Raw genomic sequence first — 72,089 nt, forward strand, 5'->3', positions numbered from 1 at the left:
GTGTTCTAAATTGGTAACTTTTAACCGATTCCGAGACATGGTCCCGGGGAGGATTTTTGGGCGTTTTCTTATTTCTCACCATAACTTTAAATTCATTAGTTAAATTAGTTTCTTATAGTTTTATTTATGTTATGTAATTGATTTAATTAGATTTGGGCCACTCAGAGTTGGATACTCGTGGCAAGAGTGTGATATCAGATTGATTTTTGAGCTGGTTCGAGGTAAGTAGCTTGCCTAACCTTATGTGGAGGAACTCCCCTTAAGATTTTGGTACTATTGTTATATGAATGTTGTGTACGTGAGGTGACGAGTGCGTACATGTGCTAATTGTTGAAAACCCCCGTTTTCATTAAGTAAATATCTGTGTTTTCTTTTAACTGAACAACACTAGTATATGAAGCCTCATGTTTAGTTTAGGAAACCATGTTTATGTGACTTAACTGTCTTACCTACTTTAACTGCTTACTTGGATTTTGTGTAGCATGTTTAGGGTAGAAATTTCCTATTTTCCTGATACAAACTTGAATAGAATTGTAGGATTCTTTCTTGAGACTGTTGTGTATTTACTTTGGGACTACGAATCGATATTCCAGAAGATCCCCATGCATGTTTGCTTTGGGATTACGAATCAGTATTCCGGGAGATCCCCCTGTACTGGATATTTACTTTGAGACTACAGATTGGTATTCCGGGAGTTTTCCTTACATATTTACGATTTGGACTATGTGACGATATCCCGAGAGATCCTCTGTACACTTACGTTTAGGACTACGAGACGATATCCTGGGAGATCCCCTATTGCTATCTCTATGTACTGAATATTCTTTTTGTAATTTTATTCTTTGTCGACTGTTAGTATTTTAATTATACTGTCATGTGTTCATACTGTTTTACCTATATATATATATATATATATATATATATATATATATCCTGTAGGGCCCTAACCTTCCTCTTCACTACTCGACCGAGGTTAGGCTTGGCACTTACTAAGTACCGCTGTGGTGTACTCATGCCCTTTCCTGCACATATTTTTCGTATGCAGATCCAGGTTCTACTTCTCAACCATACTTCCAGTGAGGCGAGGTGATCCAGAGACTTCGAGGTATATATGCCGCGTCCGTAAACCTAGAAGGCCCTCTCTATTCTTCCTTTAGTTACAGACTTCCTGTATTTTTCTTCGTTGTTAAATTTTTTGGAGATTAGATATATTATTTTTCATAAGATTTCGGGTTTTTGGAGTGTTATATTCAGTTGAGAGAGTGTTATTATTGTAAATTGTCGAGCGACATTTTAAACTCCTTTACTATATATTCCTGCTAATTGTTAGTTTCGCATCTTATTTCATTTTTGAGGTTTTGTTAGGCTTACCTAGTCGTAGAGACTAGGTACCGTCACGACAGTTCACAGAGGGAGAACTTGGGTCGTGACATCATTCTTATATTTTTACGTTGTATTCAATTTCACTATATTGAATTCAATTGTATTCAAACAACAAAAATTCAATAAATAGAGTGTATGTCGATGTATTCATTTCAGTTGTATACATTGTATTCAATTCGCCTATATTCGTTATTAACTATTTTACATTGTATTCAATTTCATTGTATTCAATTCGACTGTATTCAAACAATAAAAATTTAAAAAATACAGTGATATTAGCCTGTATTCAATCCACTATATTCATTTGTAACTACTTTTATACTGTATTCAGTTTAGTGTATTTAGTTCGGCTATATTCAATAACAAAATTTAAAAAATATATGGATATGCCACAAAAAATAACCTTCGGAATACATAAATACATGCAAAAATACAAAAACAAATGTATTTGTACAGAATGTAATGTATTTATATCATTGTATGTAGAAGATAAGAAATTTTGTCTGAGATGTACGACCAAACAAAATAATGTATACGTTGTATTAAAACTAAAAATATAGATGAACAAAAATTCGGCCAAAACTGAGAATACACTATCACGTTGTATCTACCAAAATCTGATCAAACGAATACACTCAGATGTGAGATACAAAGAAGAAGAAGAAGCCATGAATTCATGCATCTCCGTCAAATCCAGATATGGTAACGCCTCCGATCTTCCTCCTCCATTGTTTTCACTGCCGATAATAGATCAATCACAACTTCGTGATTTTCAGATCTAGATCGGACGGTGAAGATGTGTGACAGAGAGAGAGAGAGGCGGCTGGATCTAATGGCGGAGATGAGAGAGAGAGATGACAGTTTGGCTAGGCTCTAGTATAGCTCTACATGAGAACATGACTGGAGGCAATAGAGTTTAACGACAGTCTTGCAGAGGGTGAAGAGAGAGGGAAAAACCAAAGAGAGTTAAGGAAGAACAGAGAGAGAGAGAGAGTTGAGGGAAAAGATTGATACAAATGAATAACTCTATGTATTTGGCATAGCTACGATTAGTAAACTGAAAAGCTATGAAAAATAATTAAATTAGAAGTTTGTTATCATCCGTAAATAGATTCTTAGATTTAGCTATGATAGATAAATTTTCCTTCAATATCAGCCTGACTAAAGGCAAAAATAAATATTATACTTTTTGGGATGGCTAAGAGTATTTTGAATGCTAAAAAGTTTTGGTTCTTCTTTAACTTTTGATCGTCGTTTGCCTTATGGGTAAAACTTCAATGTCAATAATTAAAAGTATTGCTCTTAGAGAAAGTGAGAGGCAACACTAATTAAACTTAATGTTTTACCTATGAGACAAGCGAGAACAAAAATTTAAGACTATCAGCTTTAAGGGCTATTTGTATACTTCACCCGACTAAAGGACTATCGTTTAGCATATGGGTCGTGTGTCTCTACTGGGGAAAGTCTATTGTAAATAGTAAATTCATACTCGTCTTCCTATTTTTTTAGTAGAATCACTATCCACTATTGTTAAAGATGTACTCCAATGCTTTTGCATCATATGAAAAAAAACAAATAAAGCAATGCTGTCAAATGTTTTTCACCCACCCAAAAACTGAAACTCACGCTTGCACCTTATTTCCCTTTGGAGGAATTTTGCACATTACTCCCCTGAAGTTTCAGATTCAATTTTATTTGGCTTGTTAGGTTTAAATCTAGACTCTTTTTGAATTTATCTTAAAAGGGTCTAAAATCTGCACATAGTTTTTTTGTCCAAAAGAAACACACTATATCATATTAGGGAGGTAACAAACATGGAAGTCCAATTGGTACAATTACATCATTTTGCAAAAGTATAAAAGGAGGGGGATGATTCGAAGACGAGTCATTACAAAATGTGGGATTTGTAGAGGAAGTAGTGATCACAGTAGAACTAGTTGTGACATGGCGTAAATGAAGTCTTCCAGAGAGATCATCTTGCAGCACATGATGGACAAAAAGTGGAGGATCAACAAAAAAGCGACGAAGTTGGATGTCATATGCAAGCAGTCATCGTCAACAAGCTTGTTAGCAACTCTATTTTGTTCCTTGTATGTATGTAGTACCTGTGGATCACCCAACTAGCGCAGCAGGAAAGTGTAATCAAGTAAGATGTTAGTGGAGTGAGTATAGATTTAGAGAGCATGTTGATCACTTCCAGCACATCAAGTTCAATTTGTTGAGGAGTAATGCCTCGAAGGTTGACTAATTGGAGACCATGAAACAGTGCTATCAACTCCGTATTGTACCTATCAGTAGTTGGTATATTTCCTGGAAAACGAAAAATCCAGTTGCCCAAGGAGTCTTAGAAAACTCCTCCAATTCCATTCTACCCACTATGGTAGAGGTTGCACCATCCATATTAAGTTTAAAAATATCGGTTGAAGGGGGGTGCCAACGTAGATAAATAGGAACTTTATTGGGTAGTGGATGATTTGAGGAGATTCATAGTTAGAAAACTATGAACTATAAAACAAAAAAGTTGCTAGGTTGGGGATAAGAACGGACTAAAATTTGTACATTTAAAAATGACTTTGGATAAAATGTAATATTTAAAATAGTTGTTGGGTCAGGGTATGAAATATGCTTTTTGTATACGGTAAAAATCAGAGGGTCTGATTTTATGATCATTATGATATCTTGTAGCCCATTCTCGAAAGGTTCGAGGCCCGAATCCGAGGGATTCCATACACTCGGTCTCAAGGCAGTGAAAACCTGTGGCTATGATGGACTAACGGGAAGTTCCCAAGGTACGTGACTGAAGCTGGCCAAGCCTATTAGATAGTACAAGCTTGTACCGTGGCATTAAATGGTTGTACCAACCGTATATCTTTGTAATAAATGCATTTGTACTATGTTGGGAATACAGAAATATTCTCTGCTCTCTAACTTAAACATATTCTCTTGGTTTCACTACTTACATTTATTGCTTATATTCATAATGTTCTATTTATTGCTCATTATTGTCCATAAATAGCCTTCATCAAAGCTCTCAAAACTATTAATTCTTCATCGGCCGTTCATAACACAGCACCGAGCTTGCCTAAACGCATCATTTTCAAGTTCTTATCTTATTTTCTAGTCTCACACTTAGTATATACTACCTAACAAACTAGCATAAAAACATATCACATATTTTTAGAATCATCAAATCAAGTTTAATTGTAATTACCATTTTCAAGGTAAACAGTTTGGCGCCCACCATGGCGATAAAACTAATAGTGATTGTTTTCTTGTTGGTTTACTACATAACGCAAGTTATCTTTTACGCTTTTTCTTGCCCAAGAATCTTTGATTTCAGGTCAAAATGTCTAACTCAGTAAATGCATATGAAAACAACGGTCTTGAGGACCATGGAGAAAATAGTGTGGTTGTTCCAGGTATTAGCGCACCACCACTAAACCCTGAGGTCGTGCCAGAGCCAATCCCCGCGGATGTGGTCTCGCGTGATGCCCAACACGTCGATATAAGCTCCTATACTAATAGGAGCGTAAGACAAGGAGACCAATAAGAAACCTAGAAAACCCTAGCTTGGGAGGAACAAGAGGTTAGCCTTCAAATTATTTTTGAAATGTTACAGGCACAACAGCGACAATTGCTCAATTGTAAAGCCATCAAGAAACTCCAAGCACAGCAGCACCGGAAATGACTCCTCGAGCCGATCGAGTAACAATGGGTCAGTAGCAGACCTTGCTATTATGAAGATGCTCGAGGACCTCACAAAAAGGATCGAATCGGGAGAAAAATGATAGAAGCCAACAACAAAAAGGTGGAGACCTACAACTCGAGTTTCGATCAGATCCCAGGCGTACACCCGATCCTGAAGGGTGTTGATTCGAAGAAATTCGTGCAAAAGCCATTTTTGTCAAATGTCGCTCCAAAGCCCATCTCAAAGAAGTTCAGAATGTCTGACCTTCCAAAGTACAACGGAACATCAGACCCCAATGAGCACATCACTGCTTACACTTGTGTAGTGAAGGGCAACGACCTGAGGGACGATAAGATCGAATCCATCCTGCTAAAAAGGTTCGGAGAAACACTCTCGAAAGGGGCCATGATGTGGTATAACAACCTAGCTCCGAATTCAGTAGACTCATTTGCCATGCTGGCAGACTCTTTCACAAAGGCACATGCCGGTGCCATCAAGGTGGCTAGAAGGAAATCTAACGTCTTCAAGACCAAACAAAGAGAAAACGAGATGTTGTGGGAGTTTGTATATCGCTTTCAAATGGAGCGAATGGAATTACCACCAGTCTCCGATGACTGGGCAGTACCCGCCTTCACCCAAGGCTTGAATGACCGATGCTCGATGGTTTCGAAGCAACTGAAGCAGAATTTGGTTGAATACCCCGCCGTGATGTGGTCGGATATCTACAACCGATATCAGTCGAAGATTAGGGTCAAGGACAACTAACTAGGAGCCCCCTCAAGCTTGGTATATCCAAGTAGACTCCTAACAAAAGAGCCAAAGCCAAACAAGGAAAGGTATCAACCATACATCAAAGATAGGAGAAACGCTCCAAGGCGTAACATACCCCGAAATGATCGAACTGGGTTAACCCACTGACCTCAGTCCTATGCTCTGACGAAGAGTTTGTTCATTTTCTATTCGTCCAATGCTGGCCTGACCTTGGCTACTTCCGACCTCCATCGAGTAGCATACTCGTCGAAAGTCTCGGTTGACTTCTTCTTAAGGTTCTGATTGTAGAAAACATCTGGTGCATTTTCTGTGTTAATCCTGAATCATTCCATGAAATCAAATGCCATACTCACCTAGTTGGACCATTTCTTAGGATCCTGGCTAATTGTGACGACCCGGCCAGTCGTCTCATGAGTTACCTCTCCGTCTTCCCCTATTTCAGCTTATTTATGCTTCATTATCCATATTTTATGTGATCGGGTTGATTGGTTTGTGGTTGGTGTGGTTTTGGTAAGAAATGAGACACTTAGTCTCTTCTAAGAAAGCTTAAGTTGGAAAAAGTCAACTGGATGTTGACTTATGTGTTAGAGGGCTCGAATGTGAGTTGCGATGGTTCGATTAGCTTCGGGAGGTGATTTGAGACTTAGGAGCGCGATCGGAATGGGTTTTGGAGTTGTAGAGAAGATTTAGACTTGAATTGGCGAAATTGATATTTGGCAATTTTCGGTTGATATGTGAGATTTTGATATAGGGGTCGGAATGGAATTTCGAGAGTTGCAGTAGCTTCGTTGTATCATTTGGGATATGTGTGCAAATTTTCAGGTCATCCGGACGAAATTTGATAGACTTTTTGATCGAAAGCATAATTCAAGAGTTCTTGGAGTTGTTAGGCTTGAATTCGATGTAATTTGATGGTTTTGATGTTGTCTGAGGTGTTTTGAGGATTGGAACGAGTTTGGAGGATGTTTTAGGATGCGTTGGTGCTTTTGGTTGAGGTCCCGAGGCCCTCGGGGTGATTTCGGATGGCTAACGGGAAGTTTTGAGTTGAAAAATATAACAGAAAAGTGCAGCAGCTGTAGCAGGTCCAAGAGGACTGCAGGGGCGCGGCCGCGGTAGGCGTCGCGTGGACCGCGCTGGCTTGCGCGGAAGGGGCGCGGCCGCGGTAGGCATCGTGCGGACCGCACAAAAAACGGGAACGGCCGCGGTAGGTGTCGCGCGGACCACACTGGCTTGTGCGGACCGCGGTCAATTGGTGCGGACCGCAATCGATTTGGTGCGGCCCGCGGTGAGAAGACCTGAAGGGTACTCTATATAAATACGAGGTTTTGGGTTTATTTGATATTTTGACCTAGAGAGCTCGGATTTTGGCGATTTTTTGAAGGTTTTTCAAGGAATTCATCGGGGTAAGTGATTTTATCTCAGATTTGGCTAGAATACATGAATCTATCGCTGAATTCATCATTTAATTTGTGATTTGAGATGGAATTTGGGAAGAAAATTGTGAAACCTTTCAAAAATGTAAAATGATGATTTGAAGGACCAAATGGTATCGGAATTGGATAATTTTGGTATGGTTAGACTCGTGAGGATATGAGGATTCTGAAAATGTAAATTTTACCCGATTCCGAGACGTGGGCCCGGGGCTCGGGTTTTGCTAATTTCGAGATTTTTGATATTTTTCGAATGTTTTCGCTTGGGCTTTGTTCCCTTAGCATATTGTGACATATTCGTTCTGATTTTGGATAGATTCGACGCGTGTAGGCCAATTTGAGAGGCAAGGGCATAGCGAGCTACAGTTTTGGCCAGTTTGAGGTGAGTAATGATTTTAAATGATGTCCTGAGGGTTTGAAACCCCGGATTTGCACAACGTAGTGCTATACTAAGTTGAGATACACGTTGTGTGACGAGCGTGAGGTTAAATTCCACGATGGGGCCTTGTGCCGACCTGTAGAACCCTTAGGGGATTTTTGACTGGTTTTCCTCACTTATTTTGTTAAAGAATTTATATCCTCAGTCATGTTTCCAATTGTTTAAGAATGATATGAACCAAATTTTTGAAATGTTAATCATAAATAGGAAGAGATATGAGGGCTGAGATCCCGACCGTACATTTTGCCAGAGAGGCTGTGATTTTTAAATGACTGAGAGGGGTCGAGGACCCAATAGTGAGGATATTTTATATGATATGGATCGGGCTGCGCGCCGCAGCAGATATATATATATTATACACATTACGGATCGGGTTGCACGCTGCAGTAATTACTTATATGGATCGGGTTGCACGCCGCAGCAATTATAAAGCGCTTGGGCTGAAGGAGCCCCTCCGGAGTCTGCACACCCCCAGTGAGCACAGTCGACTATTATTATTATGGATCGGGCTGTATGCCACAGCGATATACGGATCGGGCTGCACGCCGCAGCGGTATATATATATTTTAATTCGGTTATCGTGAGAAGTATATGAATTGAGAATTGAGGATAAGAATGAATAAATGAACTGAAATGCTTAAGGAGCTGATTTATACTGATTATATCTATTTTACCTGGTTTAAAGAATTTCACATGAGTTCCTCACTCATTGTGGCTTAAATGATTTTACTGTTTGGATATAGAACTGCTTAGTGCCTTTACGTGATTTCATACAGTCAGCCATTATTTAATGTTATTACTCACTGGGTCGGAGTACTCACATTACTCCCTGCACCATGTGTGCAGGTACAGGTATTCCTGAGGAATAAAGCGAGCTATCCTGCCGTTCTGTCTTCATCGGAGTTATTGAGGTAGTTGCATGGCGTTCGCAGACCCGATTTCTCCTTCTATCTCCACTTATCATTCCGTATTTTAGACATATTTCTGTATTAGATTGTTGAAACCTTGTATTAGAGGCTCAGACTTGTGACACCGGATCAGTGGGCTGTTTTACAGAGATTTTTTTTTCGTGATTATGGTTTCCGCACATTTCATCTGTTAAATTCATACTTCTATTTATATTGAATTGGTATTAAATCCCGAAAATTGGTATTGAATTATAAAGAAAGAGATCGTGAGATGTTAGTCGGTCGGGCTTGCCTAGCATTGTGTTGGGCGCCATCACGGCCGGGGTTGGGGTCGTGACACTAATGTACCTGTCACACCCCAAAAATCGAGGAGCACAGCCAGCGCTCAACCGAGTAAACCTGACTGAGCAAGCCTGCTAGGTTTCATTCTACCCAAACTAATTCACGAACAAGTAGGACATGGACTTCATTAACCATACTTAGTAAGTATTTCATTATTAACTTCCATTTCATTTCCATTAGCAGCTTAAATCATTATCAAAATATTACAAGTTTTATAAATCTTTGCCAAACATCAATATTTCTACTTTAATTCCAATACCCAACACTACCCACAACCTGTCTACGGAGCCTATAAACACAACTGAGGAGTAATGTAATATGGAAATACCGGTAACAAAGCTCCGGCTATACCTCAAATACAAAGTACATGATGAATATATGAAATAGGACCCCGAAACGAAGTGGGGCTCACCAAGTCAGCTGAAAGGATGATGCAGCTCTAGTTGTGACCAACACTGCCTGCTATAGAAATACCTACATCCATTAAAGACGTAGCGCCCCCAGCAAAAGGGACGTTAGTGCCATCGAATAGCACTATTATGTATAACTAAACATCAACTACTTAGAAAGAACTTTCATACAAGAATAAGAACTCACAAGTATAACTCAAAACTTTAATCGATCACCACATTATCAACATGAAAGAATTACACAACCTTCACATCATGTTTCCATAGCCTTTAGTTGGCATTTCATATTGTTCCACATTGTTCACATTACCACTGCTATCTTGAGCGGAGTCCGATCTCAACCCGATCGGCTAGGCCGTCTCCCGGAGACGTTACCAATATTCTATTCACACTTTCCAGTTTCAATCATCAATGCATAACCGCCATGTGTATATGTCATGTTGTCTGATCACGGCCCGATCGGCTAGGCCGTCTTACTGAGGCGTTACCATTTTCCATTATTCACCTCACTCCAATCTTTGGTTACCCATGTATTAGCTTACCGGCACTTGGGGCCACAATTTTCACATTCCACAATTCACGTTTCACATTGTTCCCATTTTCAACATTAGGTTTGTAATCCAAGAGAGTATGGCACAAAAGAGCAAATAAGGTTGTAGGCGTAGATGAGACTTTATGTAAATGGCACAACAACGCACTTCAATTTCAATCTAACGTCTAAGCATTTCGATACATGATTCATAGTCCTTGCACATTTTCAAATTATCAAGAATAGCACGTTGATAAATTTAGACACAGTTTCCATGCATATAAGGTTGCAACACCAAGTCAAGTGAAATATCAATCAATACAACAATTTAATTAATCTTACCGTACTCACACAACCAATGATGAAGCTCAATTTCTAAAAGACGGGGTTTTATCCATACATTCCTCAATAAAGCTTTCCTTATTCCTTACAAAATTCCGGAACTTTTAGCACTTCGATGTATTGTGTAAGAATTACAAATTAAACCGAGAATTAGAGACGAGATTGAGATTCTAGCTTGTTTTGAGCATACTATCAAACACTAAAGGTGCATTGTGATCTTAGGCCCTTTTGAGAGAAATTTCTATCATTTTATACCCCAATTGCTTTCTTTTTAGTTCACTACCTCCCAATATTCTATGGTGTGATATGCATGCAAGAAATTCATTCTTATACCAATGAATTACTTCACTAGTGATCCCTTATTGCTAAGCATAGGAATAAGAGCTGAGGTAATGAAGTCTTACCTCTTAGGATGAAGATTTAGGTGCCCTCGCTTGATTATCTTCAAAGATTTGGCAAGGTTTCATGGAGTAATTTGATGGGAAGCACTTCCCTCTATAAGACCCTCTCTCTCTCTCTCTCTCTCTCTCTAGTGCTCCCAAAATTTGAACATTCTGTCTGGGTATGCGGCAAAAATGCGGTCCGCATACCCGTTCTACGATCGCATAATGCACCGCAGAACTGCTCCTTACAAAATCCCAAGGAAATTATGCGACGACTATGCGGTCCACATATCGGTTATGCGATCTCATAATGGACCGCATATTTAACCTCAAATTTGACTAACACATTGACTCACTTTGCGGTGACTATGCCCCTATGCGGTCTGCATACCTGATATGCGACCGCATTCTCGACCGCAAAATCGCACTTCTCTGGAAAATATTATTTCTTGACTTTTTTAATGCACAGCTCCTAACTTGGCACCACGTGATTCGGGGTTCTGGGTAGGAAATTCACGGGGCCTTACAATACCAGGACAAAGCATCTCCTGTAAGACTCCTCATCAAAAGCTTCATCCAGATCTTTTCATCCTTTCTAACCCCGATGAGTTTGTCACAATAGGTCCTTAGATGAACCCTGGGATCACCTGTGCCATCAAATATCTAGAACTTGGGAGGTTTGTAACCCTTTGGCAGTTTTACATCCGGCTGTATGCATAGGTCCTCATAATTCAAACCTTCTATCCCTTTGCCTCCTTCGACACCCTGAACCCGACTTGTCAATTTCTTGAGTTCCTCAGCCATATTCTTGATGAGCAGGTCCTTTTCAGCGGATTCTGGTGTATAGGAGGTAGGTTGAGTAGAGTGAGGTACGGTTTCCACATATATAGGGTTGTTTTGGTGAGTGCCAGGAACTTGGGTGTAGTGGTGGTCATTGGTTGAGTTTTGAGGATCGGAAATGGGTTGTGGTGTGTTCTGGGGAGTGTGATAAGTAGCGGTTGGTGGGTACTGGATTGGTTGATGATTAGGATAATAAAATTTTACGTGTCCTTGTGTTTGGATTATAGGTGAATAGTGGAATGAAAAGACAGAGACAAATATCAATCAAGCCCTTCAAACTGGAGGAGATCCAAATATTTCAGATGCTGATACTATCAACGGTCTTCCTAGACTTTTCTACAATTGCTCCACTAAAAGTAAATCAAAATACTACTCCATCAGAGCACTGGGGGGTTGCTCATCGCGAACGCAACCTGTGTGACGCAAACGCGTAGTGTAAACTAGAGGTGGACTGCGGACTTGTCTTTCCTTCTACGCGAACTCGTAATGTTGTCCGCGAATGCAATGGTCAGGGAGGCTTACCCTTCGCGAACACGTAGAGGAAATCGCGATCACGTAAGTCCACTTACTGGCAGCTCTTTGCGATCGCGACAGTGTTCTCGCGAATGTGATGAACACTATCACCCAGCACTTAAAACAATAGCTAAGTCGGGATATAGCCCATATTTTCAAAACTAGAGAGCACTGAGGCGATTTTCTAGGAACAAGTTCTTCCCCAAAGCATTGATACGTGATTCTAAACCTTTTCATTTCAATTTCCCATTGCATTTCATAAATTTTCATCCAAAAATCTAGGGTTTTTATGGTAGAAATTGGGAATTTGGGTAGTGTTAGGGCTTTTTGAATAATTGGAATTTAGACCTCGTTTTGAGGTCGAATTTCGAAACTAATTGCATATTTGGGCTCGTGTGTGAATGGGTGATCGGGTTTTGGTCCGAACCTCGTGTTTTGACCAAGCGGGCCCGGGGTTAATTTTTAGTTTTTTGGGAAAAATGATTGGAAAGCTATAATTAAGAATTGAAATTGGATTGTTTAGCATTTATTGATGTTATTAAGTCGATTATGTATAGATACGATTGTTTTGGAGCCAAATTAGAAAGGAAAGGCGGTGTTTGAGGCTTGAGTTGGCCGTGGAAGTTCGAGGTAAGTGTTTGGTCTAACCTTAGCTTGAGGGATTAGGAGTTGAGTCCTATTTTCTATGCGGTAATTGTTGAGTATGATGTATAGGCATGGTGATGAGTATCTATACGTTGGTATCTAGCATGTCTGTGAGTCTTTATATTGTGATTATCATGACTTTGTTGTATCTTTCATGCCTTGGTGATGGTTTCTAATTGTTGTATAAAGTTTGTGGAAAGAATTGTGACCTATGAACATTGAGGAGCATTGGCTCAAGTTGTATAACGAATTGTGAAAGTATAAGTGACAATTGAACTTTTAGAGCATTGGCTTGAGTTATGAAATGAGTTGTGAAGGTATAAGTGATAATTTAACCTCTAGAGCATTGGCTCGAGTTGTGAAGTGAATTGTGAATTAAAAGTGAGAAAGAGAAGATATCATTATGTTGTCACCCTTGCCGAGCTATTGTTGATTTATTTGTTATTTCCCTTGCCAGGATGTGGATGTTATTGATGTTGTTCCCTTGTCGGGATTTAATTGTTGACTTGTTGCTCTCTTGCCGGGATTCTTATTGCAAATTTCCTTTATTTCCTTGTCCTATTATTTGTGATTGTTATTTGGGTGAGGAAGAGAGTTAAAGCACGAAGGGTGATGTCGTGCATTGTTTGTTTTGTGAGGAAAGAGTGTAAAGCACGAAGGGTGATGTCGTGCCGCACGATGTACCATTATGTTCCTATTATATTGATTTCATGGTGAGGAAAGAGTGTAAAGCACAAAGGGTGATGCCGTGCCACATGATATACCATTCCGTGCCTATTGTATTGATTCTTATGGTGAGGGAGAGTAAAAGCACGAAGGGTGATGTCGTACACTTGTCCTTGATTTCCTTGATTCTTGCTGATAATTGAGTTATGTTGTCGTTTATGTTTATTTACTGATTTTCTGTTGTTATTTGGTTTTATTTCGAGGTTATAGATTCCCTTACCCTATTTTCCTTGTGATTGTTGTTTGGGTGAGGAAGAGCGTAAAGCACAAAGGGTGATGCCGTGTATTATTTTGGTGAGAGAGTGTTAAAGCACGAATGGTGATGCCGTGTATTGTTTTGGTGAGAGAGAGTAAAAGCACGAAGGGTGATGTCGTGCATTTGTCTTTGATTTTCTAATTTTTATTGATAACTGTGTTACGGTTTCTCTACACTAAATTGTTGGTTTCCTGTTGATACTTGTTGTACCCCGCAACATGATTTCCCCTTCCTATTTTCAATTGAACTTTGGTGATCCTCATATTTATTTGTTGCTCTTCTGTTATTATTCGATGTTTTCCACAGCATGTTTTTCCCCCTCCCATACTTGACTGTATATGACTGCTTCTTTCAGTACTTCTTTTCTGCTGTATATAGTTAAATTGCACAGGTTTATTTGGTAGTCTGGTCCTAGCCTTGTCACTACCTCGCCGAGGTTAGGCTAGGCACTTACTAGCACATGGGGTCGGTTGTGCTGATACTACTATGCACTATATGCAGATTCCGGAGCAGCTTTTGGACCGTAGTGTGGAGGCTACCTTTAGTCTATGCGGAGATCCAAGCTAGACCTGCAGGCGTCCGCAGGCCCTAGCGTCTCCCTCTATTCTTATTTTCCTGTTTCATTTTCCTTATATTCCGGAACAGTGTATTATTATTTCTTCAGACTTTGTATGTAGTAAATCTTAGACCGTCTGTGACACTGTCACACCAGGTTTTGGGTGGTTAAGACTTAAGTATTTGTAATAGATGCAGATTTTAGACATTTAATTGTTATCTTCCGCTTAATTACTTAAAGTTCCACTATTTTCATGTTATCACCTTATATTTGTTAAGAAGAAGTAATTTTGATAATGAAGTAAGTAGTTAAGGATTGGCTTTCCTAGCTCTCATTAGTAGGCACTATCACGATTCCCGAGGGTGGGAAATTCGGGTCGTGACAATATTATCCTTCTTAAATATTCCCAAGCTGATTTCACACTGAACTCACCCCTTGATTTCAGCATCCAAAATGGTTTGCCAATTACATCATGCACGACTGTAGGCTTCAGATGTTGTATAATGTGATTTGCTAATTCATCTGGAAGTATTTCTCTAATCTTTCCCTCATCTCATTCACCATTGTCCACCACATCATATATGTTTTGTATGGATTCATCCCACACAAAATCAGGAGGAGTAACAAAATAGAGTGTACCTAAGCCTGTCCAATTTTCAAACCAGAATAGTGAAGACCCCATCTTAGGCTGCCATATTATTTGATGCTCTATGAGATCCCTACATTCCAACATCTTTCTCCAAACATGAGAGCCATCTCTCCAAGGAACAATTATAGGGTTCAATTTTTTGCAGTACTTCTGACTCATGAAAGAACTTCATAGGCTAGGTTTAGTTCTAAAGTTCCACCACAGTTTACAAAACAAAGTTGTGGAAACATCATATAAAGATATAAATCCAACACCCCCTTCTTCACAAGGCAAATATAGAGTGCTCCATGAAGCCCAATGCCTATTTGTTACTCCTACTGTATTGCTCAAAAAAAACTGAGCAAATATTTTATGCAGTTTGTTAATCACATAAGGTGGGGGATTTACAGAAGAAAGAAGATGTATTGGCATACTCTGAAGAACATGAGAAATTAGAACAGCCCTTCCTCCTATAGACAACAATTTCCCTTTCCAATCCCGCAGCTTATCCATTACCTTAGTCATGAGTCCTTGGTAGTAGTCCATCCTTCTCCTAGCATAGAAAATAGGGCAGCCAAGGTAAGTAAATGGGATTTTCGTTTTGGCAATACCTGTTACTCTATGCACCTTATACATCATCTCTTCCCCTGCTAAATGATGCAAATATATAGTAGACTTGTTCTTGTTGATAAGCTAACCTGAAGCACTCTCATAACCTGCTAATACCTCCATGATCAATCTCAGTGATGTTGCATCAGAGGAAGAAAATATAATGGTATCATCCGCGTATGCCGGATGATTAATCTTTGGGATCCACTTGGGAAGACTAAAGCCACAGAAATATAGGTTACTATGCAATGAATTCAGCCCTCTTGACAATGCTTCTGCAGCCAATATGAATAATGTAGGTGATATTGGATCACCTTGTTTCACCCCTCTTGTTGATTTAAAGAACCCATGATGCTGCCCATTAAGTAATACAAAATACCAGTTGTTTGAAACAATCCCATATACCAAACCAATAAACCTTTCACCAAAGCTCATCTTCCTCAACACTTAGTTAAGAACAACCATGACAGTCGATCATAAGCCTTAGCCATGTCCAATTTAGTCACTACATTTGGCCCAACTTTGGTTCTCAACCTAATATCTTTAATGATCTCTTGAGTTAAGAGAACATTCTCTACAATACTCATTCCCTTTACAAAACCAGCTTGCTCTTCAGATATGAGATTTGGAAGCAATACTGCTAGTCTTTCATGCACAACTCTAGAAAACATCTTATTAACAAAATTGCTAAGGCTAATAAGTCTCATATCTGAGAAAGTAATCACTTCTTTCTTCTTTGGTAATAAGACCAGATTAGTATGCGTCACATATCTGGGCAGTTCACATCCATTAAAGAAGGCCTTCACCATGTCTACAATGTCATCACCAATTATATCCCAACAAAACTGAAAGAAGCATCCAGTAAAGCCATTAGGACCCCCTGCACTTTCACCATTTAATCCAAATACTGCATGTCTGACTTCCTCTTTCGTAGGTTGTTGAACTAACTCCAAGTTCTGGGCATTATTCACCAGTGTTGGAACATGATCAAGAATATCAAAAGATGTCGGAACTATTTCTTCATGGAACTGAGCTTGGAAAAACTCACTGCTTCATCAGCCATATCATTACTGTCCTCTAGCCAATTACCATCAAAGTTATGTACTCTTTTCAGTTGTAATCTTCTTCTTCTGTCATTGACTTGCGCGTGAAAGAATTTTATATTCCTATCTCCATCTTGGAACCATGACATTCCAGACTTTTGCTTCTAAAATTCTTCCTCCAATGCAAGAAATCTAATCAGTTCTGTTTGCACTTTTTGTAACCTTTCTCTATTTTGATACGTAGGAAACCTCTCAAATTGAGCTTCATGAACTAGAACCACTTCCTCAAGAGTAGCAATTCTTTGGAAAATGTCATCATATGTAGCCCTACTCCATATTGATAATGCTTTCTTCAGTTTTTTAAGCTTGTGATTGAACACAAAGAATGGATCACCTACGAAGTCTGCCTTCCAATATTGTAACACCACATCCTTGAAAGTTGAGTGCTTACACCAAAAATTTAGAAACTTAAAAGTTTTCTTGATTGGGGCAGCATCAGGATTAAATTTCAATAGCATGGGACTATGATCAGAACAATTTTGGACAGGTGAGTTACCTCTATGCTAGGCCATACGTGTTGCAGCTCTATATTGCCCAGACATCTATCCAGTCTCTTAAAAATACAGTCATCTTCGCCTCTCCTATTCCACCACATATAGATGCTACCTCTAAAGGCTGGATCACCGAGGTTACAAGTGCTAATGCAGTGCCTAAAGTCATTGATCTCATTCAAAGAAACAGGAAGCCCTCCAAATTTTTCTTCTTCATCCCATATGACATTGAAGTCCCCTCCCACAAGCCAAGGTAAGGACATATCACTAGCCAGATTGTACAAGCTGTCCCACAGCTCAATACGCTCTATGGAATCACATTTTGCATATACAAAGGTGACCATAAATGATAGCTGAGTATCCATATTTGTGAGCTTCAAAGTCAGTTGTTGTTCCAAATCATACACTATGTCAACTCCATGGTCATCATCCACAAATACCCAAATTTTGTTAGATACATTTGAAAAAGCCTGCAGCATTCCAATTCTCCTCCTATATCTTTCCAATTTCTTATTTTTTTTTGCTTTGGTTTCAAGCCTAATCAAATTGCAGATCCAGCACCTATATTAGGCTTAGTTGGAGGTAACACTCTACTAGGATTAGGACTGGTGATTTTTTGCACAGGTTGATCTCCAGTTATTGTATTCATCTGATGATTGACTACAGCTGCAACTTCACTTTGATCAGCTATAACTTCACTAGTCTTTCCACCTTTGTCATCTGCCTTGCTATGTTCTTTGTTGGCAAGAGCCATTAACACTTTGTTCCTCTTCCTCCTTTTCCTCATCTGTTGACTCTTCCTCACCACTGGCACCCTCATGTAATTCACCTTCCTCTGAATCCTCTTCAGTTTGTGCACTCCATAATTTCCCTCCACTAAGTTGTAGTCTTTCATTAACATTGGACTCCTTAACTGATGCATCAAATTCAGTTGCCTCGGATGGAATTTCCTGGCATGATTGGTTAGTTGCAACAATGTTACCTGCAAAAGTTCTATTCACCCATGCTGCTGTAGATTCTTTTTGTACACCCTTAGCTACTACACTCCCATTCCCAGTACGTTTTGAATTTTTTCCTTTCTTGGCTGAACTCCCAATCCCAACTGACTTAGGAGTAAATTCAGCTGCCTTAGGATTTAAAGTCCCAGTTAGATTAGGACTTCTTGCTTCAGTACTTTCTTCAATCACCATCAACTGATTATTTTCCACATCTTCACCATCCTGATCCTCTAGAGCAATAAACTTATTAGCAACTTGAATTTGCTGATTAGTCACTGCACCAGCTGGGACAATTTCCCTTCTTGTATTAAAATTATTCTGTTGATCATGTCCAGTAGCTGCTAATGCTAGGACAATTTCCATTTTTGTGTTACCATTGCCTTGCTGACCATGTCCAGTAGCTAGAACAATTTCCCTACCTGATATCTCATTAGTCTGATGATCACCTTCAACATTCTGAACCTGCTGCACACTGTTAGGATCTACTAGAACAATTTCCTTACTAGTTTGACCTTGCACCACAGTTTGTCTTGCACCATTTTTCACACGATTGTCCCTTACCTCTTTCCGTTGCTCACCAACATTGCCAACAACCTTTCCACTTGATAGAATTATTAAAGGCTCTTTACTCTGTCCCTTGTCATTAACCTTATCAACTGCAGCTTGCTTCCCAGTATCATGCACCATTAATTTCGGATGTTGTCTCCAACATTCAAAATCATCATGGCCTTGAAGTCTACACTCCTTGCAATACTTAGGCATCATGTCATATTTAATATTAACCCACTCCGTCCTTATCTCCAGATGCCTCATTTATGATATCCATCCTCACTTTCTTAGGGTGATCCACTAACAAATCCACAAGAACTTTAACCCTTGCACAACTAGGTCTAATCTTGTTGATTATAGCCATATCTAAGTGTAATGGTTTCCCCACTGCAGAAGCAAGAGAAAACAAGCATTCCTTGACAAAAAAAGTAGGCAACAAACCTGGAAACGATATCCATGCCATAGCCATAGGTGTTTCTTCCCCAGCCTTAAATCTTGAATCATAAATAAGAGGTCTCAGTTGGTATTCCATGCAAGTTTTGTCCTTAACATAATATGTACCTTTTACGATAAATCAATGAAGCCTTGACATAATGTCAGACGAATGAGCACATGTTTGCCCCTCAGATAACCAATGTTGCACTCTCCCTTAATGCCACATTGAGCAGGAACAATCCTACGAATTTCTGAGAGTTCTGGCCATCCATACGCAAACTTGCCAACTACTGCATATTGAAGACCTTCTATCACGTTCATGCGAACAACTTCTGCTTCAATGAGCGTAACTAATGGCTACCCATTGACAAAATCTGCTCGTCTCATTGGTATTGGATCGGCAGTAGCCTTCACAACTGCATTGCCTTGCATGTTCACATTAATCGTATTAGGTTTAAGAATGTTGGAGTAATCTAGTAGTGTTTTGGACTGTGTAGTAGTGTTAGGAATGGTGGGGAATGCTTGGGGAGGCAGACTAGCCATTGTAGAGGGCTGGTCGCCGGCCAGAATGGCCATGAACGACCTCGCGCGAGCTGCTCACACTTGTCTTCTCAAAATCGTCTGTCGCTAGAGCTTGAGAGCTCTCAAGCGTGTTTGGTTCAAATTTTGTTATGCTACTCATATTCTTTTTTTTTTTTTCTTTTTTTTCCTTTTCCACTATCTTTCATCTTCTTTCTTCTTCCCTTTTTCTTTTAGTTTTTTCTTTCTCACCATCTGCCTCATCTTCTTTCTTTCTTTTTATTTTTTATTCAATGAATTTTTCTTTGTTCTGAATATTAAGAAATTAATTTATTATTTTTCGTATTTTCTCTGTTGCGGTTAATCGAACAAAAAAAATCATAGAAGATGTTCAATATTGAAATAAAAAATTAAAATAATTAGATAAAGGAAAAAAAAAGAAAGAAGAGGAGAGTAAACCAAGATTGAAGGTGATTTAAATTTATAGTGTATTTATGGATGAGAATTCGATGAAAAAAAAATATAATTAAGAGAAATTTAATAATTAATTAGTGATTTATTAGTGTATTAAATAATGAGTAAGGAAAAAAATGTGAATAGACAAAAAGAAACGAAAAGGTTAAAAAAATGAAAATTTAGATAATTTCTGACGTGGCTCTAACATGGCTCTAATGTGGCAATGATGTGGGGCATGTGTAAAGCACATCATATTGTGAGACTGGTATTATAATGTTAGAGTGTCATTTAATTCACCCCGAACAAGAATAGGGGAGTAAAAAAATTTCCGTTTAATTTAAGTGTTCAAACCTCTTTTTGGACAAGCTTAATGGGATCTTTATGTATTTTGCCATTTAAATATCTCACTTAATGAACAATTCACTGATTAGGGCAATAAGGATGAAGCTGAAAAATTAGAATTAAGTACTACTCTCACCGTTCCAATTTATGTGAACCTATTTGACTGGGCATGGAGTTTAAGAAAAAATGAAGACTTTTGGCATTTACTGTTCCTAAACAAGTTAAAAAGGGGCCCAGAGTATTTGTGTGGTTATAAAAGCTTCTCATTAACTATATAATTGTAAGATTAAGCTAAATTGTTACTACCAAATTTAGAAATGGATCATTTCTTTTGGAACGGACCAAAAAAAAAAATAGGTTCACATAAATTGAAACAGAGGGAGTATTAAATACTTCTTATCATTTTAAATATCAAATAATTTGAAATAAATCCAGTTTTTCAAAACAAGAAACCGAAGTAGTAAGTTAATACGGATTGTAGTGAACATATGGAAGCATTAGTTCTTACCTATGTGACTGATAATTCCATGATCCAATTAGTCAGCAAGATTCGTGTTGCCCCTTCTGACTGAACAAAAGACTAGAGAAAGGGGGGGGGGCATGGGGTCTTGTGTTACTTTTACAGTTTACTTATTGTAGATGTTTGTGAAATGATTCCTTGCCTAGATAGGGACTAAAACTCTAAATCAAAACCCTAGGGGCCGTTTGGTTATAGGAACTAAGGGTTATCCCAGGAAAAACTTTGCGATTAAATTTGTCCAGTATTAGATTGTGAGTATTAGTAAAAATCAGAGAAAAATTTATATCAAACTTTCGAGATTTTATCTATTACATATAAAAGGTGAGATTATTTATCCTTGTTATAATCTCAAGATTATGATATTGGGATAATCTGATTTTGAATCAAACGACTCCTAAGGTCTTAGTCAGTGTGCCCATTCCCATTTCACACTCTATGCAGAACCCTTCTGAATAATGGAGCTGCATTATTGGTAAAAATATTAAATTAAAGAAAAAGAAAAAAAAAAGAAGAGGGAAATGATTTGAAGTGATATTCGATTGGACTATAACTGTTGCCATTGCCGGTGACTTCATGTGGTTTTATGCTACTGATTCTGCATCTTTGCCTTTTGCTTTTTATCAATCTTCTTAAGCTTGTGTACAAATAATCTATCTGATATTCCACAATCTTTTACTTTAAAGTTTAACCAATATTTGGTCAGAAGTAAAAGATTAAAAGGTTAGACCAAGAAAAGGGAAAGAATAGGCAATAAGAGATATTGTTTGGTTAGAAAGTAGTTCAACAAATCTCTTGGTTCTTGGACCGAATGCGAAAGTTGCAAGTTGTGGAGTTTTAGTAGCCGTTTTTTTGGGTAAATTTTACAAATGATCATAAGTAATCGGAAAATATAATTTTCCGCTAATACAAACACAATTTTCTTTGAGAAAAAAAAATTAAATGACTTTGGTGAAAAAGGTCATAGTTATATGACCATTTGTGAAATTTACCCGATGTTTGGCCATAAGTTTTATTTAATTTTTTTAAAAAATGTATTTGTTATAGAATTAATCTAATTTTTGGGAGATTTTGAAAAACAAAACTTCGCTAGCGTTTGACCATAGATTTCCAAATTTGTGTAAAAAAATTTGACTTGGGTGAAGTTTGGTTTGAAGATGAAAATGTGTTTGGACATCAGTTTTCAAAACATATTTCCCAAATTTATTTTGGAAAAACATGAAACATGATTTATACCCACAAGTTCTAAAAACTATCACAAATACTCAACAATACTATTATCAATAACATTCATTATATTATCGCAAACTATAGTCCTGAACATAAATAAATTTGGTACAAAATTATCATTTTTATAATGAACTACATGATACACTATCAGATGACCAAGAAGACGAAAAAATATTGTTACAAAATAATAAATGGTGGGCTCTTTTATAAAAAATAAAAGTTTGGGCAATTTTTAAAAAATGTAATAGTGATATTTTGGCGTTGGTTTTGGGACTTTGCGAAAATGTAGCCAAAATTTATGCCCAAACATATGTTTGCGAAATAAAACCCAAATTTATTTTGCCAAAATGTAGCCAAAATCAAACCCCAAATATAACTTAAGATCACTTTTTGGACCAAATCATGATCATTTGACATGTTTTGTCATGTCAAAACTTACCCCAAAATTTATGTCCAAATATATTTTTAGTTTCAAATCAAACTCCATCCAAATAAGTATTTTAAAAATTACTTGGGAACTATGTCCAAATGGGTCCTAGCAATTCGTGTGCTTTTACTGGCTCTTTACGTAGCAGAGAAGTGCTGTGTTGGTTAAAGTTTATTTTTTCGACTTGTTTCTTTATCAGTTTTTATTGCTGTAAAGATTTCGACCCACATTAAGGATAAGTGGAGAATCACAGGTAATCCCTAGAGAATTGGGTAGGGATGGCAAATGGGACTGTGTGGGTGTGAGGCGGTGCGAGTTTAAAGCTATGCGGGGCAAGGTGGGTTACAGTATGTGGGTGCGGGGCGGGGCGGGGCGGATTGAAATACCTTTTCATAAAAATTGATGCGGGGCGGGGCGGGTTGCGGGTCATGCAGGTTTATGCGGGTTTAAGTAATTTTTCTTTCTTTTCTTATTTCTTTTAAGTTTGATGATAACTTCAAGTTATGGTCTTTTATAGACTTTTGTTTCGGAAAGACAAATATAATACTCCGTGCTTAATATTTTTTGATCAAAGCAGACTTTTTTTTAACTTTCCTGTTGAACTTCTTTCAGAGTCAAAAAATTTTAGCTGACTCAACCAAATTAGTTTTATTATTGGATCTTGATGGGGATATCACAACTATTTTACCTGATGGGGGTGCCCATGTGACTCGTAATGGGCGTTTGATTATTCTAAGTCGAGATTGCAGTCTTCACGTTGTCGAATAGTCCGGTAGTTCAAAACTGGAATTGGCACAATATCGCGAAGTCGACATGCTATGGTGCCCCGGGGCTGTCTCGCGAAGATCTTCGATCCGAACCTTCGCATCTACTCTCTCTTAGAGGATGAACCACGCCTTCGCTATCGCAAGAATATAGCGATCGAAGAGCTATGGCTCAGCTGCTTCGCGTATTACACCGTATTGCCCGAAGGGGGCATGCTGCAAGAGCGTAGGTGAGTGATAAGCATAGGAGGCGTGCCCGAAGGGCAGCGGCAGCAGTGTGGTTCCAGATGCCGTCGCTAGATTGAGATCTGCAGGGTGGCGGGTACTTCGACTGCCTTGTATCAGGTGAAGAGAAGGGGGTGGTAGGCTTAGTAGGGCTCGAACCTACAATATCACCGTTATGAGCGGTACGTTTCAACCAATTAAACTATAAGCCCCTACGGATCTCTACATGCAATTCGCTCACTTCGGGAAGAGCGGACGGAAAGAGAAGGCCTTTGTCCTATGAGATTCGAGAAAAGATGGAATAGGAAGACGTGTTTGGGTCAAATAGGAAGAACTAGAAGATTCCACCTCTGGAAAGCGCCTACACCTAATGGCTTAAGCTGTTGTTCCCATTTTATGGCTGACAATTTCTCCCGTCTCGGACGTGATTCGTATTTGATGCTCTTATCGAATTGGGTGCTTGATTCCTCAGCTGAGCTAATGATTTAGATGCGGAATCTGAGCTAATGGCTCACTTCACTACCTTAAGCGGAGCTAACTATAAGCCAAAATATACTGCAATCACCCAGACCTTTCTAATACTGAAAACTTGCATACGAAATTTCTTCAGTTGCTTACTCGGCCTAAGCAAGTTTGACCGGACACCTGAAAGAAGTTCTTTCTCCATCGAACGGGTATGGACGAAGAACGTGGAGGCATTCTTCATAGAGAAGAGCCCTGAGAAATTTCACAATAACTGAAGAGGGTTTCGACTGATCGATCGGAATGAAACCGATTAATATGGAACTGCTAAATATGGAAAAAACGCAAGGAAAGAAGTCCTTCTACTCTAAACTACTGCGTGCCTATTTTCCGCTTTTCACAATCAAAGTCAAAGGTTGGGCTATACACAAGTCATCAAGGAATATTAGAAATAATATTATAGGAATGTAAATACTATTTTATAATGAATACTAAATTAATACATAAGGGGTCATCTGCTTTTCACAATGAGCAACAGATTCTTTTTTTTTTAAATTGAAGAATTAGTACAAAAGCAACAAAAAAACTTTCAAATTTTTGGTTGATTAAACTGAAAATTTCAGCTAAAATATAAAATAGAAATAAACAAACAAAATAAAATAAAATATTTATGCGGGGCGGGGCGGGTGGACATGGGTGTGTATGGAACGGGTAAACACGGGTGAAAATGCTACGTGAAGCGAGGCGGGTTAAAATCTTCGCGGATTTATGCGGGTTCGCCCCGCAACCGCACCGCTTGTCATCCCTAGAATTGGGGAAAACAAGGAAAATACTTGTAGATTTACATTTACATTGATACAACACAAAGTAAAAATTAGTTGAGCACACATGAGTGTTTCTAGAATCTCTAACTTTGGGTACAGAATGAAAATGCTTCAATGTAAAATCTTATGCTTGATTGTCCAAAGATGAACTTTATTTCGTAAGTTGTTGCACCATTAAGTATAGTTGTGGATTCTGAATGCATCAATCATTGTCCTTGTGTCAAAGTTCTAAGTTTCATGTACTGATCACTGCGTGGGCTAAAATATGTTATGATAAATGATCGCATGAGAAAATAACATGTGGAAACAATATAGAGATGGTTGAAACCGAAGATAATGATTTCGTCTGTTATCGAAAAGAATGATACTCATAAAGATGAAATAAGTTCCTGCCACATCATTTAGTACAGTGTCCGTTATAAAGAATTTGACATTCATGCCTGCCGTTACATATTCTTCAATGGCCCTCATAATTTACATTAAATTAGAGATTGATCCTAGGACCTTGTTCCCTAGGTGCAACTAGAAATAGTGAGCTCTATTATCATTATAAGAGATTCGAATTTTCTGGCAAACATAAAGTACATTCTGTTCAAAGCTTAATATAATTTTATCTTATTGCTTCTTAATTTCATTGTTGTTGTACCCGGAAGCCCTTCTCGCAGAACTATTGTTTCTGTTATTTTGTTTCCACTTCAAGGTTAAGTATTGCATTTTATCCAATTCATCTATTATTTCAGGATCAAGTTAATTCACTTGTCTATAAACCACGTATAAATTCAACCGCACCGTTTTACAGATAAATAGTTTGGTGCCCACCGTGGGGCTTAGACAGTTGTTGTAATTAAGTTGATCTTTGCCTTTTGTTACTAACGTGTTTGATTATTTTTTCTTAGAAAACAATCATAGGAAATGGCAAATAATGGTGTTAACAACACACAAAATCTTGAGGCTAAAGGAAATCACCCTCAATATGAGGATTCGATCATCGATACCCGCAGCGAGGGGAACGAGGCCACGCCAGTCCATGGAAGGCAATACTTGCAACATGTTCGAGAAGCGACTCCTGATGATCCACGTTGACGAAGTGGTAAGGGTCCTGCAGGAGCAACAAGAGGTCATTCTAGGTCATCTCACACGACATGATAAGGTAATGACAGAACTAAAGCATGTGTTATCGGGTGCTTCCAATAATGCAAACGTGCGAGGCCCAATTACTCCCAGTGCTCTCAAAAATAAAAAACGCAGAGGGTCGACAACAACACCCAAGGGGCGAGTCGGCTTCGATGGGGCCGGGGGGAGCGGATCTGTTAATAACAACGGGAGAGATCCCTTTAAAAATGAACTCATACGGTTTATGAGGGAAGTGAACGCCCGCATGGACCAAATCCCGGGTGCACCACTAGTGTTGAATGGGCTAGACTCAAAGAAGTCTACTTAATTGCCGTACAAAGAAAGAGTGGCACCAGAATTGATTCCGAAGCGGTTTAAAATGTCGGACCTGCCGAAATATGATGGGACTTCAGATCCTCAGGAGCATATCACCACCTATAAAACAACGGCGAATGGGGAATGATTTAGCTCCCCACGATATTGAATCAGTGTTGCTAAAGAAATTCGGAGAGACTCTCACGAAGGGATCCTAAATGCGGTATTCGCTTTTGTCCGAGCATTCCATAGATTCTTTTGAGATGCTTGTAGACTCTTTCATTAAGGCCCATGCCAGGGCCAGAAAGGAATAGGCTCGAAAGGCCGATATTTTCATAATTGCATAAGGAGAGTCCGAGTTACTGCAGGAATTTGTAACCCGGTTCTAGAAGGAAAAGATGTTGCTGCCGTCCATTCCGAATGAATGGGAGGCTGAAGCATTCACCAAAAGATTAAATCCGAGGAGTTCCGTTGCTTCTCGAAAATTGAAAAAAAGTTTTCTTGAATTCCAAGAGACAACTTGGGCAGATCTTTACAATCGGTACGAGTCAAAAATAAGGATTGAGGATGAGCAGCTCGATTTTCCGACGTCGGTTAAGGGTTGAGAGAAGAATAAGGAGAAATCAAAAGATGATTTCAACACAGATCGATGGTCTTCAAGGAGCCGGTTTTTTCCCTATGAATAGCTCGAAAGATGCGGCAGAGGTTTTTGGTTGGCGGATAGGTTCGTGACCGATAGAAGAACTGATCGCGGATAGAGTAATAGGTTGTTACAGGACAAGGAAACTTCGAGTTCTTGAGATTCTTCCTACCCCAGACATTCCAAATATAACTTCAATGTCATCATAGTAGAGTTGGTATCGGCTATGAGAAACATTAAAGAAGCGGTTCCCAAAGCCAATGAGATCTGATCCCAGCTAGAGGGATCCTAATTTATGGTGCGAATACCACGGGACAAACGGTCACTGAACCGGGGACTACCAACATCTGCGTTAACAGGTGGTGACACTACTGAATAATGGCCATCTCAGGGAATTCTTAAGTGACCATGCTAAGGACAATTATTGTCGCAATCGTGATAACACGAAGAGCTCAAAAGCAGGAGAAGTTCCCCCGCGCCTAACGACCAACATGATTTTTTGGGGGAATGAGATTAACAGGGTTACCTTCTCAATAGAAAAAAAGATGAAGGTATCAATAACCTACCGCAAGAGACTCCGAGAAGTCGCTGAAGATGACATCACTTTAACGGAGGAAGACGTAGATGGATTGTTGCTTCCATACAATGATGCATTGGTAATTTCTTTAAATGTATTAGACTTTAAAATCAAACGTGTTTTGGTAGATCTAGGGAGTTCAGCCAATATTATACAATGGACGGTAATGGAGCAAGCCAAACTTACCAGAAGCATTATTCTGGCCACAAAGCTCCTTGTCGAGTTCAACCTAGCAAGCGTGACAATCGGAGGAGAGATTCTGCAGCCCACGAATGCCGAAGGGGTGATGAGGACAACCCTTTTTGAGGTGTTGGATGGTGATATGGGCTACAATATTATCCTGGGAAGACCATGGTTGCATGTGATGAAAGCTGTGCCATCGACATATCACCAGTTGCTTAAATTCCCAACTCCCGAGTAAATCAAACAAATAAGGGGCGACCAACCGGCAACAAGGGAGATTAATGCAATTTCAGTCTCCAGTAGTAAAAGGAAAGAGCATGCGGCATAGCACTTACAGGACCCGACGCATGCTCCTGAATCAAGTCAGTTGGGGAGAAGAGGTTTCAAAATCTTATGATGTGCCAAGGTATTCCCAGGTACCTAAAGAAATGGACGCAACAAAGTCCACAACAGAAGAGCTTGAGCAAGTCGTATTGTTCGAAAAGTTTTTGGAGAGGAAATTCCACTTGGGGACATGAGTGCACCCCGAGCTCAGGTATGGGTTTATTGAATTTCTTATATTTAATATCGATTGTTTTGCATGATAGCATGCAGATATGACACGTATCCCGACAGAAATAGTTGTACATAAGCTAAGCTTGGATCCCAACATTCCTCCGATAAGACAAAAAAAATGTCCTATTGTCGAGGTCAAAAACAAATTCATCAAAGAGGTGGTAACTCGCCTACTTGATATCGGTTAAATCCGAGAGGTAAAGTATCCAGACTGGCAGCTAACGTAGTAGTAGTTCCAAAGAAGAAGAATAAATTTCACATTTGCGTAGACTATAAGGACTATAAGTAGTTCCTTAAAAATAAGGATTGAGGATGAGCAGCTCGATTTTCCGACGTCGGTTAAGGGTCGAGAGAAGAACAAGGAGAAATCAAAAGATGATTTCGACACAGATTGATGGTCTTCAAGGAGCTGGTTTTTTCCCTATGAATAGGTCGAAAGATGCGGCAAAGGTTTTTGGTTGGCGGATGGGTTCGTGACCGATAGAAGAACTGATCGTGGCTAGAGTAATAGGTTGTTACAGGACAAGGAAACTTCGAGTTCTTGAGATGCTTCCTACCCCAGACTTTCCAAATATAACTTCAAAGTCAGCATAGTAGAGTTGGTATCGGCTATGAGAAACATTAAAGAAGCACGGTTCCCGAAGCCAATGAGATCTGATCCCAGCTAGAGGGATCCTAATTTATGGTGCGAATACCACGGGACAAACGGTTACTAAACTGGGGACTACTGACATCTGTGTTAAGAGGTGGTGATACTACTGAAAAATGGCCATCTCAGGGAATTCTTAAGTGACCATGCTAAGAACAATTATTGTCGCAATCGTGATAACAGGAAGAGCTCAAAAGTAGGAGAAGATCCCCCGCGCCTAACGATCAACATGATTTTTTGGGGGAACGAGATTAACGGGGTTACCTTCTCGATAGCAAAAAAGATGAAGGTATCAGTAACCTACCGCAAGAGACTCCGGGAAGTCGATGAAGATGACATCACTTTAACGGAAGAAGACGTAGATGGATTGTTGCTTCCATACATTGATGTATTGGTAATTTCTTTAAATGTATTAGATTTTAAAATCAAACGTGTTTTGGTGGATCTAGGGAGTTCGGCCAATATTATACAATGGATGGTAATGGAGCAAGACAAACTTACTAGAAGCATCATTCCGACCACAAAGCTCCTTATCGAGTTCAACCTAGCAAACGTGACAATCGGAGGAGAGATTTTGCTTCCCATGAATACCGAAGGGGTGATGAAGACGACCCTTTTTGAGGTGTTGGATGGTGATATGGGCTACAATATTATCCTGGGAAGACCATGGTTGCATGTGATGAAAGTTGTGCCATCGACATATCACCAGTTGCTTAAATTCCCAACTCCCAAGTAAATCAAACAAATAAGGGGCGGCCAACCGGCAACAAGGGATATTAATGCAATTTCGGTCTCCAGTAGTAAAGGGAAAGAGCATGCGGCGTAGCACTTACAGGACCCGATGCCAGCTCCCGAATCAAGTTAGTTGGGGGAGAAGAGGTGTCAAAATCTTATGATGTGCCAAGGTATTCCTAGGTACCAAACGAAATGGACGCAACAAAGTCCATAGCGGAAGAGCTTGAGCAAGTCGCATTGTTCGAAAAGTTTTTGGAGAGGAAATTCCACTTGGGGACATTAGTGCACCCCGAGCTCAGGTATGGGTTTATTGAATTTCTTATATTTAATACCGATTGTTTTGCATGGTAGCATGCAGATATGACACGTATCCCGACGGAAATAGCTGTACATAAGCTAATCTTGGATCCCAACATTCCTCCGATAAGACAAAAAAAATCCTATTGTCGAGTTCAAAAACAAATTCATCAAAGAGGTGGTAACTCGCCTACTTGATATCGGTTCAATCCAAGAGGTAAAGTATCCAGACTGGCAGCTAACGTAGTAGTAGTTCCAAAGAAGAATAATAAATTTTGCATGTGCGTAGACTATAAGGACTGTACGTAGTTCTTCAAAAATAAGGATTGAGGATGAGTAGCTCGATTTTCCAATGTCGGTTAAGGGTCGAGAGAAGAACAAGGAGAAATCAAAAGATGATTTCGACACAGATCGATGGTCTTCAAGGAGCCGATTTTTGCCCTATGAATAGGCCGAAAAATGCGGCAAAGGTTTTCGGTTGGCGGATAGGTTCGTGATCGATAGAAGAATTGATCGCGGCTAGAGTAATAGGTTGTTACAGGACAAGGAAACTTCGAGTTCTTGAGATTCTTCCTACCCCAGACTTTCCAAATATAACTTCAAAGTCAGCATAGTAGAGTTGGTATCGGCTGTGAGAAACATTAAAGAAGCACGGTTCCCGTAGCTAATGAGATCTGATCCCAGCTAGAGGGATCTTAATTTATAGTGCGAATACCACGGGACAAACGGTCACTGAACTCGGGACTACTGACATCTGCGTTAAGAGGTGGTGACACTACTGAAAAATGGCCATCTCAGGGAATTCTTAAGTGACCATGCTAAGAACAATTATTGTCGCAATCGTGATGACAGGAAGAGCTCAAAAGAAGGAGAAGATCCCCCGCACCTAACGATCAACATAATTTTTTGGGGGAACGAGATTAACGGGGTTACCTTCTCGATAGCAAAAAAGACGAAGGTATCAGTAACCTACAGCAAGAGACTCCGGGAAGTCGCTGAAGATCACATCACTTTAACGGAGGAAGACGTAGACGTATTGTTGCTTCCATACAATGATGCATTGGTAATTTCTTTAAATGTATTAGATTTTAAAATCAAACGTGTTTTGGTGGATCTAGGGAGTTCGGCCAATATTATACAATGGAGGGTAATGGAGCAAGTCAAACTTACCAAAAGCATCATTCCGGCCACAAAGCTCCTTGTCGAGTTCAACCTAGCGAGCATGACAATCGGAGGAGAGATTCTGCTACCCATGAATGTCGAAGGGGTGATGAAGACGACCCTTTTTGAGGTATTGGATGGTGATATGGGCTACAATATTATCCTGGGAAGACCATGGTTGCATGTGATGAAAGTTGTGCCATCGACATATCACCAGTTGCTTAAATTCCCAACTCCCGAGTAAATCAAACAAATAAGGGGCGGCCAACCGGCAACAAGGGAGATTAATGCAATTTCGGTCTCCAGTAGTAAAGGGAAAGAGCATGCGGCATAGCACTTACAGGACCCGACGCCAGCTCCCGAATCAAGTCAGTTGGGGAGAAGAGGTGTCAAAATCTTATGATGTGCCAAGGTATTCCCAGGTACCAAACGAAATGGATGCAACAAAGTCCACAGCGGAAGAGCTTGAGCAAGTCGTATTGTTCGAAAAGTTTTTGGAGAGGAATTCCACTTGGGGACATGAGTGCACCCCGAGCTCAGGTATGGGTTTATTGAATTTCTTATATTTAATACCGATGTTTTGCATGGTAGCATGCAGATATGACACGTATCCCGACGGAAATAGCTGTACATAAGCTAAGCTTGGATCCCAACATTCCTCCGATAAGACAAAAAAATATGTCCTATTGTCGAGGTCAAAAACAAATTCAGCAAAGAGGTGGTAACTCGCCTACTTGATATCGGTTCAATCCGAGAGGTAAAGTATCCAGACTGGCAGCTAACGTAGTAGTAGTTCCAAAGAAGAATAATAAATTTCGCATGTGCGTAGACTATAAGGACTTGAATAAGACATTCCCAAAGGACTCGTTCCCATTGTCAAACATTGATTAAATGATTGATGCAACCATCGGGCATGAGTTAATGAGTTTTCTCGATGCTTGCTCCGGGTACAACCAAATTAAGATAAAACCGGAGGATCAGAAAAAAAACTTCATTCATAACAAATTTCGGCACATATTGCTATAATATGATGCCCTTCGGACTAAAAAACATCGGAGCCGCTTACCAGCGGCCCGCAAATAAAATGTATGAAAAATAAGTAGGGAAAACCATTGAAGTCTGTATAGACGATATGCTTGTTAAGTCTTTGAATGCATATGATCATCTCAAACACTTGCAAGAGACTTTTGACATCTTGAGGAAGCATAATATGGAGCTTAACCCTAAGAAGTGAGCGTTCGGTGTCAGTTCCGGTAAGTTTTTGGGATTCCTAGTATAACAAAGAGGAATTGAAGTTAACCCGACAAAATAAAAGTCATCGAAGACATTCCGGACCAACTATCGAGCGTAAAGAAGTTCAAAGGCTTGTGGGGAGATTGGCCTCTTTGAGCAGGTTCATTTCCTGGTCTTCAGAAAAATGCCATCATTTCTTTTTGTTACTCAAGAAGAAGAATAACTTCGAATGGACTCCGGAATATCATCAGGCCTTAAAGGATTTGAAAAAGCTACTTGTCAAGTCCTCTGTTATTATCAAAGACAGAGGAAGGCAAAAAATTATTAATCTACTTAGCGGTCTTAGAAGTAGCGGTAAGCACCGTTTTAGTCCATGTGGACAAAGGTACGCAATCTCCAATTTATTACATTAGTAGAATCTTAACAGGAACAGAAACTCGCTACCCGCATTTGAAGAAGTTGTCCTTAGTTCTTGTAGTCGCCGCTCGAAATCTAATGCCTTATTTCCAATGTCACCTGATAGTGGTAGTCACTACCTTTCCCCTGCAGAATATCCTTCATAAACCCGAACTTTCGAGTAAGCTGGCCAAGTGGGCCTTCAAAATGAGTTAATTTGACATAGAATATAAACTAGAACTGCGATTAAGTCACAAGTTTCGGCCAGCTTTGTGGCCGATTTTGGTCCAGGATTGTTACTTCTGGCTACCAAAGAAGTAATGATGGTGTCAGAATCGACATCAATAGTTTGGAACCTATGTAAGAATGGATCTTCCTACGTAAAAGAGTCCAGGCTTGGCATACTATTGACCATGCCTTCAGGAGAAACCCTAAGGTAGGCCATAAGAACAATTCCTCTGACTAACAATAAAGCGGAGTATGAAGCTTTGATACAGAGACTCGAATTGGCCTGATGACTAGATTTCGAGGTCATAGAAATCAAATGTGACTCCCAGCTAGTGGTGAATTAGGTTTACATGATCTTTGAAGCCAAAGAGGAACATATGCAATAATACGTAACGAAGGATCAAGCCCTATGGGGTAAAATATGGAATATTAAATGATCGTATGAGAAAGTGACACGTGGAGTCGAAGATAGAGGATGGATGAAACTGAAGGCAATGATTTCGTATGTTACCAGAAATAATGATACTCATAAAGATGAAATAAATGTTTACCACTCGGTAGCATTTAATGAAGAATATTCTATAACATTTATTACACTGCCTGTTATAAAAGAATATGGCATTCATGCCCGCTATTACACATTCTTCAATGGCCCTCATAATTTACATTAGATTAGAGCTTGATCCTAGGACCTTGTTCCCTAGGTGCAACTATAAAGAGTGAGATCTATTATCATTGTAAAGGATACAGATTTTCTAGCAAAATAAGCTCATTCTGTTCAAAGCTTAATATAATTTTGTCTTATTGCTTCTTGATTTCATTGTTGTTGTGCCCGGAAGCCCCGCTCCCGGAACTATTATTTCTATCATTTTGTCTCCATTTCAAGGCTAGATATTACAATTTTATCCAATTCATCTATTATTTCAGGATCAAGTTAATTCACTTGTCTATAAACCACATATAAATTCAACTGTACTAATATTGAAATCATTCGGTTTGTCAATGCTTTTGTTAAAGTTGGTAAGGGAAGGATATTACTGGCCCCGAATGGAGAAATACGCTAAAGCTTTTGTTAAAAAATACGATAAGTGTCAATGCTACACGTTGTTGGTACATCAACTAACAGAACCATCAAACTCGGTTTGTCTCCATGGCCATTCATGAAGTGGGGGATGGATATCGCTGGACCTGTCACGACCCAAACTGATGGGCCACAACCGGCACTCAATACCTTACTCAACCGAGTAACAACATAACATATCTTTCATATCATTATATCATAGATAAATGAACCGGAATAAATCATGAGGGAATACAGACTTATACATATGAAGTATGGGCCTATAAGGCCAGCATGATTCTTTATATACTCAAAACATAGGCCGACAAGGCCATACAAGTATCCATATATATGACATCTGTCTACAAGACTCTAAGAATATATAATATCATAAAGGTCGGGACATGATCCCGCCATACCAATCAATACATGCACTTATCATACTAATCAAAGAAGCAACTCCAGAGCAAATGAAGCGCACCAACACCTTCCGCTAAGCTAATAGCCTATTTGGAGGACTCTCGACCTATCTATCAGGACCTGCGAGCATGAAACGCAGCATCCCCAGGCAAAAGGAACATTAGTACAAATAATGTACCGAGTATGTAAGGAATGAAAATCAGTAACTAGTAGACATAAGAGAAACATAGAGTAAAAGACTCAACATGTATATCTGAATAACTCTGTGAATCATTTAATATTATAATGTCGTGCATATGCGTATAAATGTCATACCATGCATGGGTATATGCCTTCATAATATCATCAAGCCTCTGAGGGCATCCCATCATATCATCTCGGCCACTATGGGCAAATCATCAACGTACACCAGCTGATCAGGTGGTGATGCATATATAACGCCATAACCTTTTCCCATATCCCATATACATATATATACGCATATATAACATCATCTGGTCATGGGTCAATGTAAATGAATGCAATGCATGAAAAGTACGTCAGTAAAATCTCTTGGTGTGTCATAAGACCATTATGCCTTTGAATAATATCATGAAGTAAACTTTTTCAACTTACGTGTTTTTCTGGGACTCATGAACACATGATTCAATAATATGACACATGAGGAATCAAAAACATAAGCATCTCTAATATTTCTATGAATAGAGTCATGTATGGAAATTATGCATTTGCACATTTTGTTTGTATCGTATGGATCATGCCAAAAGAAAGAAGGGATAGCCTTAACATACCTGGACCGATTCTCTTGACAATTCCTCTATCACACATCTTTTGCGAAGAACATATAATGGCGGATCGAAGTAGGGAAAAATTCGTATGATGTTCCTGAGAAAGATTGTACCGTGCCCCTCCGAATTGCGTCTCATACTGCTGTGGCGTTGTGATATTCATATGAATTCATTTGTTGAGAATTTCTCCGTTAGAATTATCCAGCGTTGCTGGTAAGGCAATTAACGTTATCATGTAAGAAACCATACAATCAAGTAAGATTGTATGTGTCTTGTTCCATTTGTTTAAACTTCTTGATAAAGTTTGCATGCTTAATGTTAAATTGGATCAAAGTAGCTTTAGATCCTTACATGAGTTTTAATAATGTTGCTGATCTTTGCAAGCAAAATTATCAAATAAGAAACCAAAGGACTCTAAATTACATAAGGGCTGGTTCTATTTTCAATTAAGAGACCACACAAGCAATGTTACTAGTCCTATTCTCTAAACTATCCAAAGGGCTCTTACGTGTAATCAAGGAAGCTTATATCTTTTGACTTATCATCATATTAGTCCACTTTGGCTTGGCTTAATGCTATATGGAAGTCCCAAAAAATTCCTTATCCACTTAATCCTACTTAACAATTATCCCCATCATTAATTAATAATTATTCGATTATCCACATAATTAAGAATTATTCCAAATTACTTAAAATACTACGCACTTTTAACACACTCATATACCTTAATATCATGGTCATGTGGTACCTTGTATGGCAATAGTCCATAAATACAGAGTATTTATAGTCCAGACCGTATTTTATCTCAAAATGCCAAACTTCGACGAAATTTATTTTCATTGATTTGATTACCCTCTTACCTTCACGATTCACTTGCTTGAAATAGCATAATACTTATAATCTCAAAATAATCCCATTCCCCAGCTTTCATCAATTCACTCATGGCATACTTTCATGTATGGAAACATGGAGTGTAACACCATTCCCCTATTTGGATTATTCGTCCTCGAATGTTGACTGATGCACCTATCATTTTCATAACTTATGTCTTTTGAATACTTTAGTACTCTCCTTGCCATCTAGGAAACCGTTCTGCGAATAATTCCAAAGGCCAGGGCATTCCCCCCTTTTAGACCTCTCTCATACCACGACTTGTGGTCGAAATCCTTCCAATCTCATAATTGTTTCTACCTTCTATCATGCAGCCTGTACGACTCTAATCTTGTAAGTGCGCCTATGTGACTCTTCTCTCATTTTTCCTTGAGCTTGTAGCCAATTTCTAGGCTTCACTTTGTTTGCATATACAGAGCTTGATAAGAGGTCCCAATGAGCATATATGGGTATACTGAAGTTCTTCGTTCGGTACTTTGTTGAACTCACAATTATTGCTATACCTTTTTTTTTATCCATCCGTATGACTTTACTGTACCTAGGTAGGTCATATTATACCATAACTCTTACCTAGATTTATCCTTACTGAGGTCTGCTACCAATTCCCGGTTACTTTCGTTGCTTATCCCATATGTATGAATCCAAGTCCTTTAATGCTTCCTTATTATTGTTCACCTAAAGGATGACAACCTAATCTCATCTCATACTTTGTAACTTTTGTCCATCCATTGTTGATTCACCTTAATATTGATCCACAATTTACCACTGAAAATTTGGAACTTCTTACGTAATCACCAAGGCTCACATGGCATTGAAGAAATTTGAAGTGATTTTCCTTACCCAGCTGGGGACGATACTATACTTCCATAACTGTATTTCCTAGCATTTCAATTTGATTCACCTTACATGAGTAAATTATTCCTGTACAATCCATGAATCCTTTTCTTCAAATCATTGCCCAATCGAAGGTCCAAAAGTCATCCTTTATCTCCCACAATTATACCCTTATTTTACTATTAGGGCAACATTCCTTCTCTTTTAAATGCTACTTATGATGAGTAACTCCTTTGAGTTCATTCAGTCTATATTGAGCTTTCTATAACTTCGAGAAATCATCAGATCTCTTGTTTTCACGGGCTTAATCCCGAGAACTTATATGTTTCTCGTCACCTTCTCATTCGCCCTTTCTTGTCCTTATTCCTGTCTTCCTAAAACTTTGTTGCTTTACCATACTTTAGCTTGCGTACTACATATATCTATTTATACTACTCACAACCTTCCTTCAACTTACTTGCACCACAGATTTCCTTATGTTATTCTGGAACATCAAGCAAGATATCACGTCGTCTCTAGCTCTTCTTTGCTCTCCTAACTAGGCCTCCCAATACCTAGAAACCATAGGCCGGAAAATATACCATTGACGATGTTGTTATCATTCCTAGATATTGAATCCCCGTGCTTCTAGCCTTCTATCCGAAGTATAGACTATTCATAACCTTTTGCATTTGAGTATCTCGTATGTTGTTTACCTTTATCTTACTTACCTTAAAATCTTGCATCACATCTTCTATATCTTTCATAACCTCCCTTCCACATAGGTATGATTCACATCCACAACTTGAAGCTTTATTATAATACTGCAATATGGTGGGAGCTTCATACTAACTTCTTATGAGGCTGTCACTTTTCTATCTGGCTTTATTGTAGAGTCGTTATAGACTATGGTTGTTGTACTACCTCTCTTGTACCTCTGATATTAAGGCTGATTCTGCAATGTTCTCGATCACGATTTCTATAATTTTTTAGGTCCAATAATCAGACTCCTGATTTACTTAGTTGATGTAACTCTTTAGTTTCCTCTTCCATTTGATCAACCTTCGTGTAGGCTTAAGCTATCTTCCGATCTGTGGCTCATGGTATTAGTTATTACTTTAGTCCTTCATGGATGCTATAGAATATCCAGGATATAATCTTCTAACAATTCAATTCTTTGTCTATGACCTGGACTCAATTCTTTCTTTTAACTTTTATCGGAGTCCTCTATGGCTATATGATTGTCAACATATATGTATACTCTGAAATCGTAAGTACATTCAAAACGTAACTAACTCTGGATCATTGATCGAATAGTTCCTTTCATTCCTTCTCAATTTTCTTTAAACGTAAGCTATTATTTTTCCTGGTCTTCTACCTCCTTGTTGCGTGCATACTTAGCTTATCTTAGTGTCCACACATACCACAGTTTTCGTGCAACTCATATGATCTTGAATATTACTTTTAATTTTACTTCCTATTCATTAGCCACAGTAGGTGCCACTTTCCTTTAGAGTGCTTACAATGTTGTTGTGAGACTGTTGTTACACGACCATTTCCTCTTTAGGTCATTGTGCTTAGGTTGAAACTTTCTTCCTTATTTCCTCAGGTAGTCTTTCATTGTAGTACTTACGGAGAACTCTTGACTCTCGTAAAGCCTTATTCCTTGCCTATAATCATCCGTAGTTGCTTACCTCCATGCCCTTGTGCTTGTAGGGTTGCTTCTGAACTGATATTTTGACTGCCTTCCCAGTGGCACTTCCTTGTATCCCCGTAGCACTCATACGGTACCTTTAACTACCCTGATTCCTGTCTAAATATATCTCAAGTATTATAATGACATTACTACGAGGATGAATTTACTATATTGGGTTTTAATATGTTTATCTTGCACGATCTGTTGATTCGTCTGTAACCACCGGTCTAGTCATAACTAGGCTCTTCCTGAATCAACTGCTAGCTTCTCGTTGGCCCATTATCATATCAATATTCCACGTAAAGTTTCTTGGGTTATTTTCTTTGTCTTAACTTACCTCTCGCACTGGCTCTTTTTTTATCAATAACATCCTAGGACAGAACCTTACTTCCTCTCCTTGACGTCGTGCTTGCATAATATTCTGGAATCGTAGCATATCTATAGGATTTGGTTAAGTGCAATCTCATTTATCGCATTCTTCCTTTACCATTCCATAATTACTAGAATCACTTAATTCTGACTTAACATCACATCACTCCCGTATTCCCCCCTTTTGGGGAGTACTGAGAGTTGGAGCTACGACGACCTACCTGTAGATGTTTTACCTCTTCATCTTTGGCGTCCTTTCATATCATCGATGAACCTTACTCACCTTGCGGTAATCCTTCTGTACCAAGGATAACAAAATTCCTTACTTGCAATGGTGGCAATTAGTGTAACCGGCACATATAGTCTATTAAGCTTAACTTTGCTCACATTGCTTGCTTTAGGGAAGCGTATCCCTGAATGACCATTCTCTGAATTCATCATGGATCATTTTCTGTTGTCCATTCTATTATTGCCGGAATACGATCTTAAATTCTCATGATGCTGACTATTATCAAATCACTTAGTTCCTAATTCATGTTTAGTTTATCTTGTTCACCAGTCCTGTCACAACCCAAACCGAAGGGCCGCGACGGGCACCCGGTACCTTACTCAACCGAGTACCAACGTAACATATCTTTCTTAACATGTTATCATGAGTAAATGAGCCAGAAAACCCGTCATGAGATAACAAGAATAAAACATAAGGGAATACTCAACATATGAAGACCCAACATGATATACAAACTAATATATGTGATATACGGGCCTATAAGGCCGACATGGCTATTAGTAAACTCGAAACATAGGCCGACAAGGCCATACGATTATCCATACACCTGAAATCTATCTACAAGCCTCTAAGAGTACATAAAATCATAAAGGTCGGGACAGGGCCCTGTCATACCAATCAATACATATCCAAAGCATACTGACCAAATAGGCAACTCCGGAGCAAGTGGAGTGCACCAACACCTTCGCTGAGCTGATAGCCTACTAGGAGGACTGTCAACCTATCAATCGAGACCTGCGGGCATGAAATGCATCGTCCCCAGGCAAAAGGGACGTTAGTACGAATAAAGTACCGAGTATGTTAGGCAGGAAAGCTTAAACAAAAACAGTAATGTAAAGAGAGAGATAGAGGAGATACAACCTGTAACATCTGAGTGCCTCTGAGGGTTACTGATATGAAATGCATAATACATATATATACATAAACTTTTTAAAACATTCGCCTCTGTGGGCATCATCATCATCATATCGTACCCGGCCTCAAAGAGGACTCGGTAAAAGCGTACCCGGCCATCATAAGGTTCGGTAGAATCGTACCCGGCCACGTGAAGCTCGGTAAACCTAACTGATCAGTGGTTGCACAATAGGTGCCATACCCGGCCGACTATAGCGCGGCTCGGTAGAGTAAAATAGATACATATATATATAATGCATACTCAACTCATGGAATTAGATACATATATATAATGCATGCTCGACTCATGGAATTACGTTCTAACCCTTTCGGAGTGATGTAAGGTCATTGCACCTTCGATTAACATTATGGACATCCCTACCATCAATATGAACCTTAGTGGGATTTAAGGATTATACACACTTGTTTAGAATAACTTTATAAGGAAAGAACAACATGGACAACCTTAGTTTCTAGGAGTAGATCCGTTATGAATTAGCGTACCGTTTATGTTCATGTCACTTTAGATCATGCCAAAAGAAAGAATTAAGTGCCTTAACATACCTTAAACCCGTTGAGTCCTTAATCACTTCCAAGAAACTCTTCAAACAAGTCAACTCAATCTATCATAGTATAAGGAGATTCAAAATCAGTGCTGAGCAAAGGCTAAGTCTATAACTTAAGCTAGTAGCTCATTTACGTAAATTTTGGCAGCATCTCCCTTTTAACAAGGGCCTCCTGCAATACCATATACAAACAACAATGACCAGAGAAATTCATCAATACATAATTATCAATATCAAGACACCATATAACAACAACAAGTCACAACTACATTACGACGAGCGGCAAGCTCCGATTGGAATCTGTATACCCCTTATCAATCCTTATAGACTTCTTACTTCAACATAAAAGTATCATTAACATGATAATGAAGTCATTAATCAATGATTCCAGCCTTAAACCATATATTTATAACAATGAAAATAATCCACAACTTCAACTATCCTCAATTAGCAACTTTATTCACTAGTTCATGTCTAGCCCATCCATTTAACTTAATCAACATCAAGATAACCTTAGGCACAAGCAAGATAACAATATACATACCTTATACAGTAACTTCAAGTCAAAATCCAAGTTATATTCAGTTTACAACAACCCTTAATAGCAATACAACACCATAGAAGTGACTTAAGTTAATCCAAGTATTATCTTGTAGTTTATCATCCTAACAACTTAACCAACATATAAGCAAGATTAATCACAATTAGTAGGCTGTTATACTCACCTTAGAAAGCAGCAACAACTTGGAATTTCATCCAAATACAGCCCACAACAATCCTCAATGACAACACAACCTCAAAGAGGTGTTGTTCTTCACTAGAACTAAGTTTTGATGTTGAAATATGGTGTGATCACTTCAAACCCTTGTGGTATATGTTTAGGAGGGTTAGGAGAAGTTTGGAGATGAATTTTAGTTGAAAAATGAGCAAAAATAGGCGTTCAAATCGTTTATAAATTGAAGTAGGTCAACCACCGCCTAAGTGGGTCCCATTGGGAGTTGCTTGCGCGATCTCGCGAAAACATGAATATCTGTCTACTCCGATGTTGTATTGACGAACGGTTTAATGCATTAGAAAGTAGACTCGTAGACCTTCAATTTGGTAGGTAGAAAACCCCATGATTCCAAGTATATTTAGATAAATTCTCAGATACATTTGACCTAAATTTCAGCAAATTTATGAATGTAACTTGTGATGACCTTTGCCAACTCTTGTTCCACAACTTGCTTGCCTTCAAAATGTAGAAAATGATTATCATACGACTAAAATAACTCATAGAATAACCTCCTTATCATGTTAAGAACCCTAGTCTTACCCCAAAGTACATGTTATAACATTCCAAACTTGTCGACTTTTGACGAAACTTATTTTCTTCAATTGGTTTAGCTTCTAAGATTTCCAACCCTCTTGGTACTCGTTATTCATGATCTTAAATATTTGTAACCTCCAAGGTAACATGATTAACTTACTTTATTTTCTTCCAAATATAATCTCATTTCCGAGCTTACATCAATGACTTACGACGTACTCTCACGTATGAAAACTTGGGGTGTAACAAGTCCATACTGATTTCTATTACTCTGGGGTTTTCCTTTTGTTAATCACGTTAGGGTCCCGAACTTATTTCTCAAAATGAGGATGTGACTGTATGGCCTATATTCTTTTTTTGCCTTAAGGCCCATCGCCTTTCGTCTCTTTCTTCATTTGACTATAGGTTTTGTAGCACTCTACCATTGTCATCCATGTATCATATCTCACTTATAATTCTTCCTTATCTCTCTTCTCATTACTCTGCTAATATTTCTGCCCATCCCTTTCTTGTGGAAACTTCAAGACAACATTCTTTCGCTTTTAGCTCCCCTTGCTTCATTCATTGTCTCTTCGTGTTGCTTAACGTCCTCGCTTTACTAGGGACGAGAGTCACACTAAGGTAATATTTATCCCTTCCCGATTTTCAGTGCCTATCTTCTGAATTTTTTTGATCATGCTACTCATATCTAATTGTAATATTCTAGAGTGCACTATCTGAGTGTCTCACAAAAAGATCTATTAGCACATTTACAATATACTTCAGCAATGTCAACTAATACAAACATTCCATCCTCCATTTTGGGTTACTCTAACCCCATCCGGATCCTGATATCTCGTCCTTTTCTTAAATCATATTTGTTAGCTCCCATAGAGCATAACTTACGTATTTTCTGAGACCCATGAACATATGATAGAATAATATGATACATGGGAAATCAAGAACATAAGCATCTCTAATATTTCTATGAATAGAATCATCTATGGAAATTGTGCATTTGCATGTTTCGTTTGTATCGTATGGATCATGCCAAAAGAAAGAAGGGATAGCCATAACATACCCAGACCGATTCTCTTGAAAATTCCTCTAACACATGTCTTTTGCGAAGAACACATAACGGCAGATCAAAGTAGGAAAAAATCCGTATGATATTCTTGAGAAAGATTGTACCGTACCCCTCCAAATTGCGTCTCATACTGCTGTAGCGTTGTGAAATTCATATGAATTCATTTGTTGAGAATTTCTCTGTTAGAATTATCCACCGTTGCTGGTAAGGCAAGTAACATTATCATGTAAGAAACCATACAATCAAGTAAGATTGTATGTGTCTTGTTCCATTTGTTTAAACTTCTTGAAAAAGTTTGCATCCTTAACGTTATATTGGATCAAAGTAGCTTTAGATCCTTGCATGAGTTTTGATAATGTTGCTGATCTTTGCAAGCAAAATTATTAAATAAGAAACCAAAGGACTCTAAATTACATAAGGGCTGGTCCTATTATCAATTAAGAGACCACACAAGCAACGTTACTAGTCCTGTTCTCTAAACTATCCAAAGGACTCTTACGTGTAATCAAGTAAGCTTATGTCTTTTGACTCATCATCATATTAGTGCCACTTTGGCTTGGCTTAATTCCACGTGGAAGTCCCAAAAAAATTCTTATCCATTTAATCCTACTTAATACCATAATTATCCACATCATTAATCAATAATTATTCGATTATCTACAAAATTAAGAATTATCCCAAATTACTTAGAATACTACTCACTTTTAACACACTTCATATACCTTACTATCATGGTCATGTGGTACCTTGTATGGCAGTAGTCCATAAATACAGGGTATTTATAGTCAGGACCGTATTTTATCTCAAAATGCCAAACTTCGACGAAATTCATTTTCATCGATTTGATTACTCTCTCACCTTCACGAATTTACTTATCACTTGCTTGAAATAGCATAATACTTATAATCTCAAAATAATCTCATTCCTGAGCTTTCATCAATTCACTCATGGCATACTTTCATGTACGAAAAGATGGGGTGTAATAGGACCACTGCCACGGGCCCCCGAAAAGGTAAGGTTTCTTTTGATTTTAACTGACTATTTTTCTAAGTGGGTTGAAGCAGGTCCTTATCTGAAGATCGGTGAACGTGAAGTGGTGGATTTCTTGTGGGAGAACATAATTTGCAGATTTGAGATACCAAAAAAGATAGTCTGCGACAACATGCCACAATTTATAGGCCCAAAGAACACAAAGTTCCTTGAATATTTGAAAATCAAAAGGATCACATCTTCTCCATATCATCCAAGTGCAAATGGTCAAATGGAATCAACGAACAATGTGATTACACAAAACCTCAATAAGAGATTGGAAGACACAAAAGGAAGATCGCTTGAAGAACTATCCCGAGTACTATGGGCGTACCGAACAACGGCCAAATCGAGCACAGGAGAGACTCCTTTTTCCTTTGTGTACGGAGCAGAAACCGTGATCCCAGTGGAAATAGAGGAGCCTACCTTGAGATACTTCCAGGCATATGAAGAAGCAAATAACGAAGCAATGTTGGTCGATTTGGAGTTTCTCGATGAGCGCAGGTACTTGGCGCATATAAGGATGGTAGCTCAGAAGCAGAGAATAGAAAGATATTATAATCGGAGTACCAACCTCCATTATTTCAAAGCGGGAGACTTGGTTTTAAGGAAAGTAACTCAAAACACTTGTGAACTCAGTACAGGAAAGCTAAGTCCAGCATGGGAAGGCCCTTATCGGGTTTCAGCTGTCACCGGAAAAGGTTCATATAAGTTGGAGAATCAAGATGGAGAAAAGTTGCCTAGAAATTGGAACGTGGCACATCTCAAGAGATACTATTACTGATGAACATAACCTATACTGAAAGTATGTGCTGCACTCTTTTTACTTTCGTTTAGTTTTTGTCCCAATTGGGTTTTTCTAGCAAGGTTTTTAACGAGGCAACAACGGAAAGCATACTACGTAGAAGGTTTCAGCAGCAGTAATAAGAGCTTTTAATAGAAAGTCACATAAGCGAAGAACCACTCAGGAGTGGTTAGATAATCTTTTGCTCGGTAGAAAAGTTCCCAGTGGGAAGTTAAGTTTTGCTATCGAACAAAGGTTACCCGATCATTCACAAGTGCAAACTACTAGGGTATTGTCAGATAGTCTTTGGCTCGGTAGAATAAATTCCTAAGGGGAAGTGAAGTTTGTTACTGAACTGATGATTATCTAGTAATTCATTGGTGGAATCCTCGAAGGTTCAAAACTTCCAGTGTTCAAATTTGCATTCTTCGCATTCGAATACTAGGGGGGATGATATGAGGATGCGGCAACAATAACTACCTTGTCGACCGGAATATAAAAACGGGAAACATATTTGTATCATCGGAACCGGACACTTTGCGTCCAGCCCCGTAGAAACAAGTTGTACATGTTAGCCAGAAGAAATGACAATTTCTTTTTAGCATAACGAATGCTTATGTACTTTTTGAAAACGGAAGGACTAAAGTAAAGTCCTTTTATTTCTATCTTGTTTCTTTTCTGAACGATGAATTGATTTTATCATTTGAAAGTTAAACAAGTACTTCAAATGCTAGTGTCGTAATGAACATGAGACTTCCTCTTCAAGAGAACCGTAAACATAAGAGAGCCCTCTCTTATAAAAACCCTCACGTTAAAGGGTTGATTTCGGAAGAACTTATGCCCGGTATCGTAATGCTTTCAAGGAAAAATACACCTGAAGCCTTGCATGATTAGACGCAAATAATAAAACTTGTGCAAACACTTAAGCAAAAAAAGATGTATAGAACAAACTTGCGCAAATGTTTAAACAAAAATATGCAAAAAGGGAAACTTATATGATACTTGAACAAAAAAGTGTTTTTACTTACAAAAAATTTGCCAAACGACACAAGTACAAAAGATTGAAATGGAAATCAAGAATTAAGCTTCTGCATCTTCGGAACCCAAAGGAAGAGAAGCATCGACGCCTCCAAGAGAAGTGGGTAGATCCGACACCGGTTCGATATCCTGGCCTTCATCATTCTGGCCCTCAGCATCATCACCTTTCAGTTCCTCTTCAGTTCCCGAGAACTCAGAACTGAAACCAGAAGAATCGGTAGCATCACGCCTGACCGAAAGACCCCTTCAAGCAGCCAACTCTAGCTCACGAGCTTTAGCGATTTCAATATCAAAGTCAACGACACCCACTTTAGCCTCTTCCAAGTTTGTTCTCCTCATGTTGTACATAGCATATGTTTTTTCAACAATGAGGAAAGCAGCTCGACGCTGAAGTTCTCCTTTAAGTTGGCCGACCTAATCATAGAGGTTATCTCGCCCGAATCTCATGGATTGGAGGTTGGTTTCAAAATCACGGACAATTGATCCATAAATCTTATTACGCTCTAACGCTTTCTTATATTTGTCCTCCAACCGGGCATGCTTTTTTCCGACAACAGAAAGTTCTTTAGCCTTGGAGTTTAAGGCTGCCTCCAAATTATGCAATCTTTCAGAAGAGGCAACCTTACGATCGAATGCAGTAAGGTTAGTATTATAAACTTTAACCAATTTGGCCTTAGTTTCTTCATATTATGCCCTTAATGGAAAACCCTCTTAGCTAATAGTCATTGCTTCCTATTTGTTTTGCTGCAACTGAGCCTCCAATTCAACAACCTTAGCAACTCAAGTTTCAAGTTCTGAGAGGCGAGCAGCAATTTGGCCCCTCTCGGCCGAAAGTTGATACCTCTCGGAGGCAAGTTCCTCCTTATTACGAATCAACCTTTGAACACCCTCAGAGTCAAGGAAATTGGCCTGCAAAACAAGAATGCAAATTCAAAACTTTTCCATTACACAAGTAGAAGAAACAACCAAAGAAAACAAAGACTATACCGTCATTGCATTGTGTATGACATTATTCAACAAACATTCTCCCGAGTGAGTTTGTATCTTTTTCCAATCTTTCTCTGAAGTTAGGGGCTTCAGATAGTTATCAAGTTCCATCAGCCGAGACAACAGATTGCATCCAGTGGAAACCGAGAGGGTGGCGCTCCTCCTCCTTTTGGGATCTCTTGAGAAAGAAGCATAATTTTGCCTCAAGTCCCATGAATTGGGAAATGGGGAAAAGGGACATCATCCTCTCGGGTAGCTGTGGCCGGCACAAATGATGTAGTACCTACTGGTGGCGAAGGTTGAATTAAATAAGAGGGAGATGAATCATATGGCATTGTAGGGCGAGAAGTGGTTGTGGCAGGTGCAATAATAGTTGATGGTTGCTCATTAATCGAAGATGGAAGAAGCCCGGTACTTCGCCCTATAGTACCGGGCGCAACAGCTAGGACTCAAAAGCGTGAGTTAGCATCTTCTACCATATCAAACTCCCTCCAGAGTGTCGAGGCATCATCCCCGATTGGCACAGCTAACTCAACAGATTGGGCATTCCGTTGAGTTGATGGAGATTGTTGTCCTCTATGTAGAGAAGCCCTATCATCATTGTCTTTTCCATCATCATCGATCACCATGGTTTCTGGGACCAGCTCGAACGCGACGCTTGTCACCAAAATATCAGAAGACAAATCGGGTGTTGCGCTGTTTGCCTTTCTATTTGTTCCCCTAACCGCAGATGAGCATCTTTTTTTTTGTCGATTGTTCTCTGGGCGGGGAATCCGAGAAGAAGAACTTGCACCAGAAGCAGGCCCGGAAATACCTATTTGCGTATAGGCTTTCTACATCAGCCTCGCCGCATCAGTAGGATCAGCCAAAACGTCCTCCTTAGGGACAACAACTGAGCCCTAGGTAGAAATGAATTCAGCAAAGGAAAAAAGGGGGAAACAACTTCTTTACATGAAAAGGAAAGACGAGATGAGTTTTGCTACCATGATTTTTAGCTTTCCATCCGTGTTTGAGGGCTAATTCCTTCCACGTGTGGGTTTCTGGTGTAGTGACATCCAAAATCTTTTGGACCCACTTGTCCAAACTTTCAACCTGCGGTGGAACCCACTGAGTTGCTGAAACAAATAAAAGAGAAGGAATCAGTAACGACATGACATGATCTTTAACTAGAAAAAGGGATAAAAGATGGACTTACTGCATGGTTCCACAACTCCGGAAAGGGTGACGCTGTAGCCAGAATGATGTCCTTGGTAGCAAGGCATGGTGGACATATTTTCTAAAGTTTATCATTCCCCCCGAGAAAAATCTTGGGGGAATAGAGATTCATTAACCGAGATAGGGTTAGCTCCTCTCCTGTCTCCTGGCACAAATGCCGAAGACAAGCGACTATCCTCTCAGAAGGACTTATCTGTGCTAAGCTCACTTGGTAGCGGATGCAAAATTCAACAATAGCGGAATCAAGCTCTCTGCTAAAAAAGAATGGCTCCAAAGTGAAAGGATACGTATAAAAATACGTGAAGCCCTTCTTGGGGATGGTTATTCGCTCCATCAGATCAGGAGCAATAATGTCTAAATCTTGGCAATTGTAATCTTCCTTCACAACAGGAATACTAGAAGGATGGATGAAGAGGTGTATCTGCCAACAACCCACATACAAGGGTTAGCAGAAGGAAACTTCTCTCCAAAATCTTTGGTGGTATTCAGGTTCTTTGGGACGATGGAACTAACCGTACGAGGAGTAGCATCATCAGCTTTGCCTTTATTCTTTGAAGAACTAGGTTTTCTTGAAGAAGAGGTCATTTTTTATTAAAGGGAGGGTTTTTCTCTCAAAGAAGGGAGCTAAAGAAATGTTAAAGTCTAAGGATGAATTGAGTAAAGAAAGTCTTAGAAAATTTAGAGTATTATGAAGTATAAATGAAAGAAGTTGATGCGTATAAGTGAAGGTATAGGCGGCTAAATTCGTGGCCATAATTACCTCGATAACCAGCAAAACTTATGCGAAATCGTGGGATGACGCATGTTCGAGGCATTAAATGCGGAGAAACGTGCGTCCAATCAACCGTTAGAAACCTTTCAGATGGAGTTAGTAAATTTTCCGCCAAAAAGAATATTTCTACCAACTTCCCGGTGATGCAAAATTATGCCACTGAAAAGCAGGGAGAATATCTGTATGGGGTAAAATACGTTATAATGAATAATCGCACGACAAAGTGGCACGTGGAGTCGAAGATAGAGGATGGCTGAAATAGAAGGCAGCGATTTTGTCTGTTACCGGAAAGAATAATACTCATAAAAATGAAATAAATACCTGCCACCCGAAAGCATTTAATGAAGAATATTCTACAACATTTAGTATACTGCCCATTATAAAAGAATATGGCATTCATGCCCGTCGTTACACATTCTTCAGGCCCTCATAATTTACATTAAAGAGGGAGTTGATCCTAAGACCTTGTTCCCTAGGTGCAACTATAAATAATAAGCTCTATTATCATTGTAGGGGATATGATTATTCTGGCAAACATAAGTTACATTCTGTTCAAAGCTTAATATAATTTTATCTTATTGTTTCTTGATTTCATTGCCGTTGTGCCCGAAAGCCCTGCTCCCGAAATTATTATTTCTGACATTTTGTCTCCACTTCAAGTCTAAGTAGTACATTTTTATCCAATTCATCTATTATTTCAGGATCAAGTTAATTCACTTGTCTATAAACCAAATTCAACAGTACCGTTTCACGAGTAAACAATCACTAATAACGAATTCACTTTCTACACCTTCTAAAGTAACTAGTAGTGCATGCCCGTGCACTACACGGGCCCAACATGAGTAAAATTTAAATTTGGGTATTTTCGCTCCAGTCTACGCAAGCAGTTTCAGCACTAGTGAACGGCCCACAAGATCGCAGGAATTATGCATAAATTTTATAGTCAAGCATCACCTAGTTAAATAGCACAAATATCTAATTTATAACCATTATCATGACAAACTTGAGTCTCTAACAAAAACAAAATAGAACTTGAAAAATTAACAGGTACATACACATTAGACAAATTGAAGTAGTGGTGTCATTTTTCTTTTCATACTACGCCACTATCCATGTAATGCCAAGAAAGATAAATACCAAGAAGTCCTGCGTCTTTTCTCCTTCCCTGCAGCGTTGAGAAGATCTTAGAACAACTATTACATCAATATAAAATATGAGACATGTCAACTAAGACTACACTATTACTATCGTGTTGCTTTTTTTTTTTCAGACCTGTTTTGAAAATCGCTTTTCTTAAGCCGAGGGTCTATCGGAAATAACCTCTCTACTTCCACAAGGTAGGGGTAAAGTTTGCATATAATCTACCCTCCCCAAACTCAATTGAATCAAACTCATAAGACGAAATTGCTATTGCTTTCCTATGGCTACCACAGACGGAAATACAAAATACTTAATTCTCACTCACGGGCAAGAATAACAAAGAAGTACCAAAAATGGCTATCATTAATTCCTTTTCAGCGTAAACTCACCTTTATCTGTATGAACAACACATGCAAAACAAACCATAATAGAACGGGATGGCTACAACAGCGTAACAAGGTATTTAAGGGCACCAATATGGCCAATGCTTCCTTGTGGCCATGGAAAAGAGTGAATTTAGCTGCATATTCATTACATATATGTTCAATAACTTCATGAGCTTTGTAATGCTACAATGTAGCTGGAAAATAGCACTATCAATGTCTTTTCCAGACTAATAATGTAAAATCATCATTTGTGTATGTCAATCATTAGTCGAGCACAACAATGGACTTCTTCCTGAGTAACTTAAAGCTCAGTGACAAATATTACTTAATTACACCTTGATGCCTCGTATGATTTTTTTAATGATATTCTCCCTGTTCTTGTTCATATTCCTACTGTACCAAATATATATACCATGCACAAGATTCACCAAACACGACAGGCTCTAGCTATGATCCAAACCACTTTTATCCATGCCGAGCTTATGTGTTTTAAGAGTCAGAGGACCATAGTTTCTTGATTTAGCCTCAATTGGTTACCTTTTCTCAATGTTCTTACAACATGATCAACATTAAGTATGGTAAAATTGCTTATCAACAAACATTTAGTTCCAAAATCCTTACCCACTTCCCAATCTGTTGAGGTTGACGATCTAACTATTGTGCCAACTAATGTCGACAGAGCTGCTGTAATAGAAGTCCCAGTATTTTTCAAGCCTCCCACAATAGGACTCAATCCTAAAACTAAGCCAGATATCTCATATTTTATGTATGCTAAGCCTGATATCTCATAATTTATGTATGCTAGCCTTCTGATAACATTTCTTATATTCCTTCGAGATTATGTCAACCCACAATTCATAAGGGAGTCTAATGGCAGTAATCCTAAGATTTTTTGTACCATTTTCATTCCACTTTCTAGGCTTTCTAACCTTAGTCAGCCAGCACTTTCAAATATACATGCAAACAAATGGAGATATAACTTTGAATAATTAAAAGCCATACCTAATTTTTCTTGTTAACACAAAATTAGACAAAGTAGCAGTAGTGCAATAGAAAACACATGCAAGCAAACAGAGTAAAATTCAACATGTTTCTTATACACAACTACAAATACAACAAATATATTTTACCAAACTCTTGCTCTTTCTTTTTTTCCTTTCTAAAATTTTTCCTACTTCCCAACTCTCTAGTTAAGATATATATTTTCCAGTTATAGTTAAAATTAAAATAACAGGGAGTAAATTGCAAAAGCAATTTCATACATTTTTTCCTTTGGTAGAGGAATTTCAAAATTCATGTTCCAACTACATAGCCAGCATCTTCTAATATTTTTCCCCTAAAATCATATTTGCATCTACAATAAAGCACCCACCAATATTAAAATAAGCACAAGGACAATAAAAATGGTCGTAGAATCCCTATCATAAGCACAATCTGTATCCATTTCATTTTTCTGGTTTCTTGAGAAGATAAATGCAATGATACATAGGTTAATATACTGCAAGCTCAATAATAAGTTACATACCTTCCAAATGAAAATCACTATGTCGATTGGGTGTTATAAACAATCATTCATGGAACATTAAGAGTCATTCAGAACCTAATAAACTCTTATGTATTCAGCTGTATGTCTAGGGAAGTACTCTCTGCTTTTTCTCCCACAACCTTGATTTCAAATATGTCCTCACTTTTATCTGCAAGATTAAATTTGTTAATTCACCATCCTTTAACATGCTTCACCAACACTAAACAGATTTAGCTTTTAAGGAAGCTGTTACCTTTTTTCAATTTCATTCTCACCTGCTTGACATGCTATAAAATAAGAAGCTATTTCTTTTCATCTATGTATAGCCACAAAAGGCTCTTAGGTGCAATAGCCAAATACAGTAAAGCAATAGAAGAAAAACTTACTCATTACTAATCGGACAAGGCAAGAATGCTGGAGCACAAAATGAATGACATCTTCTGAAAATTGCAGTCATTATTAGCCTTACATCGAACAACCATAAAATAGCAACACAAAATTCATTGAGAAAAAAATCCAATTTTGCCATACTTCTGCTACTGTCAATTCATTGTCAACAGAACATAAAGCTCTAGAGCGTCAAAAATATGCCTTTTCTACCTCCACCGTTGCTTGATGGGGAACGCCTCAAGGCGAGAGAGAAAGAGAAAGAGATTTACTTTGCCTACTCTGAAGATGGGCAAATTCATGTAGTACTCAAAATTACCATTTATTTTGGGTAGCAAGAAACTAACCACAAAAGAAATTAACAGAAGAGCAAGGTACAAGGTACTGATGTCATTATAACCATAAAATACACCCATTTAAAGCTAAGAACACAAGCATCTTTATCATATAGATTCGACATTACAAATAGAGAATTCATATCACCTGTTGATAAATTTAAGTAACATGCAAATCAACAGTCAAAGGAGCATCCATATCTTCCATCTTGGATGCAAGCGACAAACATGCCGTAGCTAACATCTGAAATTGATCAGCTTTACTTCCCTGCAAAACCAAAAAAAGTATAAATTGTAATTGGATTTGGAATTGTAGCAAATTCATAGAAAAATATATATCGATCTAGGTAATTTATTCACATATAAAAATAGAGACCTCCAAACCCAGAATTGACATGAGCCTACAAAGAACAAAAGGCAAAAATCAAATTGAGAAAATAAAAAAAAAATTCATATTGCATTTTCATTTAAGAACAATATAAACAGTACCCCCCAGAAGAGAACAAACATATAGAAATCAAATTTTAAGTTTAAGTACTGTAGAAAATAATAATAAGAGCCAGTTGATAGTTGACTCCCAATTTCAAGAAAAGCCGAAAGCTTAATAGAATCCAACATCTCTCCAAATGGAAAGAGAATAAAAATAAATTACTTCAGCATAGTTGATCTAAAGGCATCAAGCCCTAGTTTTTTTAAGCCATGCAATCACAAATTAAAAGTTAATACACTCATACAAAATCAAACACACGACATTCAAAAAAAGAAGCAGGAAAATCACGGAAAAATCAAGTAGATGACAATATAACCCCAAGTACCAACTTCTCGATTTCTTTAGATATTTAGCTTTGGCGAAAATATCTCTCCTTTAATTTATGTAAGATGTCATCACTTACACTTGACAAATCAATGGATCTTCTGATCTTTCACTGCCAAAGACAAAGCTTTTAATGTAGTTTTGGAGGGTTTAAAACAAAGACCCATTACAATGAAAGGACATACAAAAAACTTCCGGCAAATGCACCAAAATCATGACTCAGAAAAAAGAAAGGCGAGGGAGAAGAACAAAATAAAAAGTGGAGTATATGGGAAATAGAAGTGAAAATGGAACTAATAGTCAGTTGTCGAAAAAAGGGGAAACTATAAAACACGTGTCACTTGGAAGACGAATATGGGAGCGCTGCAATTGAAAGTTTGAAACTGAAATACCGAAATGCCCTTGAAAAATAACTACAATTCCTAAATTACCCCTGTTCGTACATTGTTTGTACATTTGAACTCCCGTTTCTATATAGTAGTAAAAATTTGCCCAAATCATTTACAAAATGATCCAGCAAAAGAGTAGCCATCCCCTCAAGAAGCTTTGTAGTGATACAGAATTAATTGCCATATTCAAAGAGGAAAATATCAGAAAACTGAATTGGTAGATAAAATGACAAGGAGAGAACAAGTGAATCAAGTTTAAGTAGGCTTCGGAGTTGCTCCGCCTTATACTTTTGTTGACAGAGTAACAGATTCCAGAAAAGACAGAACTTTGGCCACCAGGTTATTTTCTGTAAACATTAACTTAAAAGAATCCAACTAAACAAACACCGGCGTTATGAGTACATGTCAAAAGAATTGTGGCCGAGAATCCTTACAAAGTTTCTGGATGCTTTACTCAGCCAATGTAAGGATTTGAACATTTAATGCTTGCTAAATAAAGAAAAATAGCCAAAGTAGTGGAAGTTGGGTGCAGCCACGAATTCAAAAAATCCATAACCAAGCCCTGAGGTGAGTAAGGTACCTCTTTTGGTTGGAGTTTTGGGTCGAGACAGTGAAAGATTCTTACCAATCACCAATCTCTTTATCTTTAGGTAGTAGAGATTAGCCATTTAATATGGACAGAATGGTCTAAATTGAATTGGTACTGCATGACTTTAGTATGATCTAACCATACTATTAGTTTGTTGTATAATTAGAAATAAGGGAAGTTTAAAAACATGCTAATTCTCCTTCAACGCACCTTTTGGGACTGATGCAGATTCCGAAGTCTTTTATGAGATCATACTTATTGCAGCAAGCAACAGGTCATTGCGATCATCAGATCCCTCAAGACTCTGCATCAATGAAACTTCAGGTGGCCGATTGGTTTTGTTAAAACAGAATTTGTTCGGAGAAGGTTAGTTCTTATAACTGTATATGTTATGATTCTAACAGCATCTTTCAGATGTTTTTTAGATACAAGTGTTGAAAAATAATTTTTTTGTTGTTTCCATTTTGAACTAAGTCTTTCATGTATGTGTTGTATTAATTAGGATTTCTCCTACAACAAGAAGCCTGTCGCCATGGCTTTTCGTGAAGGTGTATGTCTTGTTCGTCTGAGAGAAGAATAATGGAAGGCAGTACCTACTACTACTAGGAAAAGACAACGGAACTGCATCGGGTAGCATCATAATGAGTCAGACCCGGGTTCGAAGATGAGGCATCGAGTCCAAAGATCAAAGTGTTTGCCAAGATCGAGGCCAACATCAACCAAGGACATATATGACAGACTTCGAACGAAGCACAATAATAGAAAAGCGAGATATCCGTAATCGGTCGAAGATTACGGTGAAAATCTCGGAACATATCAAATCAAGGGCGGTTATTTGTGTCAATCATGGGATTTACTTCCGTAATTAGAATTGTACCATAATTAGGATTCATCTACTATATAAAGAGGAGTCCCCATCATTTTTAGACACCTTACATTCACACATATCAAAGTAATATATAATTCTCTCTTCAATTTACATTCTCTTTGTTTATCAGCTTGTTACGTTTTAATTGTTCTTGTTCTACTAGCTCGAGGGCTCTGCTCAAATATTGGTTTGCTTTATTTTACTGCTAATCTCCATTACTTATAGTTACGTTAATCAATCAATATTAGGTGAAATCATATATCCTTAAAACCACATTATAAATCATGTTATCCGGCGAACAATTGCCAAATAATTGGAACATATCAACACGAGGTTGTTCCAATTATTTGACAATTGTTCGCTGGATAACATGGTTTTAAGGATACGTGATTTCACCTAATACCAATTGATTAACGTAAAGATAAGTAATGAAGATTGGCAATAATATAAAGCAAACCAATATTTGAGCAGAGCCCTCGAGCTGGGATGCCCTCGAGCTAGTAGAACAAGAACAGTTAGAACATAACAAGCTGATGAACAAGAGAATGTAAATTGAAGATAGAATTATATATTGCTTTGATCAGTGTGAATGTAAGGTGTCTACAAATGATGATGACTCCTTTTTATATAGTAGAGGAATCCTAATTATGATACAATTCTAATTATGGAAGTAAATCCCATGATTGGCACAAATAACCGCCCTTGATTTGATCTGTTTCGAGATTTCCGCCGTGATCTTTGACCGGTTACGAATATCTCGCTTTTCCGTTATTGTGCTTCGTTCGAAGTCTGTCATATATGGCCTTGGTTATTGTTGGCATCGATCTCGGTAGGCACTTCGATCTTTGGACTCGATGTCTCGTCTTCGAGCTCGGGTCTGACTCATTGATTCATTACGAGGCTACCCCCAATGCAGTTCCCTTGTCTCGATCAAATAGCACAATTGGGTAGGCCCAGTTTTGACCGTATACAATATTATCAACGCCGTATCATCCTAGTGTGAATGGACAGGCCAAATCAACAAACGAGACCATCATTCAGAATCTAAAGAAAAGGTTGAACGACGTTAAGGGAAAATGGAGAGAAATTTTGCCCGAAGTCCTTTGGGCGTATCGAACAACGTCAAAATCCAGTACGGGGGAAACACTGTTCTCCTTGGTATATGGTGCCGAAGCTCTTAGTTATTGCTAAGGCAACACCGTTCTCTTAATAGTTGGAACATATCACTCCTCAAACGATATTATTGCTAAGGTATGACTTTCTCCATTTTCATTTGTGTTTGATACTAACTTATTGTAGGTGTTCGATCGAAGACATCGATAAATTCTTCAACACGAAGACCTTAGGTTTTAAGCACGCGTTGCACTCTTTTTCCCTTAGATCGGTTTTTATCCCAAATGGGTTTTTCCGACGAGGTTTTTAACGAGGCAACAATTATTTGTGCTACCTTGGGACAATTCAACAGTATCCGAGGCTTCTTTACAATCAACCTCGAATACCGGGGCATCACCCTCAGATGTTATGTAATCAAGCAAAATACTTCGTATCAATAGGGTCTCGATATGAAAATTTTGTTAAGGGCCAAACGGTCAAATGAACCTTGTCCATATAGATTACTCAAGCCCCGATGGCAAAACATGTACGCTTGAATGATCTATTGAAAGAAGTATTTTTCCTTACTAGATGTTGCATGACTTAGTGAAATTTCTACTTTACAGTTTCTACTATACTTATGATCTATTGCAAAAACTGGCTCAAGTGCCGATCGCAACTAAAGCTCGAGCTATCAACCCCGTACTCAGGAACTGCCGCCCAAAAGTCGACATATTCGAATTATTAAACTTCGGACCATAAGACATTGAAAAGGCAGTCCTCGGTTTTATAGGCCACTCCCACTCCCACTCGGGGACTGACACTTCGAACAAGTCCGAAGTGTAATCGAGGAACAAGCCCAAAGGAAAAATCTCAAGTTAAAGGCTATGACCATACTAACACGGTTCAGAGACGTTCAAATTCCGTAACAAAACAGGCCTTCAAATATCTTCATAAAATCGGTTAAAAAGGCTACCCTCGACAAAATTACAAAGGGTTTCGACAAAATCAACCCTCAAAAACCTCAAGGGGTAAAAAATTGTTCGAACTCTTGAACAAGCTTATGTTAAGGCATAACAGAGTAAAGGGTTTCAATAAAACTAACCCCCGAATAACCTAACAGATTTATCTCGTGCTAAGGCATAACAAAATTTTATACGATTAACCTTTTAAGTCGAAAAGGGAGAAAAACCATTCTTTTTAGAGCCATATCAACCTATTTCAAGAGCCTAAGGGCCATTTTGTTGAGTTCAAGAATCCACCCTCGTTCAACTGAAACCTAAGGGTTTTTCCTAATCTGAGTTCGAGCAAGTACTCATTCGATTATAGAGGCTATAGTAATCCGACTTCGACAAAATTTTCGCAAGGCAACGAAGTGAGTCAAAATTCTCACAAGATATAAAGTATATCAAAATTATCATAAGGTGAAAAGTAAAACAGAGTTTTCACAAAATAGAAATTGGAGACGAGTCAGAAAGAAAAAAGATCTTTTATATATGCAAAAATATTTACAAAGGCCACTCAGGGTCTTACACAAAAAAAATTCTAAATGCCTAATCTTCCCCGGGAGACTCATCTTCATCATCTCTGCTCTCGGATCTACTCACGCTCCCGGAGTCATCATTATCAGAAGAAAGCAATGTTATAGCTTCGACCTCGAGTACTTTTGCATTCTCAATCTTGGTAGCAAGGAAACGCCACGAGCATGAATCTCCTTGAGAGTCTCTCTCCGATACTGGCATTTGGCATGCTCAACAACGCAGAATGCTCGAGCTTAGCAGCATCAGAAATTTCCTTTGCTCGAGCATGAGCAGGTTCAGCATCAGCTCGGTAGACGACCATGACCGCCTCCGCGTCAGCCTTTGTTTTTTCTGCCTCAGATGTGGCCTTTGCAAGCTCAGTGGCCAACCAAGCCTCGAGCTCCTCAATTTTTTTGGCTGGGTCCAAGTTTTCCTTCTTCATGCTTTGGAGTTGACGTTCGATCGAAGACAACTAGGCCGAGCAGTATATTTCTCCGAGGCAAGGCGGTCCATGTTTTGTTTCCATACCAAAGTCTCTGCCTCCTTCATCTTGGCCTCTTCAAGGAGCTGTTAGATCTTCTCGACCTTTTGCTGAACCTGCAGGATCGAAGTATTAGTCATCATCCCCGAACTGATACATCACACCTCTAAAAAGTTTTCATTACCTGCTCAATCAGGTCGGTTTTCTCTTTTTGAGTTGTTGCCAATTCAGCCCGGAGGTCCTTGATCTCCCCTTCTATTTGTCCACTGAGAAGTTTTAGGGCATCTCTCTCCTCCGTAAGCCTTTTAAGATTGTCCTCACACCAGTTCAACTCTGCCCGGGATTTAGATAATGCTTCCCAATGAAACGTCAAAGCCTATGAAGAAAGAAAGGAAATGAGACATGAGGAAATAAAGACAAAGGTGATATTGATAAAGGGAGCTAAGGCGTACCTGACTCATGAGTCGATGAGCCTCATCAAAGATACTTGATGCATCACCCAGGTCGGAAGCATCTTCGACCCCCGTGAAATAACTGCGAAAAAGGTCCTCCTCTTCATGGGCCGCTTCCACATCGGGGGTCCCTATGGCCTAGGCTTCCTGAATTTTCCCCTGGAAAATGTAGGGAGGGGCGACGAATCACTAATGTCTATTGCCCCAAGCGGGCCACTTGGGGTGTTCTCTTCATTTTGAAGGGACTCAGAACTGGCTTTTTTAGGTACTTCCACCGATTTCTCATCATGGCGGGAGGCATTTTCAGCCTCTGATGATTTGGGGGCTTTGCTCGGACCATCCTTCGAGATTTCCTCGGTCTAAGGCTGAACCTTTTCGGTCATCACTGGCTCAGCGACCTTTGGTACCTCGGCGCTGCTCTTTCAAACCACCAGCTCGAAGGCAGCGTCTTCATCCACCTCTTCTTCATCTCGTAATCACTGAACTATATCTGCAGGCAGGACGGTAATGTCTTTCTTTGACCTGCGAGCCTTGTTCTATTGGGCTTTGGAGTATCGGAGGGCGAGACCCTTTTTCTCTTATTATCCTTGGCCAGCTTCGGGGCCTCCTCCTCCTTCCCGGACGGGGGCCTTATGACAGCATTGTCCCCGAGACATGTATGAAAGGAAATCAAGTAGAAATAAAAAAAGAAAAAAAACATCTTAGAGAAGAGCATCAAACACGAGTAAAGAAGCTTACCGTGATTTTTGGCCTCCCATTGGCCCTTTACCAAATCGCGCTATGAGCGCTTTGCATACGGTGAGGTCAAGGCTAGTTTTCGAACCCAATCCTTAAGGTTCGGGATTGCACTAGGAACCCAAGAAACTGTTGCATCATAGGAAATGATGTCAATAAGAAAAGGCAAAAGAAACAAAACAATAAACATAAGCTATAGGTAGATTTGTACTCACGCTTCATGTTCCATTCTTTGGGTAATGGCATCTTTTCGGCCGGCATTATGTTAGAAGTCCTCACTCGGACGAACCGCCATCCATCCTTGATCCTTGTCCTCGTCTATGCTCGAGAACAACACCTTGGTAGCCCAACGCGAAAGCCTTATTAATCCGCCTTGATAGAGACTGGGGCTATACAGTATAATGAGATGGTCAACGGTAAAAGGCATCCCTTTGACTTTGATCGCGAAGAATCGAAGCAAAATGACAATGCGCCAAAAGGAAGGATGGATTTGGCCTAGCATTATTTGATATTGGCGGTAGAAGTCAAGGATAACAAGATCGAACCCTTTAAAACCCTTTAGAACCTGAGTAAGTAGTAACCACTTTAGAACCCTTTCACGTAAGTAGTGATGTCCTCTTCAGGGGTCAGAATCACCACCTTTTTGCCTTCCCAATGGAATTCTTTCTTTACCTGCTTAAGGTCGCCCTCAGTTATCGAGCATATATATCTCGACATTGGCTCACATCGGCCAAGAACCGACGAGGGTTTCTGAACCTTGAAATTGTTAAGTGAGATTGCACATCCCGGGAATACAATCCTCGATGCATGGCTCCACCAGCATTTTATCGCCAGCCGACCACGATGAAGAAGCTTTCTCCTTTTGAGGAATAGTTTTTGATGTTTTTGCCATTTTTATGTGTATTCAGAGAAATAAGAAGATGAGATTTGTTGTTTTAAGAAAAGGTTGACAACGAGATTCGGAGAACTTGCAGAATCAGAGAACTTGAAGGAAGTAGAGTGTTCTGAAGATTAAGAGAAGTTTTGAAAGTAAATTTGAGAAAATTATTGAAGAAGATCTATTTACAATGTTTACTATGACGGTTTGAAGAAGCTAATGGTCGGCCATCAATTGACGTTCATTAATGGTTTTGGGAACTGCACCGATGTTGTCACGACACCAAAACCAACTCGGTCGTCATGGCTCCTATCATGAAACTAGGCAAGCCAACAAAATCCCAAATCAATCCAATATTTCATAATAAGGACGTTTTAAGCTATTAATTAATAAAATTCACAGTATAAGTCTAAATAACAAGTGTGGAAGAAACATAAGCCCGATATCGGTGTGTCGCAAGTCACGAGCATCTACTAAGGACTGTCGGAATACAACTGAGGCTATCACAATCTGGAAAATACTAATATAGTCTAAGAAAGATAAGAGGGAGAAAAGCAAGGCTGTGAACGCCATGCAACTACCTTGCCGACTCCAAATGTCCTTATGGATGAAAGATCAGCGCTTGCTATCACGTCCAGCAACTCCTGGATTTGTACACAAGGTGCATGGAGTAATGTGAGTATGCTAACTCAGTAAGTAATAAAAGTAAATAAAGACTGAGCAGTAAGAAAACACATAATCTAAGTCATAACACCATAGTAAGTACAGTATGTTAATAGTATATAAATTAAATCATCTCATTAAAATTCAATTTCGGTAAAAATCCTTTAAAAATGTCTTTCTAACGGTTTCAGCAGAGATTAAATAAAGTTTAGAATAAAGATGATGAAAATCATAAATAACCCCTCGGGCAAGACATGTATCATACACTGCCCCTCAGGCATAATATCAATCAGAACCAGCCCCTCGGGCAACCTCACAATCATTTGTAATCAGCCCTTCGGGCACAACACGAATCAAGAATAGCCCCATCGAGCAACATCATATCATTCACTCAGGGTACCCGCACTCATTGGGGGTGTACAGACTCCGGAGGGGCTCCTACAACCCAAACGTTATAACAAGTCATCTCGTGGCATAATAAATTAGGCTCTTGGCCTCTCATATATCACAAATCAGTACAACATGTTGCAGCGCGCAGGCCGATCCCATGATATCCTCAAAATACAGGCCCTCGGCCTCACTCAGTCAGAAACCTCTCAAGCCACATGGACTATCAATCAAAACAGGGTGCTCAGCCCAAAATATCATTTTATGCATCAAAATGAAGTAAATAAGACTGAGTTATGAAATCAGTAAAACATAGCATAACTGAGTGCAGATATTAAATCAAAACAATGAGGAATAGTATTAAAAAACCCTAAGGGTCCAAACAGCTTTGCACGAGGCCCAAATATGGTATTCAGCTCAAAATATAGTAATACTCTCCAAAGCATAATAGTATCAAACAGTTTCAGTCAAATATGCAACTTAATAGTTGTTATGGGATAGACCAAGTCATAATCCCCATCGGTGCACGTCCTCACAGTTGTCATCTAGCATGCGCGCCACCTCAACATAGTGAAACAATGTGAAATCCAGGGTTTCATACCCTCAGGACAAGATTTACAATCATTACTTACCTCGAACCGGACAAAACTCTAACCCGCGATGCTCTTGCCTCTCGACTCGGCCTCCAAATGCTCTGAATCTAACCAAAATAAGTATATGATCATCAATATATGCTAAAGGAATGAATTCCATATGAAAACAATCAAATTAGACCAAAATCCCAAATTCGACTCAACCCCGACCCCCGAGCCCACATCTCAAAATCCAACAAAAATCGCAAAACTAGAAACTCCTTTAGTCTATACATACAAAAACCATCAAAATTAGATCTCAAATGGCCCCTCAAATACCCAATCAAAGCTCTCCAAAACTCAAGCCCTAATCCTTTAACTTCACCCTAAATTCCCCACTAATTTCATGATTAAGTAGTGGAACAATCATCAGAAACACAATTAATAAAACCCAAGTAGCTTACCTCACTGAAACCGCTCGATTCCCTCTTGAAATCACTATTTCGAGCTCCAAAATCATCCAAAAATGGTGGAAGAATGACTAAAATTCGCGAAGGGGAGCTTATATACTTTCTGCCCAGAACTTCCGCATTTGCGGTCCAAATCTCGCACATGCGCAATCGCTTCTGCAGTCCAAGCAACCGCACCTGTGGTTTTCACTTAAACGTCCAGGACCGCATCTACGCAGGTGCGGTGCCGGAGATACGTCCAAATAACCGCATATGCAGTTCTTCTCCTGAAGGCCAAAACTCCGCAACTGCGATCTCCGTATAGCTTCTGCGGCCTCGCACCTGCAGTCCTCAATCCGCAGATGCGGAAATGACAGAAGCAGCAAAAATCAGCAGCATCAACTTAAAGCCAAACTTTCTGTCAACCACCCAAATTCATCTCGAGGACCTCCAGACCTCAACCAAATATGACAACAAGTCACATAACACTATTCAAACTTATTCCAACCTTCGGAACACTAAAAACAACATAGAAACACCAAATCACCCTCAGATTCAAGCCTAAGGATTTCTAAACTTCCGAATTCCGCAAACGATTCCAAAGCCTATCACTCATGCAAATACGGAGGCAGGGATTAGCCTCATGCAAATACGGAGGTAAGGATTAGCCTCATGCAAATATGGAGGCAAGGATTAGCCCCATGCAAATAAGGAGGCAAGGATTAGCTTCATGCATATATGGAGGCAAGGATTAGCCTCATGCAAATGTGGAGGCAAGGATTAGCCTCATGCAAATATGGAGGCAAGGATTAGCCTCATGCAAATGTGGAGTCAAGGATTAGCCTCATGCGGAGAGCAGGTAGCAGATAAGAGTAGTATATGTCTTAGCTAGAGATATATTTGGTGTCTGATGTCCTGATTGATAGCGAATTCTGTTATGTGTATATATTGGCGGATGCTATCGCTACGTCAGATGTGCCTGAGTTCAAAGAAAAATTGTAAGTTTTGTGAGGGGAGGTTGGTTCGTGCCTTCGTCTACTGGCCTTGCTTTGGCTCCGTTCCGGAGGCCTTTTCAAGTTTCCCTGGGTAACACTTGACTACTATGGAAATAGAGTTTTCGAAAATATGCAATTATTGATAAAAATAGAGTCATTTTAGAAACTTATTGAAATATCAAGTAACTTTAGATGAACTAGTGACTGTAACACCTTTCAGAGACATTGCAGTTTTATCATGTTAGAATTTTAAGGGTCTTCCTCAAAATTCTGCCCCAGTTTGGTAGATGATCCTTCAGACTATTCGCGAATAATAGGCCTTGCTGAACATTCTTCAGAATTTTGAGAATCCTTCTCAAAATTTGCAAGGATTATCCTCATGCAAATAAGGAGGCAAGGATTAGCCTCATGCAAATATGGAGGCAAGGATTAGCCTCATGCAAATGTGGAGGCAAGGATTAGCCTCATGCGGAGAGCATGTAGCAGATAAGAGTAGTATATGTCTTAGCTGGAGATATATTTGGTGTCTGATATCCTGATTGATAGCGAATTCTATTATGTGTATCTATTTGCGAATGCTATCGCTACGTTAGATGTGCCTGCGTTCAAAGAAAAATTATAAGTTTTGTGAGGGGAGGTTGGTTCGTGCCTTCGTCTACTGGCCTTGCTTTGGCTCAGTTCCGGAGGCCTTTTCGAGTTTCCCTGGGTAACACCTGACTATTATGGAAATAGAGTTTTCGAAAATATGCAATTATAGATAAAAATAGAGTCATTTTAGAAACGTATTGATATATCAAGTAATTTTAGATGAACTAGTGACTGTAACACATTTTAGAGACATTACAGCATTCTCATGTTAGAATTTTGAGGTCCTCCTCAAAATTCTGCCCTAGTTTAATAGATGTTTCTTTGACTGTTCGCGAATAATATGCCTTGTTGAACCTTCTTCAGAATTTTGAGAAGGATTCTCAAAATTCTACCCCAGTTTCCTAACCAATTTCTAACTTTTTGGCATGCGATGGCGTCAGCTAGACTTACTGCGGAATTTTGAGGGTCCTCCTCAAAAATCTGCCCCAATTTCTGATCTTTGGGGAAACAGAAATTTTATTATGATATGCCCGAACCCATAAGGCTGCCTACGTATCCCCTCTTAAATGGGAATTAGGTCAAGCATAGTTCAATTACATTAGATGAGAAAATGTAAATAATCTAAGCATAGTATCTCTTGACTGTGTCTAAATTGATTGGTTTTGGCCAGATTTCTCCATCCATTTTTGCAAGTATGAGTGCTCCTCCTGTCAGCACCCTGTGAACCATATACGGACCTTGCCAGTTGGGAGAGAATTTCCATTTGGCTTCATCTTGATGTGGGAAGATCTTCTTCAACACCAACTGACCTGGTGCAAATTGCCTTGGTTTGACCCTTTTGTTGAAAGCTTTGGACATTCTGTTCTGATAAAGTTGGTCGTGATACACTGCATCCATCCTCTTTCCATCGATAAGGGCCAATTGTTCATAGCGGCTCCTTATCCACTTTGCATCGCTGTGTTAAGCTTCCTGTATGATCCATAAAGAAGAAATCTCTACCTTGGCTGGGATGACAGCCTCGGTACCATAAACCAACATGTAGGGAGTTGCCCCGGGTGATGTGCGAACCGTAGTGCGGTATCCCAATAAAGCAAAAGGTAGCTTCTCGTGCCATTGTTTATGGTTCTCTACCATCTTCCTTAGTATATTCTTGATGTTTTTGTTGGTAGCTTCTACGGCTCCATTCATCTGAGATCTGTAGGTTGTGGAATTCTTGTGATTGATTTTGAAAGTTTCACATATGGCTTTCATCAGATCACTGCTGAGATTGGCAGCATTATCAGTAACAATGGACTCGGGAACTCCGAATTGGCAAATAATGCGATCTTTAACAAAATCTGCGACGACTTTCTTGGTCACAGCTTTGTAAGATGCAACCTCTACCCATTTTGTGAAGTAATGAATGGCTACCAGAATAAACCTGCGTCCGTTTGAAGTAGTGGGCTCAATTGAACCAATAACATCCATTCCCCAGGCGGCGAATGGCCAAGGTGAGCTTGCCTCGTTTGGTGGCACTTTTATCATATCGGCATGCACCTGGCATTGAAAGCATTTGCGGACATACTGGATGCAGTCTGTATCCATGGTCATCCAAAAGTATCTCGCCCTGAGTATCTTCTTATCCAAGACAAAACCATTCATGTGCGGGCCACAGGTCTCGGCATGTACATACTCAAGTAGATTAGAAGCTTCCTTTGCATTGACACATCTTAGTAAACCCAAATCAGGAGTTCTTCTGTACAATTTTCCTCCGCTGTGGAAGAAATGATTGGACAATCTCCGGAGTATGTGTTTCTGAGTGTGATTCGCATGATCCAGATATTCTCCCTTCGACAAATACTCTTTGATGTCATGGAACCAAGGCTTACATCTGTTTCTTCTTTAACATGAGCACAATATGCTGGCCAATTATGGATCTTCACCGAAATGGGATCAATATAATTCTTATCTGGATGTTGTATCATAGATGACAAAGTGGCCAATGCATCGGTGAACTCATTCTGAATTCTGGGCACATGTCAAAATTCTATCTTCGCAAACCTCTTTCTTAATTCCTGCACATAGTGCAAATACGACAATATCTTGGAATTCTTGGTAGCCCACTCTCCTTGTACCCGGTGCACAAGCAAATCTGAATCACCGATCACCAGCAGCTCCTGGATGTTCATGTCGATTGCCATGTTAATCCCTAGTACACAGGCTTCATACTCTGTCATGTTGTTGGTGCAGGGAAATCTGAGTTTAGTAGATACTGGATAATGTTGACCCATTTCTGATACCAAAATTGCTCCAATACCTACTCCTCTAAAATTTGCAGCTCCATCAAAGAACATCCTCTAACCGTCGTATGCTTCGGTAATGTCTTCTCCTATGAATGATATTTCTTCATCGGGAAAATACGTTTTCAAGGGTTTGTATTCTCCTCCCACCGGATTTTCAGCAAGGTGATCTATCAATGCTTGTCCTTTGACTGCCTTTTGAGTTACATAGACGATGTCGAACTCACTCAACAGTATCTGCCACTTGGCTAACTTCCCAATCAGCATGGGCTTCTAGAATATGTACTTTAGAGGGTCCATCCTGGATATAAGGTATGTAGTATAGGCATAGAAGTAATGCCTCAATTTCTGAGCTGTCCAGGTCAAAGCACAGCAAGTGCGTTCTAGAGAGTACCGTGCTTCATAAGGTGTGAACTTCTTACTCAAGTAATATATGGCTTTCTCCTTTCTTCCTATCTCGTCATATTGTCCCAAAACACATCTGAAGACTCCATCCAATACAGATAGATATAGTAGCAACGGGCGTCCTGGTTTCGGCGGGACCAGAACTGGTAGTGTGGACATATACTCCTTGATTTTGTCTAAGGCCCTCTGACAATCTTATGTCCATCTTATTTCGGCATCTTTCCTCAGCATTTTGAAGATGGGTTCACATATGACTGTGGACTATGCTATGAATCGATTGATATAGTTGAGACATTATAGGAAGCTTATTATGTCCTTTTTGCTCTTAGGTGGTGGTAACTCCTGAATATCCTTGACTTTAGATGGATCTAGCTCGATCCCTCGATGACTGACAATGAATCCCAATAACGTTCATGCGGGAAACCCGAATGCACACTTTGCAGGGTTCAGTTTCAAGTTGTACCTCCTCAGCCTGTCAAAGAACTTTCTCAAGTCTGCTGTGTGATCTGCGGCTCTCTTGGATTTGATAATTACATCGTCCACATACACCTCTATTTCCTTATGTATTATATCATGGAAGATGGTTGTCATGGCTCTCATGTAAGTAGCCCCAGCATTCTTCCGACCAAATGGCATCATCTTATAGCAATATACCCCCCCCCCCCAAGGTGTAATAAAAACTGTTTTCTCTACATCTTCTTCGTCCATCCAGCTCTGGTGATAACCCTCGAAGCAATCTACAAAAGATTGGAGTTCATGCTTGGTGCAATTATCAATCAGGATGCGTATATTTGGCAGTGGGAAGTCGTCCTTGGGACTTACTTTGTTTAAATCCCGATAGTCAACACATACTCTGACTCTCCCGTCCTTCTTCGGAACTGGCACAATGTTAGCTAACCAGGTTGGGTACTCAACCACCCTGAGAACTTTGGCTTTGATCTGCTTGGTAACTTCCTCCTTGATTTTCAAGCTCATTTCTGATTTGAACTTTCTGAGTTTATGCTTTACTGGCGGACACATAGGATTAGTAGGCAACTTGTGAGCCACTATGGACGTGATCAAATCGGTCATGTCATTATATGACCATGCAAAAATGTCCTCATACTCTTTTAGGAAATGAATGTACTCTTCCTTCTCTATTGGTGACAAGTTAATGTTGATGTGAGTTTCCTTGACGGTCTCGGCGTTCCCCAAATTTACTACTTCGGTTTCGTCCAGGTTGGACTTAGGCTTATTCTCATAGTTTTCAACCTCCCTGACAACTTCCTCAGGTATCTCATCTTCTTTATCTAAATCATTATTCTCATGTTGCATTACCTCATTACATGTCACAGTCACTGGTTCATCAAAAAAGTAATAATAACATTGTAGAAAGAAAAAGTGTAAAAAAAATAGTAATGAATAATAAGGAGCAAATGCATTTGATTAAAACCGAAAAATCATCCAGACAAGTACGGTTCGATGAATTCGAGAATTTATTTTGAAACAAGTAAATCTTGAAACAAAATTACTGGAAATCTTAAATGCCTAGAATGGCTATAGAAGTAAAATCTGCCAAGCTACCTAGGGACTCAACGGGCTCGGGATGGTGTGGCGGTCTAGTTCCTGAGAATAGCTCCCTTCTTTACGGTCTAAATAGTAAGGCCTTTCTCCTCCTCCTCCTCAATTATGGTACTGCAGTCCATGTCTTCATCCTCCAAGAACAAATTCTTCAACCAAGCTAGTGCTTCCTCTTCTGCAGTCCCCAATATCATATCAGCTTGGTGAAAAGCTTGTTCTAAGCGTAGCACTAGTTGCTCGAGAGGGTAATACGGTCCGCGCCATGGAGGCGACCAATCATTATATTCTTGCCATGTGTACTGATATCCGAGCCCAAAGGTGGTACCATGACCTTTCAGCCGTATCTATTTAGTGATACCTTAGAGGTTCTTTCCTAACCCTTTGCCGGGTTCATATCCAGATCAGGCCAATATGCTTTCTATTTTACTACTCCACCATTTATCCTTCTCGACGGCATTGACCCGCTCAATGTGATGATAGGTTTCCCCTCCTAGCCTTCTTCTATGTCCAATAGCCGGGATGGTTTGACTAGTGTAAATGGGGTTACTCTCATCTCCGTGAATGATCACCTACTGATGATTCCATTCGAACTTCATAGCTTGATGTAGTGTGGAAGGCATGGCTCCAGCAACATAGATCCATGGTCGGCCCAACAGAAGATTATATGAGGCTGGTATGTCAAGCACCTGAAACTCGACATCGAACCAAGTTGGCCCCATCTGCAAGTAAAGGTTGATTTCCCTAATTGTGGCCCTTTGGGACCCATCGAAAGCTTTCACGTTCATGCTTCCTACCCGTATTTCATTAAAACCTTTGTCCAACCTTTTTAGAGTGTCCAACGGACAAATATTAAGGCTTGAACCTCCGTCAACCAAGACCCTGGCAATGAATTTGTCTTCAAATTGCACTGTAATATGCAATGCTCGATTGTGATTCCACCCTCATGCGGCAACTCATCTTCATGGAAGATGATCTTATAACTTTCCAGTACTTGTCCCACTATATTGGTCATTTCTCCGCCAGTGATGTTATTGGGTACATACGCCTCGCTCAACACCTTCATTAAGGCATTCTAATGTGCCTCTGAGTTTTGCAATAGTGATAGGATAGATATCTAAGTAGGGGTTTTGTTCAAATGATCAAAGACAGAATACTCTTTTGCTTGTACTTTCCTCCACAGGTCATCTGGCCTTGTCTCAATGACAGGCTGCCTGGTAGTGGCATCCTTACTTGATCCTCCCAAGTGTTCAGGTGTATAGACTCTTTCAGTCCTAGTCATTCCTTGTGCAGTATCATATTCTTCTACCTTGGCCTTCCCTTTTCGCCGAGCCTTAGCAATGTAATCCTATGGTATTGCTTTTTAGTCGAATAGAGGTGTGGTTGATACTATCATAGTGAAAGGTGTGACCACTTCTACTTCAAATGGAGCGGGGATGGCCACAAGTGGAGCTACCTCTACCTCAAATAGAACCGGTGCAACTACCTCAACCTCGATTGGTAACTGAGTCTGTACCACAATAGGAGTAGTTGTGACTGTAACTTTAAAGTCATAGCCTTCTCGAATAAGCCCAATCGACCCCTCAGGGTCCCATTCTTCATTCGTCTTTATCATATGTACTCCACCACCTCTATGATCAGGGAGGGGGTTATTGCAAACATTAGGTATGGCTTCCTTGGCCTGTATGACCTTGTTTTCGTTTAGCGTCTGGATCTTATCCTTTAGTATTCGGCATTAATCAGTGGTGTGCCTCTTCATACCGAAATGGTACGCACAAGTTTTGTTTGGATTGACCCATTGGGATGGATTTTCTAATGCCATAGCAGGAATGGGGGTGACATAACTAGTGGCTTTCAATCTTTCATATAGTTGGTCAATGGGCTCAGCAATGACAGTATATTGTCTAGGTGGCTTGCGGTCAAAGTTTGGTCGTGGTCTTGGATAATTTTGACGGGTTGAGGGTGATTGGAAATGAGACAGTTAAGAGTTATAGGTGTGATGGACAACGGCTGGTTGGGAATATCTGGGAGATGATGGTTGATATGTGGGCGGTGGTGCTTGGTATGTGGGTTGAGGTGTTTGATATGTCGGTGGAGGTGTTTGATATGTAAGTGGAGATTTCGGGCCCTGAGCCACCATTACTGCCCCAACATCTCTCTTCTTCGACATGCCACCTGATTGTAATGCCTTATTTATGGCCTATAGTGCCTCAAAATTCGTTACCATACCACTCTTAACTCCTTCTTCGATTCTTTCTCCAAGTTTGATGATATTAGAGAATTTATGATTTTCGATAACCATCAACCTTTCATAATATTGTGGATCTTGTGCTTTGACGAAGAACTTGTTCATCTGTTCCTCGTCCAAAGATGGCCTGACTTTGGTCACCTCTGACCTCCAATGAGTAGCATACTCACGGAAAGTCTCAGTAGGTTTCTTCTTAAGATTCTGAATGTAGAAAACATCCGATGCATTCTCTGTATTGAACCTGAACCGGTCCATGAAATCCAACGCCATACTCACCCAATTGGACCATTTCTTGGGATCTTGGCTGATGTACCAGGACAAAGCATCCCTAGTAAGACTCCTCATAAAGAGTTTCATTCGGATCTTTTCGTCTTTCCTGACCCCGACAAGTTTGTCGCAATAGGTCCTCAGATGGACCTTGGGATTACTTGTGCCGTCAAACATCTCAAACTTGGGAGGTTTGTATCCCTCTGGCAGTTCTATGTCTGGCTGTATGCATATGTCTTCATAGTTCAAACCTTCTATTCCTTTGCCACCTTCAACACCTTAAACTCGGCTTGTCAACTTCTTGAGTTCTTCAGCCATGTTTTTAATGAGTAGGTATTTCTCGGAGGATTCCAGCGTATAGGAGAATTTTTGGATAGAGTGAGATACAATTTCCACATATATTCGGTTGCTTTGATGGGTGCCAGGGACTTGGGTATAATGATGGTCATTGGTGGAGTTTTGGGGATCGGGAATGGGTTGTTGTGTATTTTGAGGAGCATGGTAAGTGGTGGTTGGTGGGTAGTGAATTGGTTGATGGTGATGTCGTGGCGGAGTTGGTATTGGCAATGGATTGAGATTTTGGGGTGGAGTTACATAGTGATTTGGTGCGGGAGGATTTTGTAGAAGTTGGTTTTGTGTGTTTTGGGGAGGTGTCGGGTTCTTTGTGTTCTGTTGGTTGATGTCAATGACATTCAGGATGAGTGACAAGCTTGCTAAGTTGCAAACCTGCTCAAGTTCTCCTTGCAGTTCTAGTATCTTTTGTTCCAATCTCAAGACTAGGTCGTTTGGTGCCAGAGTACTCCGTCCATCTGAAGTTTCTGTGTTTTCAACATTCTCTTTTCGGATGCCACTTAAATCGTCCATTTTTGCTTTTCCTCTGCCTTTTGTATTGCTTGGAGGAGGAGGAGGTGGAGGGCCTCTAGATCTGGTATGATACGCTGATGAGGCCAGTATGAGTGAACCAACCTAAGGGGATAGGAATAATCAAAATAAGGAAAAACAAAAGGGAACGAGTCAATGAGGATTCTGAAATGTTTGCAGTATTTAAACACATATTGCGAAAATATAAATTTGTGTCCTAATTTTGGGAGCCTCGTTTTGCCCGACGTAGGCCTTGCGATAAATAGATTTGGAGAACTTTGGATGCCAATAAATACTTCATTTCATAATGTAAAAATAGACAAATCCCAAAACGACATTAAGATAATAGAAAAGTAAGTCAGTACTGGCACTTAGCCTTATTACATTTTAGAAAAGCAAATATATCTAGCCTATTTGGTC

The 72,089-nt window shown here is 39.3% G+C and overlaps 2 protein-coding genes and 1 long non-coding RNA gene across 4 annotated transcripts; 1 reads left to right on the forward strand and 2 right to left on the reverse strand.

Annotated features, from left to right (window-relative positions):
• Positions 1-15,838: 15,838 nt before the first annotated feature.
• On the reverse strand, positions 15,839-17,471 carry LOC107778605 (uncharacterized). The gene is made up of 3 exons (XM_016598888.2): positions 16,998-17,471; positions 16,691-16,887; positions 15,839-16,445 (listed from the first exon to the last, which is right to left on the reverse strand). Exons 1-3 carry the CDS (start codon positions 17,469-17,471, stop codon positions 15,839-15,841), a joined length of 1,278 nt encoding a protein of 425 aa, XP_016454374.2.
• Positions 17,472-27,353: 9,882 nt separating this feature from the next.
• LOC107778606 (uncharacterized) lies at positions 27,354-27,806 on the forward strand. Its single transcript, XM_016598889.2, has one exon. It carries the CDS (start codon positions 27,354-27,356, stop codon positions 27,804-27,806), a length of 453 nt encoding a protein of 150 aa, XP_016454375.2.
• Positions 27,807-49,724: 21,918 nt separating this feature from the next.
• Positions 49,725-53,679, reverse strand: LOC107778603 (uncharacterized). 2 transcript variants are annotated; one of them, XR_001646413.2, is made up of 3 exons: positions 53,475-53,679; positions 51,860-52,849; positions 49,725-50,468 (listed from the first exon to the last, which is right to left on the reverse strand). It is a non-coding gene; the product is annotated as an uncharacterized LOC107778603 (long non-coding RNA). The 2 variants fall into 2 exon arrangements; XR_001646410.2 differs by having other exon boundaries at positions 49,729-49,973.
• Positions 53,680-72,089: the final 18,410 nt, after the last annotated feature.

Source organism: Nicotiana tabacum, chromosome 7 (assembly GCF_000715075.1).
Source record: "Nicotiana tabacum cultivar K326 chromosome 7, ASM71507v2, whole genome shotgun sequence".
NCBI classification, from domain to species: domain Eukaryota; kingdom Viridiplantae; phylum Streptophyta; class Magnoliopsida; order Solanales; family Solanaceae; genus Nicotiana; species Nicotiana tabacum.

What these genes read in the sequence shown, in the direction of transcription:
- LOC107778605 (XM_016598888.2), bottom strand. Translation starts at nt 17,471, where the DNA reads ATGCTGCAGGCTTTTTCAAATGTATCTAACAAAATTTGGGTATTTGTG. An exon ending in ACGTATGGCCTAGCATAGAG is followed by an intron (nt 16,888 to 16,997) that starts GTAACTCACCTG and finishes TTTTGGTGTAAG; the next exon opens with CACTCAACTTTCAAGGATGT. An exon ending in CATGAAGCTCAATTTGAGAG is followed by an intron (nt 16,446 to 16,690) that starts GTTTCCTACGTA and finishes CTGATGAAGCAG; the next exon opens with TGAGTTTTTCCAAGCTCAGT.
- LOC107778606 (XM_016598889.2), top strand. Translation starts at nt 27,354, where the DNA reads ATGAAGGTATCAATAACCTACCGCAAGAGACTCCGAGAAGTCGCTGAA.